This window comes from Erythrolamprus reginae, chromosome 10, assembly GCF_031021105.1.
Source record: "Erythrolamprus reginae isolate rEryReg1 chromosome 10, rEryReg1.hap1, whole genome shotgun sequence".
In the NCBI taxonomy this organism is placed as follows: domain Eukaryota; kingdom Metazoa; phylum Chordata; class Lepidosauria; order Squamata; family Dipsadidae; genus Erythrolamprus; species Erythrolamprus reginae.
The window spans coordinates 45,831,795-45,882,761 of record NC_091959.1 but is presented as its reverse complement, the minus strand read 5'-3'; the positions used below and the strand labels follow the sequence as shown (position 1 = coordinate 45,882,761).

At 43.9% G+C, this 50,967-nt stretch overlaps 2 protein-coding genes across 3 annotated transcripts in view; both read right to left on the bottom strand.

Annotated features, from left to right (window-relative positions):
• Positions 1-1,780: 1,780 nt before the first annotated feature.
• Positions 1,781-32,882, bottom strand: CASTOR1 (cytosolic arginine sensor for mTORC1 subunit 1). 2 transcript variants are annotated; one of them, XM_070763012.1, is made up of 9 exons: positions 32,698-32,882; positions 17,032-17,102; positions 15,443-15,633; positions 12,831-12,963; positions 10,916-11,039; positions 9,339-9,446; positions 8,170-8,252; positions 6,528-6,622; positions 1,781-4,383 (listed from the first exon to the last, which is right to left on the bottom strand). In XM_070763012.1, the coding sequence occupies exons 1-9, from the start codon at positions 32,808-32,810 to the stop codon at positions 4,318-4,320; spliced, it is 984 nt and encodes a 327-aa protein (XP_070619113.1). In that variant the 5' UTR covers positions 32,811-32,882; the 3' UTR covers positions 1,781-4,317. The 2 variants fall into 2 exon arrangements, with proteins under 2 accessions (XP_070619113.1, XP_070619112.1); XM_070763011.1 differs by lacking the exon at positions 32,698-32,882 and adding an exon at positions 18,368-18,571.
• Positions 32,883-44,333: 11,451 nt separating this feature from the next.
• The window catches only part of TBC1D10A (TBC1 domain family member 10A), a 35,085-nt gene continuing 28,451 nt past the window's right edge, over positions 44,334-50,967 (bottom strand). Inside the window, exons 8-9 of the mRNA XM_070763009.1 lie at positions 48,485-48,639; positions 44,334-46,435 (exon numbers count right to left, since the gene is read on the bottom strand). Of these exons, the coding sequence (XP_070619110.1) occupies positions 46,049-46,435; positions 48,485-48,639 (542 nt within the window). The 3' untranslated portion in view covers positions 44,334-46,048. The remainder of the gene's footprint in view (positions 46,436-48,484; positions 48,640-50,967) is intronic.

Sequence of the window (50,967 nt, the reverse complement as noted above, 5' to 3'; positions counted from 1 at the left end):
GCCTGGTGAGATTCAATGAATCTTAAAGGACAATGACCCATACAAACTACTTTTGCAGAATACCCTATGTGTTGTGTTGGGCAAATCCAGCTACTGAAACAAATTGGTTCTTTTTCTACTTTGGAGTTGTTTGGAGTGAGCTGCATATAAATACAATAAATAATAATGTTTTAAAATAAAATTGGAATGGAAAAACTCTGGTCTTTTGGATATTGTATTACACAGACACCTGCCTTAGGAGATCTAGGTGGAAACCTAGAAGATTGACGGCAGAAAAAGACCTCATGGTCCATCTAGTCTGCCCTTATACTATTTCCTGTATTTTATCTTAGGATGGATATATGTTTATCCCAGGCATGTTTAAATTCAGTGACTTTATCTACCACGTCTCCTGGAAGTTTGTTCCAAGCATCTACTACTCTTTCAGCAAAATAATATTTTCTCCCGTGGCTTCTGATCTTTCCCCCAACTAACCTCTGATTGTGTCCCCTTGTTCTTGTGTTCGCTTCCCTATTAAAAACACTTCCCTCCTGAACCTTATTTAACCCTTTAACATATTTAAATGTTTCCATCGTGTCCCCCCCCCCTTTCCCTTCTGTCCTCCAGACTAGAGAGATGGAGTTCATGAAGTCTTTCATGATAAGTTTTATGCCTAAGATCAGGGGTCCCCAAAAATTTTTCACAGGGGGCAGTTCACTGTCCCTCAGACTGTTGGAGGGCCGGACTATTAAAAAAACCTGCAGGGTTTTCTTAACGCCGCCCTGGGGGGAGGAGGAGGCAAAGTGGAGCAAGTCCCCAACTTTTCTCTCTCTCTTTCTTCCTCTCCTTTTCTTTCTTACTTTCTCTCTATCTCTACCTTTCTTTCTTTCTGTCCCTTTCTCTTGCTTTCTCTCACTCACTCTTTCTATCTCTCTTCCTTTCTCCCTCTCTATCTCCCGCTTTCTTTTTATGTCTCTCATTCTCTCTTGCTTTCTTTCTGTTTCTTTCCCTCTTTCTCTCTCCCTTCCTTTCTCTCTTCCTCTCCCTTTTTCTCTTTTGCTTTCTCTGTCCCTTTCTTTCTCTCCCTCTTCCTTTCTCTTTTCCTCTCTCTCTCCCTCTTCCTTTCTCTCTCCCTCTTCCTTTCTCTCTCCTTATCTCTCCCTTTCTTTCTCTCTTGCCCCCCCTCCCCCGCGATCTTCAGGCTGGCACCGGCAGCATACAGGGGCATGGATCCTCGCCCCCCGCCACAATCTTCGGGCCGGGGCCAGCAGCACACGGGGGTGTGGCCACCCCACCCCCGGGCTGGCAGGGGGATGGGGAGCGTGCACACACACACACGTGACATTCAAAATAAGAAAAACCCTCCCCGGCCTCCACACTTTCGTCGCCCCCAACTCCAACGCCCGGCTCTATTGCACAGCCTTGGAAAAGGCTGCTGGGGGGGGGGGTGTTTTTCGCAGTGAGTGGACGGGAGATTCGGGAGCTTATTGTGTATATATAAAATCTGGTGCGCTGCCGCGGGCCGAATAGATAACCTCAGCAGGCCGCATGCGTCCCGCGGGCCGTAGTTTGGGGACCACTGGTCTAGGGAGACCGTTTTCACCCTCCCGGAGGCCCGCAGGAAGCGCACAAAGCACACAAGGTGCAGGAGGCTAACCAGGCCACGCCCGCCCAGAACCAGGCGGAGAACCCCTTCCTAAACTTTTTTTGTAACCCACCCCTGCAACCCAAGCCACAGCCAAGTCGACAACCCCCCAAAACTAGAGGCTACCCAATTTATCATCAAGCCAAGACTCGAGGATGAGATTATATGCTGTTTTATTCGATGTTTGAATTTTTTTTTTGAAAAAAAATGACCTTTATTGACAAAAATTGAAAACCAGCCCCCCCCTTCCCCGAAAAAAAAATTATACAGAATGTTATAAAAGAAATCTGAATGCTAGCTGAATGGCTAAGGAGAAAGCTTTCCATCTAAAGGTTGCAGAGAAGGGAACACCGCTTCTTAGCCTGGTTTATAGCACCAAGAAATAAAATTAAGGTCGGGGGGGGGGGGGCCTAGAGGTCGCCCGTGCGAAAGGCGCCCCATTCTGCTGTCTTTCTTGTGCAGCTCCGCAAAATCTGGGTTTCGGGCTAGTTTCTGTTGTTCCCAGTTTCTCCGAAGATGGCGGATTGGATCACGAGTCTCGACTCGTGCGCAAAACTCAAGAAGCTTTCTAGAAAAACCGAAAGCCTGGGGAAGCAGGTAGAGGTGGATGGAGTGGAGCAGTGGGTCTGAAAAGCTTTCGCTACCCGTTCTTGCGCATGCGCAGATGCCGTTCAGGGCGGGTGGGCGGAGCCTCCCGCCACCGCCGTCTCTACCTGTTCAGAGAAGTGGGCTGAACTTGGAGCAATCCACCGCTGGTGGAGCCTCATCTATTTCCAGTGGTGAGAGGCAGGGAAGGGCTCCCCTTCGCCGACGCTCCTGGTGGGCTCCCAGTGACCGGCATGGGCGCATGCCCGTCTGATGTGCGCACGCCAGCGTGAGATTCGGCTTCTGCACATGCGCGGGAAGTGAAATCTCGTGTGAAGATGCTCACACACATGAGATTTTGAGCATTTTGCCAGAAATTGGCGAAATCTAGGGCGCAAAATCTAGAATCCGAATCTCACATGGGCGCATGCGTCGCGGCCACAAAGATGCGTGCACATCTCCATCTCTGCTATCACACCATAGGGTAGCCCCAGCGGTGGGCTATGAGTTCTTGCGGGACCGGCGCAATTTTGCTGCTGCACCTGTGGAGGTACAAAATCGCGCACGGAGACGCAGGTAAAACCCTGCTGAAACATGGGCATGATTTTGCTACCTCCACAGGTGCAGCAGCAAAATCGCGCTGGTGGCGCAAGAAATTATGAGCCGCGACGGCGAGCGCAATTTAGCCTTCAGGCTCGTAGCTGTGTGGCCCACACCGGGTTCAGCCCACTACTGGCGAGAGGTCACCTACGAAGGTCACCTTCAATCGATGCATTGGAGAAGTCCAGACCAACCTTCTTGACTCAAGACGTCAATCCCTGGCCGACGGATTGGGCCAACCTTCCCCTTTTCATAGCAATCTGATTGGCTAAGAAAAGGGGAGGAGCCAGAAACACTAGGAGAGATACACAAGTGCAAATCTTCTCTTTCGAGCAGGCGGAGTTTTGGGGCGGTAAGACATTTTGGCTCAACCTTCTCACTGGTTCCCCCCAAAGAGACCTCGCGAGAGGTTCCACCAGGGTTGGAAAGACAAAGGACCCATCGTGTGTCACCCTGACACCAAATCATGGGACTTCTCGACGTTCAATACGAACAAAGAAGAGGGCACGATTTTGGAACTGTGACGCGGCTTCTTCATTTTTTTTCAGGCTGTTGCGGTTTCGTACCGGACGACGGCCATAGCTTAACACGACCGCTTGTCCTTCGGAAAGCTTAGTAACAAGAAGGCACTTTTAAGGCATTAAGGCTTTTAAAAATGAGAGCTTTTTCAACCCACATTTTCTCCCCACTTGTCCCCCAAAAAATATTTTGACAGCTAATGCTTCCGATCCATTAGTGTTGGCTGTAATACTGCTCACTGATGAATGAGACCAGAAGGAAAGAAATTTGGAGGAGCACCAAAAAAAAAGCTTATTTTTTCTCTTTTTAGCATAGACCAAAGGACCTTGAGGCCCAAAGCTCTTCTCTTCTTCTGGCTACTCCTCCAGCCCTCCCTACAACGGCTTTTATTTAAAGAAAAACCCAGTGTTTCCTACTCTTAACATTGTGCGCCGAAAAAAGAGAACCTGACTCGAAAGCCAGGGCAGTTTGGTCTCGAGATACGTTGGGGGGTGTTATCGTCTCCTGAAGCCCCTCAACCAATCATCTACCCAACTAATTCAAAGTCTACCTCGCCCCTGTCTCCAAGGACGCTTGGGATATGTGCAAAATTAGAGAGAGAGAACAACACTTCTTCTTCTTCCTCGACCATCGTGTAGGGGGGATTTGTTGGAGGGTCTCTAGTGACGGCAGATAGTCAAGGACCACGAAGACGGCTGAGAAAAACCAGAAGAAGCAGTAACACTGAAATCTACCTAGAGGATTCCATCCTCTTTGGGCAAGCTGGAGAATTGGGACCACAAAGTGCAGGTTGTCTCCCCTGGGAGAAATGGAAACTGTCCTCAGGTGAGAAGGTTCAAGGATGTTCTCCACGCAAATACAAGAGAATTTGGCTCGCAGAAGAGTTGAGCTCCCACGCTCTCTGGCTCTCCAGGAACATCCATGGGGAGTAAGGCTGGAGCAGATCCGTCGGTTTGGTTTCTGAAATCCACACCTGAGACAACAGGTGGTTATCTCCCGGCCTCCTGGCGTTTCTGGAGCACCTCAATGACCTCGTCAATGCCGTCTTCTGGAACCTGGAATGCAATGGGGAAGAGAGGAAAAACAACCTGGTTGCACTGACGTCTTTCAGGAAGTACCAAATATAAAGGAAGGCCCCGGTTATTTTGGGGGGCACCGTCTTCAGATTTGGAAGTTTGACACCGCCTTATCAGATTGGCTGCTGTATTATTCTGACTGAGGGAAGGGAAGGGGAAGAAGGGAAGGGAAGGAAGAAGAAAGAAACGGAAATGAAAAAGGGAAGGGAAGGAAAGGAAAGGAAAGGAAGGAAAGTAAGAAGAAAGGACAAGGAAGAAGAAAGAAAGAAGGAAGAAGAAAGGAAGAAAAGGAAAGGAAGAAGAAAGAAAGACAGAAAGGGAAGAAAAGGAAAGGAAGAAGAAAGGAAGGAAAGGAAAGGAAGAAGGGAAGAAGAAAGGAAAGAAAAAAGAAAGAAGAGAAAGGAAAAAGGACAAGGAAGAAGGAAGGAAAGGAAAAGAAAGGAAGAAGAAAGGAAAGGAAAGGAAAGGGGTTTAATTTACACTCATAGTCACATCTTACGCTTCAAAACAACTCAAAACGACCAAACTTTAGTCTAATGGTTAAGTCACCAATCTAGAAACCAGGAGACATGGAAACATAGAAGTCTGACAGCAGAAAAAGACCTCATGGTCCATCTAGTCTGCCCTTATACTATTTTCTGTATTTTATCTTAAGATGGATCTATGTTTATCCCAGGCATGTTTCAATTCAGTTACTGTGGATTGACCAACCACGTCTGCTGGAAGTTTGTTCCAAGGATCTACTACTACTCTTTCAGTCAAATAATATTTTCTCATGTTGCTTTTGATCTTTCCCCCAACTAACTTCAGATTGTGTCCCCTTGTTCCTGTGTTCACTTTCCTATTAAAAACACTTCCCTCCTGGACCTTATTTAACCCTTTAACATATTTAAATGTTTCGATCATGTCCCCCCTTTTCCTTCTGTCCTGCAGACTATACAGATTGAGTTCATTAAGTCTTTCCTGATACGTTTTATGCTTAAGATCTTCCACCATTCTTGTAGCCCGTCTTTGGACCCGTTCAATTTTGTCAATATCTTTTTGTAGATGAGGTCTCCAGAACTGAGCACAGTATTCCAAATGTGGTCTCACCAGCATTCTATATAGCGGGATCATAATCTCCCTCTTCCTGCTTGTTATACCTCTAGCTATGCAGCCAAGCATCCTACTTGCTTTCCCTACCGCCTGACTGCACTGTTCACCCATTTGGAGACTGTCAGAAATGAAGACCTCTAAATCCTTCTCTTCTGAAGTTTTTGCCAATACACAGAACTGCCAATGCAATACTCAGATTGAGGATTCCTTTTCCCCAAGTGCATTATTTTACATTTGCAGTTTCCATTGCTTTGGCCGTTTATCTAGTAAAGCTAAATCATTTACCATATTACAGACGCCTCCAGGAATATCAACCCTATTGCACACTTTAGAGTCATCGGCAAATAGGCAAACCGTCCCTACCAAACCTTCCCCTATGTCACTCATAAACATATTAAAAAGAATAGGACCCAGAACAGACCCTTGTGGCACACCGCTTGTAACCTGACTCTGCTCAGAATACTCGCCATTAACAATAACTCTCTGATGTCTACGCTTCAGCCAGCTGCAAATCCATTGAACTATCCAGGGATTAAGTCCAATCTTCACTAATTTATCTATCAGCTCTTTATGTGGGACCGTATCAAAGGCTTTGCTGAAGTCCAGGTAGGCAATATCCATGGCACCACCTTGAGATAGTGAGTTCTAGTCCCACACCTTAGCCACGAAAGCCAATCGGGTGACTTTGAGTCAATCCATCTCTCTCTCAACCCACTTCCGCGGTGATTGTCGTGGGGAAAATGGGAAGAAGTATTATTGGGTACGTTCGCCTAACTCAAGGTGTTTGTAGACCAGTGTTGGCAACTTGGGAGATATTTGGACTTCAACTCCCAGAATTCCCCAGCCAGCAAATGCTGGCTGGGGAATTCTGGGAGTTGAAGTCCAGATATCTTCAAGTTGCCACGGTTGGGAAACACTGTTGTAAACAACATTAACGGTGAAATAATATCAATTTTTTAAAAAATCAGGAACCCTCAAAAGAACAAATGCTTCAAACTCAGGGTGTCTTCAAGCCCTTCGTGGCTTACCAAGGCGTGGTCAAAGTTGAAGGTGCTGATATAATAGGCACAGATGTCGGCGTTGGCTAACGGCTCAGCGATTTGGGCCACGATCCCACATTCATCTGTCGAAAGGAAGGAAGCAGGAGAGACATGAGTTTGATGCTGGGACAACTTTTTCAAGCCCTGGATTTGACCAAACGAGATGACCCCTTCCCCCCTTTTTTTAATTAGATTAGATTTATTGGATTTATATGCCGCCCCTCTCTGTAGACTCGGGGCGGCTCACAACAATGGTAAACAAAACATAGTAACAAATCTAATATTTCGCAATCTAAATTACAGTTTTAAGTTAAAAAATCCAAAAGAGCCCCAATATATAAAAAACAAGCACACAATCGAATCATACACAAAAACTTCATGGGCAAGGGGGAGATGTTTCAATTTCCCCATGCCTGGCGGCAGAGGTGGGTTTTAAGGAGTTTCCGAAAGGCAAGGAGGGTGGGGGCAATCCTAATCTCTCGGGGGAGCTGGTTCCAGAGGGTTGGGGCCACCACAGAAAAGGCTCTCCCCCTGGGTCCCGCCAGATGACATTGTTTAGTTGATGGAACCCGGAGAAGGCCAACTCTGTGGGACCTAACCGGTCGCTGGGATTCGTGCGGCAGAAGGTGGTCCCGGAGATATTGTGGCCCGATGCCATGAAGGGCTTTATAGGTCATAACCAACACTTTGAATTGTGACCTATAAAGCCCTCCATGGCATCGTACCAGAATATCTCCGGGACCACCTTCTGCCGCACGAATCCCAGCGACCAGTTAGGTCCCACAGAGTTGGCCTTCTCCGAGTCCCGTCGACTAAACAATGTCGTTTGGCGGGTCCCGGGGGAAGTGTCTTCTCTGTGGCGGCCCCGACCCTCTGAAACCAGCTCCCCCCTGAGATTAGAACTGCCCCCACCCTCTTTGCCTTTCATAAACTCCTTAAAACCCACCTCTGCCGTCAGGCATGGGGGGAATTGAGACATCTCCCCCGGGGCCTATACAATTCATGTATGGTATGTTTGTGTGTATGTCTGCTTTAATAATGGGGTTTTAAAAACTGTTTTTAAATTATTAGATTTGTCTTGAATTGTTTTATTGTTGTTGTGAGCCACCCCGAGTCTACGAAGAGGAGCATCATACAAATCTAATAAATAAATAAATAAATAAAATAAATCAATGTAAAAGCAAATAATGCGTGCAAACCTATTAGGAAAGAAATAAAAGCTCAGAATTTGGGGGGGAGGGGGAGGAGGAGGAGGAGGAGGACAGTCGCTGCCAAAGGAAGAAGGCGAAGTGAGGGGAATAAAAAAAAATCCAAAACTTTAAGGCTTTAAAAAAAAAAAAACAGGGACTCTGAGGTGGCGAGAAGGAGCACGCGCCTCCCATATGCCCAGCGCGAGGCTGCCTCCCATACACTGCGCCAGAGAGAGAAACCCAGGGGGAATGGCAGGAAACTGGCCGGGCCTTCGTACTGCTCTCAAATTTCCCGGGAAATTTTTCCGGGCTCGGGTTCTTAAGTAGAAAATGGTTCTTGAGAAGAGGCAAAAAAATCTTGGACACCCGGTTCGTAATCTAGAAAAGTTCTTAAGTCGAGGCGTCCTTAGGTAGAGGTACCACTGTATAACGCAACTCACCAAAGCCCAGGGGCTGTCCGCCAATTCTCACCATCCTCCAAAGTTCTCCTGAGGAACTGGTCAACAGCAAGTCGCTAGGGAACCTGGAAAAGGACCAAAGAGTTTGACATCTTCAACCACAACGTTATCCATTGGAGCAAAACTAACCTGCTTGACACTTCTAAATAAATCAAATGAGAGTTCAAGTTTTGAGACTTGCCTAATAATAATAATAAAAAAATTTGGAACAAAATACATAAATGGTTGGAAGAAATAACACAGCACAAAATATGAAGCTGGAAAGATTTTTAATTATCGTATTTTTCAGAGTATAAGACACACCTTAGTTTTTGGGGAGGAAAATAGGGGAAAGAATCTGCTTACCAGGTATTCATCTGGCTAGCGTCCTTAGCCTGGTCAGCTTCAGCACATTATTTGATCCCTTGGTTAGGGCTTTAAAAAACTTTATTTGGAGAGAGTAGGAGCTTGCAAGCCAGTAAGAGATGGGAACACCGTTAGCACTTGGTTAGGGCTGGAAAGAAATATTTGGAGCAAGTAAAGCAATGAAATAAACCCCTACAAAGGCAGGGTTTGGAAAACATTCTTTGCAGAGAGTAACAGTGAAAGAGCTTGCAAGCCGGTAAGAGCTGGAAATATTGTTAGCACCTGGTTAGGGCTGGAAAGAAACTTATTTGGAGCAAGTTAGAGCAATGAAAAAACCCCTGCAAATACTTAGGGCTTGGAAAACATTCTTTGCAAAGAGTAACAATGAAAGAGCTTGCAAGCCGGTAAGAGATGGGAACATAGTTAGCACCTGGTTAGGGCTGGAAAGAAACTTATTTGGAGCAAGTTAGAGCAATGAAAAAAACCCTGCAAAGACTTAGGGCTTGGAAAACATTCTTTGCAGAGAGTAACAATGAAAGAGCTTGCAAGCAAGTAAGAGCTGGGAACATTGTTAGCAGCTAGTTAGGGCTGGGGGGGAGGAAGCGATATTCAGAGTATAAGACGCACCCTAATTATCAGCCTCTTTTAGGGAGGAAAAAGGTGCACCTTATATTCCAAAAAATACGGTGAGTATATTTGATGGAAAAATAGAAAGAAAATTGTGGTAGTAAATTTTTTTGCAGCCCTTCACTGGTTGGAGACCTCTGCTCTAAGGCACAGCAAGCACTAAAATACGGGGTACTCACTTTTTCTTGGTCTCGGCATCCATGACAATGGAGATGTAGCCCTCAATCAGCGAGAAGGCAAAGAACGTAATGGACTCCTGGTTGTTAGCAGCGGCGTCTTTGGGTGGGCTGAAAAAGCCAAAGAAAGAAAATTGCCAACGTCAAAGTTTTAGATCGTAAACGTCTCCTATTTTGGAAAGCATGGGGTGGAAATGAAAAAAATGGATCGGTAGGACTTTCCTACTGCCATCAAAGCAATGACGTACGGTCCTCTCGAACTGGGAGCTTAGATCAGACAACCTGATCACAGCGGGGAAAAATAAGATTAAGAACAGATGAAAAGGCTGAAATGGAAGGCGGCGTAAAAGGCGCCAGCAGTTTGGAATCATTGCGTTGTCACAAAAGAACCCAGTACAGTCCTGTGGATTCCACTGAGCCTTATCGATTGCCAATTTTGGCTCTGATCACATTAGACTACCTATAAACCAGTGATGGGCTCCTAGGGATACAGTCAAATACACAGAACCGGTAGAAAAATTTAGATTTTTTCAAGCTGAAACAGAATTTTATAAAATATGGGATAAAGTATATGAATGGTGGGATTTTAAAAATAGTATTAAAAATTAAATAAGTAAGAATTTATAACTATTTGAAGATTTATAAGATAGAGTGAATTAGTTTAAAAACAATATAAACATAGAATCTTTGTTCTTTTTTTCCCCTTTATAGTATGATAAAGTTAGAAGTGTTATTTTTCCTTGTATTTTCTATATTTTATTTTTTTTGAATAAGTATATGATATTTTATAGATAAAGAAAACTAACTAACATAATTAACATAAAGAATATAGAGTTAAATTTAACAAGAATGTAATTGATCTGACAATAGTTAGGGTTTTATATTTCTGTATTAGCTAGACTTCTACGACAAGCGGAGCAATGGTAGCTCTTTAAATGTTTAATGTTGTCTGTCTTTGTCTTTTTTGAAAAATAATTAAAAAATATATATATATTTTTTTAAAAGAAAAATTTAGGACCCCCCCCCCCCCCCCCCTTTTTTCCCTTCTGGGCTCTGGGTCTGTTTTTCCTATCGCTTTAAATGAGGTTGAATGTGTATAATTTTAGAAGAACTGTGCGTGCATGTGTGTACATACACATACAGTTCATAATGTATATTTTTCTGTGCCTGAGTGTAATATGTATGTACACACATATGTACATATATACATAGAATTAAATAGTATATTTTGGATGTTCAGTAACAGTAAATACAGAGGGAAATTGTATCTCTTTGAGGCAAGGAGAGGCCAGGCACCCTAACTCTAACCCAAACCCCGTCACGTTGGCCACCTTTAAGCCAGTCACATGACCTTTAAGCCACCCCATGGTCACATGATCATCAAGCCACTCTCACGTGGTCACATGGCCAGCAAGCCACACCCACAAAATAAGCTACGCCCACAGTCTGGTGGTAATAAATTTTGCAGCCCTTCACTGCTCTAAACCCTGGCTTAGATCACTCCTGGTGGATCTTCCTTTGTTCTTAGCAACCTTCTCACAAATACACACACACACACCCAACATCCATCAATCACCGACCTGGCTGAGTAGAAGAGGACGTCGATGAGTTTCGTGGCAATGGCTGGCAAGGTTTCAGGGGCGATGCTGAGAATACAGAATCTGTTCTGGGGAGTCTGAATGGGATGGACCGTGGCGTTGAACTCTGAGAAGCAGAGAGAGAGAGAGAGAGGGAGAGGGAGAGAGAGAGTAAGAGAGAGAGAGGGAGAGAGAGAGAGAGTAAGAGAGAGAGAGAGGGAGAGAGAGAGAGACTCACACGGTCAGTCCTGCCTCAGTCCGATTCCTTAGGAAAGAAAAATCCTTGACTCCAGTGATGGAAATTGCCTCTTTCACTATTACTCTCTGCAAAAAATGTTTTCCAAGCCCAAAGTCCAGGGTTTTTTTTCCATTGCTCTAACTTGCTGCAAATGTTTCTTTCCAGGTGCTAACAATGCTCCCAGCTCTTACCGACTTGCAAGCTCCTTCATTGTTACTCTCTGCAAAGAATGCTTTCCAAACCGTCTTTGTAGTTTTGTTTTGTTTTTATTCTCTACTTACTGTGAGTATTTCTTTCCAACCCTAACCAGGTGCTAATGATGTTCCCAGCTCTTACCAGCTTGCAAGCTCTTTCATTGTTACTCCCTGCAAAGAATGTTTTCCAAGCCCAGTCTTTGTAGTTTTGTTTTGTTTTTGTATTCTCTACTTGCTCCGAATATTTCTTTCCAGCCCAAACCAGGTGCTAACAATGTTCCCAGCTCTTACCAGCTTGCAAGCTCTTTCACTGTTACTCTCTGTGAAGACTGTTTTCCAAGCCCTAAGTCTTTCCAGGGTTTTTTCCACTGCTCTAACTTGCTGCAAATGTTTCTTTCCAGGTATGCTAATGATGTTCCCAGCTCTTACTGACTTGCAAGCTCTTTCATTGTTACTCCCTGCAAAGAATGTTTTCCAAGCCCTGTCTTTGTAGTTTTGGTTTTTTTTGTATTCTCTACTTGCTCCGAATATTTCTTTCCAGCCCTAACCAGGTGCTAACCATCTTCCCAGCTCTTACAGGCTTGCAAGCTCTTTCACTGTTACTCTCTGCAAAGAAGAATGTTTTCCTAGCCCAAAGTCTTTCCAGGGTTTTTTTCCATTGCTCTACTTGCTCTGGATGTTTCTTTCCAGGTGCTAATGATGTTCCCAGCTCTTCCTGACTTGCAAGCTCTTTCATTGTTACTCTCTCCGAATAAAGTTTTTCAAAAGCCCTAACCAGGGGATAAAATAATGTGCTGAAGCTGACCAGACTAAGGACGCTAGCCAGATGAATCTAGTATGCAGATACTTTTCCCTATTTTCCTCCCCCAAAACTAAGGTGAGTCTTATATTCCAGTGCGTCTTATACTCTGAAAAATACGGTAGTTACTTCTTATTTGTTTGTTTGTTTGTTTGTTTGTTTGTTTGTTTGTTTGTTTGTTTGTTTATTAGATTTGTATGCCGCCCCTCTCCGTAGACTGGGGGCGGCTCACAACAATAACAAGAACAATGTAAAAAACAAATCTAATAATTTAAAAAACACTAAAAACCCCATTATTAAAAGCAAACACACACACAAACATTCCATGTATAAACTGTATAGGCCCGGGGGAGATGTGTCAGTTTCCCCATGCCTGACGGCAGAGATGGGTCTTAAGAACTTTACGAAAGGCAAGGAGGGTGGGGGCAGTTCTAATCTCCGGGGGGAGCTGGTTCCAGAGGGTCGGGGCCGCCACAGAGAAGGCTCTGGGTCCCGCTAAACGACATTGTTTAGTCGACAAGACCCGGAGAAGGCCAACTCTGTGGGACCTAACCGGTCGCTGGGATTCTTGTCCTGCCCTCTGGTGCTTTGGAAAATAAGTTGACCCCCTCTTTCTCTGTGACAGTCCCCCAAATATGAGAAGTACTGGGGTTATTCCTATTTAATCTCAGCCATAGAAAAGCCCACCTTGCTTTGCCTTGTGGAACCCGTTGCTTATGTCTTCACAGGTTGCAGGGGCCAGTTCTCCATTCACCTCCTTGTAAATCTCAAATTCGCTGGCCAGGGTGTGGATGACCACAGGAAGATCCTTCTCCCGGACCTGAAAGGCAGACCAGAGGTCACCGAAATTACAGCATCGTGATTTCCATTTTGAATGGCTTCCATTTCTCCTGCTTGAGCAGTGGGGTTGGACTAGAAGACCTTCAAGGTCCCCTTTCCAACTATGTTATTCCGAATTCTGAGTTGATACTGGTGGGCTAGCTGCTCTCTCTCAGTGTCAGCCACAATAACAATAGTAGTAATAGTAATAATAATAATAGTAGTAGTAATAATAGTAGTAGTAGTATAATAATAATAATAATAACCACAATAATAATAATGGATCTGCGTGCATTGTATGAAAATACATCACACAGTCCTAGGCGCTTGGGAAGTGTTTGATTTGTGATATTGTGATACAATATCCAGCATATCAATCTCATTTGCTGTGTATTACTGTTTTTTGTGATAATAATAATAATAACAACAACAACAACAAAAACAAAAACAACAAAAACATAGTTGGAAGGGGCCTTGGAGGTCTTCTAGTCCAACCCCCTGCTTAGGCAAGAAACGTCACACTACTTCAGACAGATGGTTATCCAATATCTCCTTAAAAACTTCCAGTGTTGGAGCATTCACAGCTTCTGGTGGCAAGCCGTTCCACTGATCAATTTTATTTATTTATTTATTTATTTATTTATTTATTTAATTTTTATGCCGCAGTTTTTCAATTGTTCTAGTTGTCGGGAAATTTTTCAATTTTTATGCCGCAATTTTCAATTGTTCTAGTTGTCTGGAAATTTCTCCTTAGTTCTAAGTTGCTTCTCTCCTTGTTTAGTTTCCACCCATGGCTTCTTGTTTGTTTGTTTGTTTGTTTGTTTGTTTGTTTGTTTATTATTTATTTGTCTGATTTTTATGCCGCCCTTCTCCTTAGACTCAGGGCAGCTTACAACATGTTAGCAATAGCACTTTTTAAACAGAGCCAGCCTATTGCCCCCACAATCCAGGTCCTCATTTTACCGACCTTGGAAGGATGGAAAGCTGAGTCAACCTTGAGCCGGTGATGAGATTTGAACTGCTGACCTACAGATCTACAGTCAGCTTCAGTGGCCTGCAGTACAGCACTCTACCTGCTGCGCCACCCCGGCTCATCTTGATATACTAAATGCCAAAGACATTTTTTGGGGTGCTGTAAGGGCAAAATCCTACAAGTAATGTGCTTGATTAATGAGCTCAGATTTAATCTGGATCCAAATAAAACATTGTGTTTCTTTTGACTGGTTTTGAACAAATCAGCAATGAGTATTACAGGGTTTTCAAGCCGCAACCAAGATTGCAGTTTCTTTAAAAGAAGTGTTTTCCTATCTTTCCTACCTTTCTTGTTCTACACTCAGGTGCTTGGAGAATAGCTTGACTCCTTCTTCTTTGTGGCAACCCTGGAGATATTGGAAGGCTGCTATCACGTCTCCCCTGGTCCTTCTTTTCATCAAACTAGCCATGCCCAGTTCCTGCAACCGTTCTTCATATGTTATAGCCTCTGGTCCCCTAATCATCTTTGTCGCTCTTCTCTGCACTTTTTCTAGAGTCTCAACATCCATGAAGAACGGTTGCTGGAACTGAGTATGTCTAGTTGATGAAAAGAAGAACTAGGGGGAGACATGATAGCAGTCTTCCAATATCTCAGGGGTTGCCACAAAGAAGAGGGAGACAAGCTATTCTCTAGAGTCTCAACATCCTTTTTGCATTGTGGCGTGTTGCAGTAGAGCATAAATATGTTAGGATAGGATTGTATATATATATCTGGACCTCTAGCATAAAAATGCTCTGCTTATTATAATTCAGGACAGGAGGGCACTAAACTTCCCTAAATCTGCATTCCTGGTAATTACAACAGGGAAACAAAAGGGCTCAATAAACATCTCACAATAAACAAAGTTTTCACCACTCCGGACAGGATAGGATCAAAGGGGGAGATTTACATTGCCTAAAGCATACACAGGACGAGAGGGTGATTAAGGAAGATTAGTTGAGATAAGGCAGAAGGCTTCAGAGAAATTAGGTGTGAGAAACATCTGCTCTGAGGAACAGTTTCGAGGAAATTGTTTTGTGATATCTATGGGAATAGGAAGAACTCAAAAGATACGTTTGAAGTTATGTTATTGGATGTATCGCTTGACACGTATGTGTAATTATCCCCATTTCCTTATGTTCCCAAATAAAAAGAGGTACATGGCTCTATACCGTGTCACTTCACCCAGAGAGAGAATGTGTCCAAGTTTTCTTTCTAGGATTCGCGTTCGTGAGTGACCCCACACGGCTGGGTTGCTCTTAGCCCCATTGAAGACATTGTCTCCATCAGGGACTTTGGCAGCATCCACAGTGGCGACCAAAAGTGAATGCCGGATTCCAAGTGCGGCCTTACCAAGGCATCATAAAGTACTATTAAGACTTCACATGAATTTACCTTTCAACCCAACCCTTCTCATACCACAAGTCCCCCACCCTGGCTTTGGAACCGGCTCCCCACAAAAGCTTACCAAAATAAAATCAGTCTGGTAGGTGGATAACATCAAGACGGAAACATTATGTTCGGCCAGGGGTGCGATGACGGACTTGGCAATCTTGGTGACTCCGATAGGCTGGCTGATGGAGGCGCTGCCGTTAGATGAGACGTTAAGCACCAGCCAGGTGGAATCCACCACTTGTAGGTACTCGGAGGTGTGAAGTTCTGGAAGAAACGTGAGAAAGCCTTCGTGACGGAGACACAGAACGTAGTAACATAGGCATGAAAGACAATCGTAGATCTGGAGGGAAGGACCTTGGAGGTCTTTTAGTCCAGTGTTTCCCAACCTTGGCAACTTGAAGCTATTTGGACTTCAACTCCCAGAATTCCCCAGCCAGCATTTGCTGGCTGGGGAATTCTGGGAGTTGAAGTCCAGATACCTTCAAGTTGCCAAGGTTGGGAAACACTGTCCTAGTTCAACCTTCGGCTCAAGGCAGGAGACCTTATACCAGTAGGTTAGTAACTTTATGCACTACTTATTGAATACTTAATAGTTTTTTTACTGTCCTTCTTTCTCTAATACCTTAATATGCTCCATCATCATCATCATCATCATCATTATTATTATTACTATTATTATTATTTTGATTGATTGATTGATTGATTGATTGGATTTGTATGCCGACCCTCTCCGTAGACTCGGGGCGGCTAACAACAATGATAAAAAACAGCATGTAACAATCCAATTAATAAAACAGCTAAAAACCCTTATTATAAAACCAAACATACACACAAACATACCATGCATAACTTGTAATGGCCTAGGGGGAAGGAATATCTCAACTCCCCCATGTCTGGCAGCATAAGTGAGTCTTGAGTAGTTTACGAAACACAGGGAGGGTGGGGGCAGTTCTAATCTCCGGGGGGGAGTTGGTTCCGGAGGGCCGGGGCCGCCACAGAGAAGGCTCTTCCCCTGGGGCCAGCCAAACGACATTGTTTAGTCGACGGGACCCGGAGAAGGCCAACTCTGTGGGACCTTATCGGTCGCTGGGATTCGTGCGGTAGCAGGCGGTTCCGGAGGTAATCTGGTCCAATGCCATGTAGGGCTTTAAAGGTCATGACCAACACTTTGAATTGTGACCGGAAACTGATTGGCAGTTAATGCAGGCCACGGAGTGTTGAAGAAACATGGGCGAATCTTGGATATTGAATATTATTATTATTATTATTATCATCATCATCATCATCATCATCATCACCACCACCACCACCACCACTATTATTATCATCATCATCATCATCATCATCATCTTTGCACCACGTTAAACTGGCCGCCCAGAATGGCTTCACGTAGTAGAGTTATCAACGTTCCTAAATAGATTCCCCTCCAAAAATAATATCCTTTTTAAAAAAAAAAAAAAAAAGTTCAGTTTAGGAATATTGGGAGCAAATCGGGTGGTGGTGGTGGTGGTGTTCCTCCAAAAACTCCAGATGCTGCCTTGCAGGTTGGAGAGAGAATCCAGAAGGAAGTTGGTGACCAATTTATGGTTTCCAGTCCTGGCCACAGCTTAGCGAGTGGTCAGTAAACGAGGAAAAACTCGCACTCCAAAAAAATGCTCCTACCTTTGAAACCATCTTCGTCCAACATGATTGTGTAGTCTTCGGGAGTCTCCGTTAAGCTGAAAAAGCGACACCTGAGAAAAGAGGAGAGCGCTGTCAGGCTTATTTATGAATGCTTCCTTCCTTCCTTCCTTCCTTCTTTTCCTTCCTCCCTTCTTTCTTTCCTTCCAACCTGCCTCCCTTCCTTTCCTCCCTTCTTTTCCTCCCTCCCTTCTTTCTTTCCTTCCTTCCTTCCAACCTGCCTCCCTTCTTTTCCTTCCTTCCTTTCCTTCCTTCTTTCTTTCCTTCCTTCCTTCTTTTCCTTCCTTCCTCCCTCCCTTCTTTCTTTCCATCCAACCTGCCTCCCTTCTTTTCCTTCCTTCCTTTCCTTCCTTCCTTCCTTCCTTTCCTTCCTTCCTTCTTTCTTTCCTTCCTTCCTTCTTTTCCTTCCTTCCTCCCTTCTTTCTTTCCATCCAACCTGCCTCCCTTCCTTTCCTCCCTTCTTTTCCTCCCTCCCTTCTTTCTTTCCTTCCTTCCAACCTGCCTCCCTTCTTTTCCTTCCTTCCTTTCCTTCCTTCCTTCTTTCCTTCCTTCCTTCTTTTCCTTCCTTCCTTCCTCCCTTCTTTCTTTCCATCCAACCTGCCTGCCTGCCTTCTTTTGCTTCCTTCCTTCTTTTCCTCCCTTCCTCTTCCTCCCTCCCTCACTCTTTCTTTTCCTTTTTTCTCTTTATTTTTTGTCTCTCTATCTTCCTTCCTTCCCTCCCTCCCTCCCTCCTTCCTTCCAACCTTCCTTCCAACCTGCCTGCCTTCTTTTCCTTCCTTCCTTCCTTCTTTCCTTCCTTCCTCTCTCCCTCACTCTTTCTTTTCCTTTTTTTCTCTTTATTTTTTGTCTCTTTCTTTCTTCCTTGTCCCCCTCCCTCCCTCCCTCTTTTCTTTTTCTTTCTCTCTTTTCTTCTTCTTTCTTTTTTTCTGGTCTTCCTTCCTCCTTCCCTCTTTCTTTCTCCTTTCTTTTTCTTTCTTGTTTCTTTTCTCTCCCTTCTTCTTTCCTTTCTTTCTTGTCTTCCTCCCTCCCTCTTTCCTTTCTTTTTGCTTATTCTTCTTTCTTTCTCTTTCTTTCTTTCTTCCTTTCTCTCTCTTCTTTCTCTCTCTCTTTCTTCCTTTTCCTCTCTTCTCCCTCGCTCTGTCCCCCTCTTTCTCTCACACACACACAAACTCAATCCAGCGAAATTTCTCAAGCTACCCCACCTTCACGCCTGAAAAAAATAAAACCCACCGATATTACCCAAGGCCTCTTAAGCAATAACAACAACAACAACAACAAAAGCCCTGGCTGCACTCAACCGCAGCCACACAATACAAGCCTGTTTAACTGCGACACGAAGCGCCCTGCCCTTTTTGTCTGACACACAACTTGTTTATTCCCTTTGCAAAGAGTTTGAGAAAGGAAGAAAAAAGATTGTTTGAGCAGATCAAATGGGCTGGAATGAAATGAGATTGCTGAGTCACATGAAACACTGTGGACTAGCTGCATGTTATGTCCAGTTCATTGGTGGCCAATCAGCCAAAAACGCTGTGGTTGGGGGTTTTTTTATTCCCAAATTTGGCACCCCAAAAGAATTAAACCAGATTTTTGGAGACTGTTTCAGGCTTCGATAGAAGAGAATATTATTATTATTATTATTATTATTATTATTATTATTATTATTATTATTAATAATAATAATAATAATAATTAGATTTGTATGCCACCCCTCTCCGGAGACTTGGAGCAGCTCACAACAACAAAACAGTTAAAATAATTTAAAACCCTTAATATAAAAAGCAATCATACATTTCATATGTAAAAACAAAAACGGCCCAGGGGAATCTATTTCCCCATGCCTGACGGCAGAGGTGGGTTTTAAGGAGTTTGCGAAAGGCAAGGAGGGTGGGGGCAATCCTAATCTCTGGCGGGAGTTGATTCCAGAGGGTCGGGGCCGCCACAGAGAAGGCTCTTCCCCTGGGTCCCACCAGACGACATTGTTTCGTCGACGGGACCCGGAGAATATCTGTAGCGCAAGGATCAACTACGGGGTCCTTGGCATTTTCTGAGCTTGCAGACGTTTTGTGACCCAACTAGTTAACATCATCAGTGCTAGGACTGCGGGGTTCTCGGCATCATTGAGTCTGTCATCTGCACCTCTATAACTGTCTGGTTTGGTTCTGCAACCCAACAAGACCGACACAGACTTCAGAGGAGAATCAGAACTGCAGAAAAGACAATGGCTATCAACCTGCCTTCCATTGAGGACCTGTAGACTGCACGAGTCGAAAAGAGGGCGGGGAAAATATTGACTGACCCCTCGCATCCTGGACACAAACTGTTTCAACTCCCACCCTCAAAACGTCGCTACAGAGCACTGCACACCAAGACAACTAGACACAAGAAGAGTTTTTTTTCCCTGAACGCCATCACTCTGCTAAACAAATAATCCCTCAACATTGTCAAACATTTTACTAAATCTGCACTTCTGTTTCTACTAGTTTTTTCTCATCATTCCTATCCTTTTCCTTCCACTTAGGACTGTATGACTGTAACCTGTTGCTTGTATCCTAAGATTTTTATTAACATTGATAGTTTCTTCATTGCTTATTTGACCCCTATGACAATCATTAAGTGTCGTACCACATGATTCTTGACAAATCTATATTTTTCTTCTATGTATTCTGAAAGCATCTGCACCAAACTCCTTGTGTCCAGTCACACTTGGCCAATAAAGAATTCTATTCTATTCTATACTATACTACGCTACTCCATGCTACTCGATATTCTATTCTACTTCTACTTCTATTCATTCTATTCTATTCTATTCTATTCTATTGGTTTTCTTGACCCAGCTAGGTATAGCTGGCTGGAGAATTCTGGGAGTTGAAGTCTACCCATCTTGAAGTGCCCAACTTTAAAAAACAAACTGAGCTAAATATCGAATAATATTACCGGCCGGAAAAATTTTGGGAGGAAAAAATTCACCGGGTTGAGTTGAAATTCAAAAAAAACACAAACAGACCTGGAAGGAAGGAAGGAACGAGGAAAAACCAAAGAGGAAGAATGAGAAAGAGGAACTTAAGGGAAAAAACAGGACAGTGAAGAAATCTCATTTGCAAAATTACCTGGCTATCCCAGGTGATCGGAATGCCGTCTGGGCGACTACGCAAGCTGCAATATTTTTATTTCCTCTTTGCCAGAAGTATTATTATTTTTCCCCTTTTTCAATAAGGCTACAAATATATCTATCACTCTGTATAAGATTTTGGAATACTCCTATTGAATGATCTAAGTGCCAAAGCCCACTGCAACAACATCGCCAAAAAGGCTTCAAGAGTTGTTAAATTAACCCTACGTAACTTCTGCTCCGGCAATCTCACACTACTAACCAGAGCATACAAAACTTTCGCCAGACCAATCCTCGAATACAGCTCATCTGTCTGGAACCCACACCGCATTTCGGACATCAACACTCTAGAAAACGTCCAGAGATACTTTACAAGAAGAGCCCTCCACTCGCAACAGAATCACCTACCCAACTAGACTTACAATCCTAGGTTTAGAACTATGTCGCCTTAAACATGACCTAAGCATAGCCCATAAAATCGTCTGCTACAACGTCCTTGCTGTCAACGACTACTTAAGCTTCAACCACAACAACACACAAGCACACAACAGATACACTCCAAACCCGATTGCAGGAAACACGACTTTAGTAACCGAGTAGTTGAGGCCTGGAACTCACTACCAGACTCTGTAGTATCATTACCAACCTCCCAAAACTTGACCCTTAGACTGTCCACTGTTGACCTCATCCGATTCCTAAGAGGTCAGTAAGGGGCGTGCATAAGTGCACCAGCGCGCCTTCCATCCCGTGTCTTAATGTTTCTTTTTTTGCTAGCATCATGTATATGAATATGATTATATCTTCACATAACGCCAATATGAACTTGACAAAACAAATAAATAAAAATAATAAACAAACATTCAGGGTTACGAAAACTGAAACCATTTCACATCCGGGGGAGAAAGAAACATCAATATTTTTTTTTCTAGCCTAATAACTTTGATTTAAATTGCCTCCTCAGTGGTGGCCACCTTCATTGCACAAAGATTAAAGCAGGTTTTCTTTTTTTAATTCTAACCGCCAAACTTTTAGATTTTTCAGATGGGAAACCGTTTCGGACTTGTTTACAAGGCAGCCTTAAGGGTTTTCAAAACAGGAATGTGTTGCTTTTCCAGGTTGTGTAGCCATCACATAAACGTAAAACAAGAAAAAGAAACAGCCCTCTGAAAGTGAGCAAGGCAAAGGGTAAAAAAAAAAATCACACAATATTTTCCAGAATTATTTTAATTTAAATCCATAATTAGATACTAATATCGAATGACCTAAGTGCTAAAGCCCACTGCAACAATATCGCCAAAAAAGCTTCTAGAGTTGTTAACCTGATCCTACACAGCTTCTGCTCAGGCAATCTCACACTACTCACAAGAGCCTACAAAACTTTTGCCAGACCCACCCTAGACTACTGCTCATCTGTCTGGAACCCATACCACATCTCAGACATCAACACCCTTGAAAATGTCCAAAGATATTTCACCAGAAGAGCCCTTCACTCCTCCACTCGAAACAGAATGCCCTACGAAAATAGACTAACAATCCTGGGCCTAGAAAGCTTAGAACTACGACGCCTAAAACACGATCTAAGTATTGCCCACAAGATCATATGCTGCAACGTCCTACCGGTCAATGACTACTTCAGCTTCAACCGCAACAACACAAGAGCACGCAACAGATTCAAACTTAATACGAACCGCTCCAAACTTGACTGTAAAAAATATGACTTTAACAATCGAGTTGTCGAAGCGTGGAACTCATTACCGGACTCAATAGTGTCAACTCCCAACCCCCAACACTTCTCCCTTAGACTCTCCATGATTGACCTCTCCAGGTTCCTAAGAGGCCAGTAAGGGGCGTACATAAGTGCACTAGTGTGCATTTCGTCCCCTGTCCAATTGTCTTTCCTTTATCTCATATATCATATATATTTTCTTCCTTTCATATATCTTCTCCTCCATGTTCACTTTTACCCTTATATATATTACTTCATGTCTATTTTCTTCCTATGTATTTGTGTATTGGACAAATGAATAAATAAAATAAAGGGTGAAAAAAAAAGCACAATATTTTCCAGAATTATTTCAATTTAAATCCATAATTAGATAACAAGCTTAGCTACACTCCTGTCCCTCTGCAAAGGCACAATATCCAACTCTGCCTTTTTTTAATGCAAACCCTATTTTTTTTTTTCACACACACCCCAAATTTGCACCTATGGGAAGCTGCAGAGTTTAAAGAGTTAAGCAGCCAGATAAGACGTCGGAGTGAAGTAGCTAAAGGAAGTAGGAAACGGGCTTGCAAAGCAGGAATTGGTGGAAAACAATAGGTAGCAATGCCAAGGAAAAACTGTGCTGGAGAAAGACGCCAGTCCTAAGAACAAAATAGAAGCCAGAATTAGGCCGTAAGGACTGCTAGGAAGGAAATTTGGGAGAAAGGAGGAAGCCAATTGCACATGTAGGCTGATCTGAAACTGGTTTAGTGAAAAGAAGGACCAGGGGAGACATGATACCAGTCTTCCAATATTTGAGGGGCTGCCACAAAAAGGAATAGATTAGAATGGGATGGAATGGAGTAGGGTAGGGTAGGCTAGGGTAGGTTAGGAAGGGTAGGTTAGGTAGGGTCGAGTAGAATGGAATGGAGTAGGGTAGGGTAGGTTAGGTAGGGTAGGGTAGGGTAGAGTAGAATGGAGTAGGGTAGGGTAGGTTAGGTAGGGTACAGTAGGGTAGAGTAGAATAGAATGGAATAGGGTAGGGTAGGTTAGGTTAGGTAGGGTCGAGTAGAATGGAATGGAGTAGGGTAGGGTAGGTTAGGTAGGGTAGGGTGGAGTAGAATGGAGTAGGGTAGGGTAGGTTAGGTAGGGTACAGTAGGGTAGAGTAGAATAGAATGGAATAGGGTAGGGTAGGTTAGGTTAGGTAGGGTAGAGTAGAATGGAATGGAGTAGGGTAGCGTAGGTAGGGTAGGGTAGGGTAGAGTAGGGTAGAGTAGAGTAGAATGGAATGTAGGGTAGGGTAGGGTAGAATGGAATGGAGTAGGGTAGGTAGAGTAGGATAGAACAGAATAGAATAGAATAGAATAGAATATAGAGAAGGGTAGGGTAGGGTAGAATGGAGTGGGGGTGGAATGGAATGGAATAAAATAGAATAGAATTGAATATAATATAGAGAAGGGTAGGGTAGGGCAGAGTGGAATGGAATGGAATAGAATAGAATAGAATATAGGGTAGGGTAGTTGTGCTTTTTTGATGACATTTTTGATGTTAGCTATCCATTTTAGGTCTTGAGATATGGTCGAACCTAGACATTTGAAAGTCTCCACTGTTGACACTGTGTTGTCTGGTATTGTAAGAGGTGGAAATATGGGAGGGTTTCTCCTAAAATCTACCACCATCTCTACGTTTTTGAGTGTGTTCAATTCCAGATTGTTCCGGTCGCACCACGAGGCTAGTTATTCAACCTCCCGTCTCTATGCAGATTCATTGTTGTCTCAAATGAGACCAATCACTGTCACATCATCTGCAAACTTCAGCAGTTTAGCAGATGGATCATTTGAGATGCAGTCATTGGTGTATAAAGAGAAGTGGTGAGAGTACACAGCTTTGGGGGGGCCCTGTGCTAATTATAAGGGTATCTGATGTGATTTTTTGCCTAGCTTCACCTGTCTGTTAAGAAACTTGGGATCCACTTACAAGTGTGTTCAGGTACCACTAGCTGATTTAGTTTAGTTAGAAGAACGTCTGTTATGATGGTATTGAATGTTGAATTAAAGTCTACAAAGAGGACTCTTGCGTAGGTCTTTGGAGATTCAAGATGTTGTAGGATGCAGTGCAGTCATATTAATAGCATCATATGTCAATCATCTGTTATTTTACAGTAAATATATTGGCTAATATTTTAGGCTGATTTACTACTTTTCCCTATTTTGTTTATCATTGTAATCAACATATTTCTAAGGATCTTAATTATAATGCCATTACTTTATAGTGTTATGATTAAGATCCTTGGAGATATATTGATTATAATGATAATTAATATATTTCATTATATTAATACTTAGAACTCAAGAATGGTCCTAAAAATGCGATATTTATAAACGAAGAGGCAAGAGCCATTGCGATCTCCAGAACGTTTAAAATTTATTAAAAACTATTAATTTTACACAAATTTTAACAACATTAGTAGAGGACTAACAAAAGCTTAGGTAATTTTAGTAGCTTTTAATAAATTTTAAACGTTCCGGAGATCGCAATGGTTCTTGCCTCTTCATTTATACTTAGAAATATATATACTGTATATGAAGTATTAATATCATGAAATATTATATTCATATTTTATCACCTTTTCTATAGGCGATTATAGCGGGATAACCTATTCTCCCAAGCACCTGAAGGCAGGACACGAAAGCGATGGATGGAAATTTACAAAGGATAGTAGCCAACTAAGGAGAAATTTCCTCACAGTGCAAACAATTAACCAGTGGAACTGCTTGCCTCTAGAACTTGTCGATGCTCCAACACTGGAAGTTTTTAAGGAGATGTTGGTTAACCATTTGTCTGAAGTGTTGTAGGGTTTCCTGCCTAAGCAGGGGGTTAGAAACATAGAAACATAGAAGTCTGACAGCAGAAAAAGACCTCATGATCCAGCTAGTCTGCCCTTATACTATTTTCTGTATTTTATCTTAGGATGGATATAGTTTTATCTCAGGCATGTTTAAATTCAGTTACTGTGGATTTATTAACCACATCTGCTGGAAGTTTGTTCCAAGGATCTACTACTCTTTCAGTAAAATAATATTTTCTCATGTTGCTTTTGATCTTTCCCCCAACTAACTTCAGATTGTGTCCCCTTGTTCTTGTGTTCACTTTCCTATTAAAAACACTTCCCTCCTGGACCTTATTTAACCCTTTAATATATTTAAATGTTTCGATCATGTCCCCCCTTTTCCTCCTGTCCTCCAGACCAGCGTTTCCCAACCGGTGTGCCGCGGCACAGTAGTGTGCCGCGAGACACTGCCAGGTGTGCCGCAGAGCTACGGAAGCTCCAGCTGGGCGGGGCGCTGCCGGTGCCGACCTGGAGCGCCCGCTCGCAGCTGTCCCCCGGCTCCTGCCCGATGCCGCGGTTTCCGGCGCTCTCCTGCTGAGCCCCAAAGAAGGAAGGCAGGAAGAAGAAGGAGAGCTTCGTTCTTCGCACCTTTTTCCCGCCTTCCTTCTTTGGGGCCCAGCAGGAGAGCGTCGGAAACCACGACATCGGGCAGGAGAGGACAGGAGAGAGCGCGGGCCGGGCGGGGGCGCAGAGGCGGGCCGGGGCTGGGGAGCGCGCGGGGGTTGCCCTTTTGGTTTGCGGCTGCAAGCGCGGCTCCCCGAGGCAGGCGGGCAGGCAGCTTCCCTCCCTGCGCCTTTCCCAGCTGCAGCCGCACACACACCCCGGTCCCCCCGCCAGTGCCCTCCCGCCGGGCCCTGGCATCGGCGGCAAGTGTCCTTTGGGGCCCGGCGGGAGGGCACTGGCGGGGGGGAGCGGGGGGGTGGCTGCAGCGGCCGCAGGCAGTCGCGGGGAGATGGCGGCGGCGAGAGGGAGCTCCAGGCGGCGGGAGCTCTCTCTCTCTCTCTCTCTCTCAGCTGACTGCAAGTGGGAGCCCTGACGGTGGCGATTGGACGTGCTGCTGGACGCCGTACTGCTGGCGCTGCGGGCTTGGCATATACGGCGTCCAACAGCACGTCCAGCTGCCGTCAGGGCTCCCGCTTGCAGTCAGCTGAGAGAGAGAGAAAGAAAGAGACATATAAGAGAGGCAGAGAGAGAGACAGCAAGAGAGGCAGAGAAAGAGACAGAGAGAAAGAGAGGCAGCAAGAGAGGCAGAGAAAGAGAGACATAGCAAGAGAGGCAGAGAGAGAGAGAAAGAAAGAGACATAGCAAGAGAGGCAGAGAGAGAGAGAGAAAGAAAGAGAAACATAGCAAGAGAGAAAGAGAGACATAGCAAGAGAGAGAGACATAGCAAGAGAGGCAGAGAGAGAAAGAGAAAGAAAGAGAGACATAGCAAGAGAGAAAGAGAGACATAGCAAGAGAGGCAGAGAGAGAAAGAGAAAGAAAGAGAGACATAGCAAGAGAGGCAGAGAGAGAGAAAGAAAGAAAGAGAGACATAGCAAGAGAGACAGAGAGATAGCAAGAGAGGCAAAGAAAGAGACATATAGCAAGAGACAGTGAAAGAGAGAGAGAGAGCAAGAAAGAGAGAAAAAAGCAAGAAAGAGATAGCAAGAGAGAGAGAAAGACAGAGGAAGGGAAGGAGGGAGAGAGAAAGAGCAAAAAAGAGAGGAAGAAAGAAAGAGGGATGGAGAGAGAGAAAGAAGGGAAGGAAGGAAAAGAGAGAAAGAGGGAGAAATAGAGCGAAAGGGAGGAAGAGAGAGGGTTTTTTTGTCCAAACTTTTCTTTAGCCCACCCCCCACCCACCCTTTCAATGTTCCCCAGGATTTTGAAAATATGAATAATGTGCCGCGGCTCAAAAAAGGTTGGGAAACACTGCTCCAGACTATACAGATTGAGTTCATGAAGTCTTTCCTGATAAGTTTGATGCTTAAGACCTTCCACCATTCTTGTAGCCCGTCTTTGGACCCGTTCAATTTTGTCAATATCTTTTTGTAGGTGAGGTCTCCAGAACTGAACACAGTGCTCCAAATATGGTCTCACCAGCGCTCTATATAAGGGGATCACAATCTCCCTCTTCCTGCTTGTGATACCTCTAGCTATGCAGCCAAGCATCCTACTTGCTTTCCCTACCGCCTGACTGCACTGACTAGGTTGGACTAGAAGACCTCCAAGGTCCCTTCTAACTCTGTTATTCTGTTTTATCTTCTGTTATATAAATTTCACACTGATTGTAAATGCTGAGCTGGCCGCCTTCGTTTTTATCTCCAAGGGTGGGTGCAAAAAAAACAACTTATGAAACCAGACAGAATTTGCGAGCCAAAACAACCCACTTGGTGCTGATAGGGAGGCCAGCCCTCCAGATGTGCCGAATGATGACTCTGAAAAATCCTCTCTCTCTACACACACACAAACACACACACATACACACACACATTGACGCACGTTAGAAAAACTAAAGAGGAAATTTTCCACTGTCTGAGATTCTTCGCAATGGCAAAGATCGCTGATCCTAACAAATAACGACAAGATAAAATGAAATTACCTCCCCGAAAAGCTTTAGCTCAGCTTAGCGGGAACGAAAGCAGAATTCCTCAATCCTTTTTTTAAAAAAATATATTTGTTATTGATTTTTATTACAAGAAAACATTTATACAACATAAAATAATGTGCTCAATGATTAGTGCCAACCACCAGACAGCATTCATACCTCTCCACCAAAATGGGGCCTTATTTTCTACATACTACTTTTAACTCAAGAGCAATATATCTTTTTACATATTATAATTCCCTCAACACTGTCAGACTTTCTACTAAATCTGCACTTCTATTCTACTAGTTTTTCTCATCATTCCTATCACCCATTTCCTCCCATGTTGACTGTATGACTGTAACTTGTTGCTTATATCCTAAGATTTTTATTAATATTGCTTCTTCATTGCTTATTTGACGCCTATGACAATCATTAAGTGTTGCACCACATGATTCTTGACAAATGTATATTTTATTTTATGTACGCTGAGAGCATCTGCACCAAGACAAATTCCTTGTGTGTCCAATCACACTTGGCCAATAAAATTCTATTCTATTCTATTCCATTCTAAAGTAATTCTAATTTATCTTTTAGAGCTTGGTCTCGAATTCTACTGACCACCTGTCCTCTTATCTTGTCCCATCAGTTCCCACAACTCAAGTTTCATTGGCTGACTTCATCCTCTTATCCATGATCTCAAACTGAATATGATCCACCCTGAACCGATACCAATTTTGTATTGTCCACTTTGTCGCACCCTTCCAACCTAGGACTATGACCGCCAGAGCGCTTACTATCGCTGCTTCTTTTATTTCTCTAAATTCTCCCATCTCGTTCCTTTTGACTAATTTCCTTTGTAATTGTCCATCATATATTTAACATCCTATTAATGTCCTCTTACACTTCTTCCCAAAAGCTCTGCACTACCGGACAGTCCCAAATCATATGCATCAATACCCCTTTATCTTAACACCCATGCCAACAAGGGTTAAAAGTATGCTGAAAGTATGAATTCCTCAATCCTTATAACAGGCAGTCCTCGACTTAACAACCACAATTTTTGAGGCCTGAATATTGGTTATTAAGCGAGAAAGGCGCGAAAGGAAGTTTTTTCCATTTCCCTTGTAGCTCACTGTTGGCGGAATCTGCGAACTTGTTACATTAGCAAAGCAGGCATTAAGCGAATCCGGCTGGGATAATAATAATAAATAATAATGCGCACTTGTTACATTAGCAAAACGGCTATTAAGTGAATCCGGCTGGGATAATAATAATAAATAATAATGCGCACTTGTTACATTAGCAAAACAGGCATTAAGCGAATCCGGCTGGGATAATAATAATAAAATAATTATTATCCCAGCCGGATTCGCTTAATGCCTGTTTTGCTAATGTAACAAGTGCGCAGATTCCGCAAACAGCGAGCTGCAAAAGAAATGGGTCAAACTTCCTTTCGCGCCTTTCTCACTTAATAACCGATATTCAGGCCTATTATTATTATTATATTTTTAAACAGTAATTTAGATTTGTTGTAAATTGTTTTCACTTTGTTGTGAGCCGCCCCGAGTCTGCGGAGAGGGGCGGCATACAAATCTAAATAATAAATAAAAAATAAATAAATTATTATTATTATTATTATTATTATTATTATTATTTATTAGATTTGTATGCCGCCCCTCTCCAAAGACTTGGGGCAGCTCACAACAACATAAAACAGTGTACAAATCCAATTTTAAAAACTACAATTTAAAACCCTTATAATAAAATAATCGCACAATCCAATCAAACCATACACCAACCTTGACAATTGGGGGGGTGTTAATGGTCATAAGTATGAAAAATGGTCGTAAGTCAGCGCGTTTAAACGGTCACTAAGCAAACGGCTAGACGTCGAAAACTAACTTGCAACAACTCAGCTACCTCCTCATTTTATAAACGAAGCGAAGTGGCATTTTTCCCGATCGAAATTCTCCCGCGAAACAGAAGGCAAGAATTGGCGCACCGATATAAAAATCCCCCAATATTTCTTCATTTAAAAATGGCACAATGGTGAAGGCAGATAAAAACAACTCCAACCGCATCCCCGAATCATTATATTGGCAAATTTTATATATATTTGGCTCATCCACGCTGCAGATTTTTTTTATTAAAAAGTTTTAAAAATCAAAACGAATAAATTTATTATTTAAATAAATAAATAAATTAGAATTACTTTATAATATATAAATAGATATATTGCTCTTGAGTTAAAATGGTATATAGAAATTATGCCCCCATTTTGGTGGAAGGGTATGAATGTTGTTTGGTGCTGGGCAGTTTGAGCATTGTATGTGTTGTGCGAATGTTTGATGATTATATGTTAATATGAAAATCAATTTAAAAAATTATATTAAAATAAAAGAAAAACCGAAACGAATGCCAGAGAGAGAGAGTAAGGAACAACACAAGAGCACGCAACAGATTCAAACTTAATACGAACCGCTCCAAACTTGACTGTAAAAAATATGATTTCAACAATCGAGTTATCAAAGCGTGGAACTCATTGCCGGACTCAATTGTGTCAACCCCTAACCCCCATCACTTCTCCCTTAGACTCTCCACGATTGACCTCTCCAGGTTCCTAAGAGGCCAGAAAGGGGCGTACATAAGTGCACTGGTGTGCCTTTCGTCCCCTGTCCAATTGTCTTTCCTTTCTCTCACTTATCATATATATTTTCTTTCTTTCATACATCCTCTCCTCTAAGTTCACTTTACCCTTATAGATATTACTACCGGTACATGTCTATTTTTCTTCCTATGTATTTGTGTATTGGACAAATGAATAAATAAATAAATAAAATATCCTGCATCAATTCCTGCCTCCCCACTTTTTAATTAAACATATATTTTCTTTAATTTTTGCAATTCCAAAAACACTTAAGGAAGAGACAAAAAGATACAGTATTGACAAAATTGAACAGGTCCAAAGACGGGCTACAAGAATGGTGGAAGGTCTTAAGCATAAAACGTATCAGGAAAGACTTCATGAACTCCATCTGTATAATCTGGAGGACAGAAGGAAAAGGGGGGACATGATCGAAACATTTAAATATGTTAAAGGGTTAAATAAGGTCCAGGAGGGAAGTGTTTTTAATAGGAAAGTGAACACAAGAACAAGGGGACACAATCTGAAGTTAGTTGGGGGAAAGATCAAAAGCAACATGAGAAAATATTATTTTACTGACAAAGTAGTAGATCCTTGGAACAAACTTCCAGCAGACGTGGTAGATAAATCCACAGTAACTGAATTTAAACATGCCTGGGATAAACATAGATCCATCCTGAGATAAAATACAGGAAATAGTATAAGGGCAGACTAGATGGACCATGAGGTCTTTTTCTGCCGTCAGACTTCTATGTTTCTATGTTAAGAGAGAGAGAGATCGGTGCCAAATTTTGCAGCCAAATGCAGGGGCGGAAAAATTTAGTAAAAAATAAATTGCTTCAAGGAGGGGAAAATAAATATAATTTGCTCCAAAAGAGGGGGGGGGGGAGAATAAATTGCTTCAAGAGAAATCAGCCGTTGGGTGGAAGGGGGGGGGGGGAAAGGAAAAAATAAAAGCTGTTTATGCTTTTCAAACCTGCCCGTCCTATTTATGTCAAATCCACACCCGTTTGTCCAGAGCCAACAAAAATACAGATTTTTTTTGGGGGGGGGGGGGGGGGAGGCTGTGCTTAAGAAGTACAAGAAGGGGGCTAATGGGGGGGTGTCCATAGACCCCCTTTTCCAGAACTGGAGAGGGGTTAAGACACACACACACACCCCAAATACAGGAGCAGTCAAAGCCAAGACTCCCTGGCATTAAAAAAAAAATTGTGCAGAATTTATAGTAGTGTGTTTGGGTTTTAGGTGAAAAGGAGGCTGGTGCAGTTTGCGTTCCTGAATTTAAGGGACAACTCCAACCGCCTTGGGGATGATGGGATATGTAGTCCAAGAGTCCTAGAAGGGGCCTGGTCGCCTACACGTCCCCTTCCCAGTTGCAAATTGGGCGTAATCATATGCACCATTCTCCTCTATTTTTAATGCAACGTTGCAATTTCTTTACAGATCAGGGTCCTTTTGAGTTTTCCCCTGACTACAACGCCCATCTTCCCCAGCCAGTTTGGTCTGCATGGCGAGAGTCTTAAGCAAAGCAATAAAAAAGGAAGCTGGATATTTTTGGGGGTGGTGTGGTTGGGGGAGGCTGTGGGGTCAATTGCAAGGGCAACTGGCTGCAATAATTCAATTTAATTTAAAACCCAATGGGACCCAGGGCAGCTTACAAGTTTTTAACACTTTTGGCAATTTGTATCCTTCTTTTAAAGTAAATTAGATTTTTTTATGTATATTGTTGCACTTATAATATTGTATGGTGCCCGAGTCGCTTTCAAAAATACAATAAACAAGGTCAGTACTCCGCAGTACCACTAGATGGCAGCGGAGAGCACCCATCCTCGCCACCTAGAGGGCTTCTGGAGAATTGCAGGTCGCTTTTTGACGACTGGAAAAGACTGATCATCTTTACAGGCTAGCAACAACCACAGTATGGCAACACAGTTCTGCTCCATTCACACGTGCACCAGACAGTCCCTCTTTTGTATACTAGTATACAGTACACACTTGTATACAAACACACCCACCAGGGCTCCAGCCTCAATTTGCAAGCTCAGAGCAAAGAGAAGTTATTTTCCCGGGTATGTACTGGGGTCAGAGTTTGCAGGTCCTTTGGAACACGTGTGTAAACACCAACACTGGTCCAAATTTTACATAGGATCTGAACACTCCACCTGTGTGGTCTGCCCAGCCCATACACGTGTGTTTGCGCCCTCCCTAAGGAACCAACCCCCGCCTGGGTAGCTTCTCCGGCATCCCCCTACCGGGACACGCGTGTCCCGCAGCCTCCCCAAGTGCACAACCTCCCCCGCCTGCAGCCTCTCCAATCCCATTCACAACGACACACGTGCACCAACCCCCGCCCGGGCAGCTTCTCGACACGCGTGTCGATGCCTCCCCAAGTGCAACCGAGTCTGCACGGTCTCTCCACGGGGCTAGCCACGGTGACACGCGTGTCTTCACCTTCCGGCTTGCACTAACCCCCGCCCGGGCAGCTTCTCCAGCCCCACCTTCCACGACACGCGTGTCTGAGCCTTCCCAAGTGCATCAACCCCCGCCCGGGCAGCTTCTCCAGCCCCACCTTCCGCGACACGCGTGTCTGCGCCTTCCCAAGTGCACCCACGAACGAGCCTGCACGGTCTCTCCGGCAAGCTAGCCAGGGCGGCACGCGTGCCTGCGCCCTCCCGCGCCGCCCGTCCCCGCCGACCCGCGTGTCGGCGCCTTCCCACGTGCGCGTGTCCTGCCCACCTGCTCCGCTGGGGCAGGAGGAGCATCTTGAGCAGCGGGTGGGTGTAGAGCCAGAGGCCGCGGCGGGCCAGGCTGAGGACCCGCACGCGGGGCTCCAGGATCCGCAGCTCCATGGCTCCAGCCAGCAAGGCCCGCGCTCGGGCTCCGGCGCTGCGCTTTACGCGAGCCCCGCGGCGCCGCCTCCTCGCCCAGGCCCGGCCCGCCCCACCGCCCGCCCCCGGCCCGCCTTCGCCTCCACCTCCGCCCGGGCTCGGCTCGGGCCGCCTCTGAGCTCGTGCAGAGCGCTTGGGCCGCGGCTTTGCCTTCGCGGGTGCTGAGAGAGGGAGGCCGCGTTCTCACGACCCGTGCAGGGAGGGTTCGGGGATTGAGGGCTCAGCAGGTCGGGGGCTTCCTGCCTCCCTCCGCTCTGGGCTTTAACTTTCCTTCCTTCCCTCCCTCTTTGATTTGATCCTTCCTTCCTTCCTATTTTCCTCCCTCCCTCTCTTCCTTCCTTCCTCCCTCGCTCCCTTCCTTCCTTCCCTAGAATCTGTCTTTCAATTTTTGTCTTTCTCTTCATTCTTCCTTCTTCCCTCCCTTTTTCCTTCCTTCCCCCTCCCTCCTTTTCCCCTTCCTTCCTTCTTTCCTTTCCTCCCTTTTTTCTTTTTTCCTTCCTTCTTTCCTTACTCCCTCCCATTTAATCTTTCTTTTTCCTTCCTTTTGTTCATTTCATTCCTTCCTTCCTTCCATCCTCCCTTTCCCCTCCCTCCCATTCAACCTTTATTTTTTCTTCCTTCTTTCCCTCCCTCCTTTCGATCCTTCCTTCCTCCCTCCTCTCCTCCCTCCATCCCTATTTTTCCTCCCTCGCTCCCTTCCTTAGAATCTTTCTTTCCATTTTTGTCTTTCTCTTAATCCTTCCTTCCTTCTTCCCTCCCTCCCTTTTTCCTTCCTTCCTTCCTTCCCTCCCTTTTTTCTTTTTTCCTTCCTTCTTTCTTTACTCCCTCCCATTTAATCTTTCTTTTGTTCATTTCATTCATTCCTTCCATCCTTCCCCCTTTCTCCCTCCCTCCCATTCAACCTTTCTTTTTTCTTCTTTCCTTCCTTCCTTCTCCTCTCCCTCCCATTCAACCTTTCTTTTTTCTTCCTTCCTTCCCTCCCTTCCTCTCTCCCTCCCATTCAACCTTTCTTTTTCCTTCCTTCCCTTCCTTCCTTTCTTCCCTTCCTTCTCCTCTCCCTCTCATTCAACCTTTCTTTTTCCTTCCTTCTGTTCTTTCCTTCCTTCCTTCCTTCTTCCCTTCATCATCCTCACTGCCGTGCCCACATTTTGCTCACCTACAGGGGTGAGGCGTTACGAACGTTCTCCGCTGCTCCCTCTTGCAAGTTACGTTCCGGGAATGTAATTTATTTTTTCTTCTTTTGTCTCCCGGCCTTTGATGGAAAAAGGCAGATAATAGAACCCAAAAACAGGCCGATTCAAGTGGCAACGGGACCTCTCTGTGCCCACAGCAAATGTTCCTGCCACAGCTACGAGGACACAAATAAAGTGTTGCATACAAGAACGGGTCTTCCTGCTGTGGTTGCCCGAAACCTGGCTAAAAACCAATTAAAAACTGACCTGTGAGGATCTGAATTCCTGCCCAGGTGAATTGAGGCCTGATGCCTCCAGTTGTTGTGAGTGCACCAACACTGTAGGTGTTTTTAAAGAGAAGAGATGGGACAACCTTTGTCTCAAATGGCATAAGCAGGGGTGGACTAGAAGACCTCCAAGGTCCCTTCCCACTGTTATTAAGGATTCTGCCTGCTTGTATAAATGTCTAAGTTGTTTGGTTTGTTTCATTTATATACCACTCGCTCCGAAAGGGACTCTGGGTGGCTAACAACAGTTATAAATATAATACTAATAAAAAGAATAATAAAAACATGAATAAAATCTACAGTACAAAAACTAATATATATATATATATATATATATATATATATATATATATTCCGCGGAGAGGGGCGGCATACAAATCTAAATAATAAATAAATAAATAAATATTAGTATATATATCACATGTAATCCAATAGAAAAAAACATATATATATATGTATATATATATCACGTGTTTTTGCTGAATTTTTAAAATTAAGGGAATTAAACATATGTTTTCGTAGATTTTCACGGGTTACAGGTATGAAGGTCTTGGCATATTCGGGTTTCTTCCCGTGTAGGGGAATTTAGAGATTTCTGGCGACGTTTCGAGAGAGAGACACAGAGAGAGACAGAGAGGCAGACAGAGAGAGAGACACACAGAGAGAGAGAGACACAGAGAGAAAGACAGAGAGAGACAAGCAGAGACAGAGACAGAGACACAGAGAGACAGAGACAGAGAGACACAGAGAGAAAGACAGACAGACAGACAGAGAGAGAGACAGAGACAGAGAGACACAGAGAGACAGAAAGAGAGACAGAGACACAGAGAGAGAGACAGAGAAAGAGAGACAGAAAGAGAGACAGAGACAGTCAGAGACACAGAGAGAGACAGTCACAGAGACACAGAGAGAGACAGAGACACACAGAGAGAGACAGAGAGAGAGAGACAGAGAGATAGACAGAAAGAGACAGAGAGACAGAGAGAGACAGAGAAAGAGAGTTTTGTGGTTTTTTTCTTGGGTTTTTTTAATGAAAAAAACTTTAAAAGAAAAAAAGTAGGGTAAACCAACCCCACTTAATATGTTTTCCTGGAATTCTTTTGTAAAACAGCCGTTGGAAGGGTGGCAATGCACCCGTTTCAGAACTGACATGGATGATGGGGGAAGCACACATCCGTTTAATTATTTTCCATGGCAAATGGGAGGATCACAAGAATCCGGAACAGAGACAGTTGGAAACTTCCAAATATGGAAAAGAAAAAAAAGAGTAAATTAATTTGCGAGCAGGTGTCTACAGCAGAATTCACACCTTCCCAGGTTCTACATGGCTGGCACAGGTCAGTGACATGAACCTGGGGAAAATTGTGGCTGCTTTCACACAACTTATTTCCCTGTCATTTTTATTTTATTTATTTATTCTATTTATTTTTCAAATTTATATGCTGCCCCTTTTCCCTAGTGGACTCAGGCCGACTCACAGAATGAAATAGTGCAAGTTAAAATACTCCAGTAAAAAAAGGAAAAAAGGAAAAATCAGTTCTGTCCATCACACCATTCGGACTGTCCTTCTCAGAACTATTCCGTCAGGCTCGTAAATTTACAACCTGGAGTAAAGGTGTTGTTGTCTCCTTTCCACAACCTGCCAGTGGAAAATTTCAGCAGATTTGGTGGAAAATTACAGGCAGCTACAATTGGGAAATGGCTAAAACAAGAAAGTAACTCATTGAATGGAGTCTAAATTCCAGCAAATTTAGACTTTAAGCTTGTGTTTCTCAATTTGAGCCATTTTTAAGAGAGGAGGACTTCGACTCCCAGAATTCCCCAGGCCTACCCTGGAGAATTCTGGGAGTGGAAGTCCATATCTCTCTCTTAAAGCGACCAGCGGAGAAATAGGATAATAGGATACGTTTTTTCCAACTTTGATAGAAAGATGCTGAATTTATCTTTTATGAGAATTGCAAAATTTGGGGGAAATTGTGTTTTTTGTATCCAAAACCGCTTTGGCTGCTAAGACTTTTGCCAGACCCATCCTCGAATACAGCTCATCTGTTTGGGACCCATATCGCATCTCGGACATCAACACCCTTGAAAATGTCCAAAGATACTTCACCAGAAGAGCCCTTCACTCCTCCACTCGAAATAGAATACCCTACGAGACTAGACTTTCAATCCTGGGCCTAGAAAGTTTAGAACTAAGACGCCTTAAACAAGATCTAAGTATTGCCCACAAGATCATATGCTGCAATGTCCTGCCTGTCGGCGACTACTTCAGCTTCAACCACAACAACACAAGAGCACACAACAGATTTAAACTTAATATTAACCGCTCCAAACTTGACTGTAAAAAATATGACTTCAGTAACCGAGTTGTCGAAGCATGGAACTCATTACCGGACTCCATAGTGTCATCCCCAAACCCCCAACACTTTACCCTTAGATTATCTACGGTTGACCTATCCAGATTGCTAAGAGGTCAGTAAGGGGCGAGTACAAGTGCACTAGAGTCCCTTCCGTCCCCTGTCCTATTGCTCTCCTACATCTCCTATACCTTTCTTCTATTCCTATATCTCTTCTTCTATTCTTTCATTGATATGTTCTATTCCTATATCTTCTTTTCTATTATTTCTTAGATATATTTTACTATGAGTATCTCCTCTATAACCTTCATCATGTATTTTACTATGTGTATATTGATATATACCCACTAAAACCCTCATTGTGTATTGGACAAAATAAATAAATAAATAAAATAAATGGTTAGGACTTTTAGAGAAGCAAAAACTTAAGCAAAGCAGATTTAATTCTGAATTTGTCCTTTAATGGGTTTCAACCTTTCTGTTTCCAGGTTTCCACCAAACCACATTGTTAAGGATGGTAAGGAAAGCCTGTTTGTCATTTTAGAACCTGGAATGGAAAATACCATTTCTCCTTTTTTTTTTCATGGAAAAAAACCCACAAGCTGTGTTCTTGAAATTCCCTTTTTTTAAAAAAAGAAGAAAAAATCTATTTAAAACCTTTGGGCAAATTGGAAAAGGCAATTGTATGAGCTGCTTGCCAGATTTTTTTTTATTTTTTAATCAGTTCTCTCACTAAAAATAAAATTTATTAGCACTATACCACCGGTAGTATACTATATATATATATATCACATGTTTTTGCTGAATTTTTAAAATTAAGGGAGACTAGGATAGCACTCTTTCGGCCTTGTTCTGGCCTCATCAGCTAGCCATACCCTTACTCGGATTTGATCCGGCAGCTTCTGCTTTGCAAGGCAGAGAATTAACCTCTAGGCCACCAGATCTGATCCTTTCAGCTTTGTACCAGGGAGGGGCTATATGTTCTTTCTGTTGGATCACCCTGGTATATTGAAGGAACGTCACAGCTCCTTTTTTGCCTCTAGGCCCAACCCAGGGCCATTTCAAGGCAGTTAATTTATTCATAGCCAACAAACTATGTTCTGTATGTATCACATGTTTTTGCTGAATTTTTAAAATTAAGGGAGACTAGGATAGCACTATTTCGGCCTTGTTCTGGCCTCATCAGCTAGCCATACCCTTACTCGGATTTGATCCGGCAGCTTCTGCTTTGCAAGGCAGAGAATTAACCTCTAGGCCACCAGATCTGATCCTTTCAGCTTTGTACCAGGGAGGGGCTATATGTTCTTTCTGTTGGATCACCCTGGTATATTGAAGGAACGTCACAGCTCCTTTTTTGCCTCTAGGCCCAACCCAGGGCCATTTCAAGGCAGTTAATTTATTCATAGCCAACAAACTATGTTCTGTATGTATCACATGTTTTTGCTGAATTTTTAAAATTAAGGGAGACTAGGATAGCACTATTTCAGCCTTGTTCTGGCCTCATCAGCTAGCCATACCCTTACTGGGATTTGATATATATATATATTATTTATTTGTTTGTTTGTTATGTACATATTGGTTGTATACAAAGATATAATAATATTCATATACATGATACTAGTAAGACAGAAACATTAGTACAGGGGATGGAAGGCACGCTGGTGCACTTATGCATGCCCCTTACTGACCTCTTAGGAACCAGGAGAGGTCAACAGTGGAGAGTCTAAGGGTAAAGTTTTGGGAGTTACGTGATGATATTACAGAGTCTGGTAGTAAGTTCCATGCATCAACTACAGTACTCGGTTACTAAAGTCGTATTTCCCGCAGTCGAGTTTGGAGTGGTTTACTTTGAGTTTGTATCTGTTGTATGCTCGTGTGTGGTTGTGGTTGAAGCTGAAGTAGTCGTTGACAGGAAGGACGTTGTAGCAGATGGTTTTATGGGCTATACTTCAGTTGTGTTTAAGGCGACGTAATTCTAACCTTTTTAAACCCAGGATTGTAAGTCTGGGTGCGTAGGGTATTCTGTTTGCGAGTGAAGGAGTGGAGGGCTCTTCTCGTAAAATATCTCTGGACGCTTTCTAATGTATTTATTGATCTGGTAGGTCTTCAATTGTACCTTTCTGATCTTCTGATCTGCAGGACAATGGCTTTTCTACAAAAAAAAGTTGGCTGCACCTCACTGATGGTAGAAACATAGAAACATAGAAGACTGACGGCAGAAAAAGACCTCACGGTCCATCTAGTCTGCCCTTATACTATTTCCTGTGTTTTATCATAGGATGGATCTATGTTTATCCCAGGCATGTTTAAATTCAGTTACTGTGGATTTACCAACCACGTCTGCTGGAAGTTTGTTCCAAGGATCTACTACTCTTTCAGTGAAATAGTACAGTATTTCCTCACGTTGCTTTTGATCTTTCCCCCAACTAACTTCAGATTGTGTCCCCTTGTTCTTGTGTTCACTTTCCTATTAAAAACACTTCCATCCTAAACCTTATTTAACCCTTTAACATATTTAAATGTTTCGATCATGTCCCCCCTTTTCCTTCTGTCCTCCAGACTATACAGATTGAGTTCATTAAGTCTTTGTTGATACGTTTTATGCTTAAGACCTTCCACCATTCTTGTAGCCGGTCTTTGGACCCGTTCAATTTTGTCAATATCTTCTTGTAGGTGAGGTCTCCAGAACTGAACACAGTATTCCAAATGTGGTCTCACCAGCGCTCTATATAAGGGGATCACAATCTCCCTCTTCCTGCTTGTTATACCTCTAGCTATTCAGCCAAGCATCCTACTTGCTTTTCCTACTGCCCGACCACACTGCTCACCCATTTTGAGACTGTCAGAAATCACTACCCCTAAATCCTTCTCTTCTGAAGTTTTTGCTAACACAGAACTGCCAATGCAATACAGTACTCAGATTGAGGATTCCTTTTCCCCAAGTGCATTATTTTACATTTGGAAACATTAAACTGCAGTTTCCATTGCTTTGACCATTTATCTAGTAAAGCTAAATCATTTACCATATTACAGACCCCTCCAGGAAGAATCATCCTTTCCCCTAATCCCTAACCATTATTAGTAACCTCGAGTAGGAGGTTAAACCAAGATGAGTTACTTATTGCTTCTTTGATCCATAGTAACTCTTCTCCTTCTATGATTAACTCAACTCTGCTTTCTAATCGCCCTCATCAAGCCAATACAACACCTCAGCTACTGTAGCCCTTCCAATTGTAGCTTGCTTCATATTTGACGGATTCCAGCTCCCATTATCCCCTGCCAAAAAAAAGGAACTGTAGCCATACTCCATGAGTCTAGAGAACCACAAAGCTACTTCGCTAAATTTCAGTACTGAAAGAGTAAGAAATATTAAGAAAGATTATGGATTGTGCTGAAATGAATAGACTTACCTTTAAACTTAAAGATAATTTGGGGGAAGTTTTTATGAAGGGATAGAAATTAAAAACAGTTAAAATAAATAATTATCTTGGAAGTGATGTTTAAGAACTAGGAACTAGAAGGTAGAAAATCCCGGATGACGAAATAGGAAATGGTGGCAGCGCTAGATAATAATGTAACACAGATTTAGGATAGTTTATGTGTGTTGTTTTAAACATATACATTCTATTGTTGCTTCTTAACTATTTTAATTGTTGGAGTGATGAAATATTTAGGGGTTCTTTTTTCTTCTTCTTTGTGGATAAGAAAATTATATATACAGTGATCCCCCGAGTTTCGCGATCTCGAACTTTGCGAAACGCTATATCGCGATTTTTCCACCCGATGACGTCACTCCCTTCCTTTCTCATCTTTCTTTCTCTCTCTCTTTCTCTATCTTGCTTCTTTCTCTCTCACACTCTCTTCCTCCCTCTCTCATCTCTTTCTTTCCTTCTCTCTCTTTCTCTATCTCTCCCCCTCTTGCTCTCGAGCGGCAAGCGAGCAGCTGGGCGGGCGGGTGAACGGGCAAGCGGAGCGGCCAGGTGGGCGGGCGAACGGGCAAGCGGAGCGGCCGGGCGGGCGGGGTGAACGGGCAAGCGAGCAGCCGGGCGGGCGGGGTGAACGGGCAAGCGGAGCGGCCGGGTGGGCGGGGCGAACGGGGAAGCGGAGCGGCCGGGCGGGCGGGGTGAACGGGCAAGCGGAGCGGCCGTGCGGGTGAACGGGCAAGCGGAGCGGCCGGGCGGGCGGGTGAACGGGCAAGCGAGCAGCCGGGCGGGCGGGTGAACGGGCAAGCGGCAAGCGATCTTGGGGTTTCCCCTTTGCCTGGGCGGCGGGAAGACCCAGGGAAGGTTCCTTCGGCCGCCCAACAGCTGATCTGCTCCGCAGCGCGGCAGCAGCGAGGAGCCGAAGATGGGGTTTCCCCGTTGCCTGGGCAACGGGGAAACCCCATCTTCGGCTCCTCGCTGCTGCCGCGCTGCGGAGCAGATCAGCTGTTCGGCGGCCGAAGGAACCTTCCCTGGGTCTTCCCCGCCGCCCACACGCAAACTCCACCATCTGCGCGTGTGCGGCCATGAAAAAAAGGGCGCGCATGCGCAGATGGTGTTTTTACTTCCGCACCGCTATATCGCGAAAAATCGAGTTTCGCTAGGGGTCTTGGAATGGAACCCTCATGAAACCCGAGGGATCACTGTATACTGTATATTTAATTTGTTAGGCATTGATGGGGCATTGAAGTGAAATTTTAACTTTTTCCGACCGACGAACCTACTTGGTTGGTCTCAAACCAACAATAATAACAATTACCAGAAGAGCCCTCCACTCCTCCAGCCGCAACAGAATACCCTACGCAACTAGACTTACAATCCTAGGCTTATAAAGCTTAGAACTACGTTGCCTTAAACACGACCTAAGCATAGCCCATAAAATCATCTACTACGTCCTTCCTGTCAATGACTACTTCAGTTTCAGCCACAACAACACACAAGCACACAACAGACATAAACTTAAAGTAAACCGCTCTGCAGGAAATATGACTTTAGTAACCGAGTAGTTGATGCATGGAACTCACTACCAGACTCTGTAGTATCATCACCTAACCTCCCAAAACTTTACTCTTAGACTATCCACTGTTGACCTCTCCTGATTCCTAAGAGGTCAGCATAAGTGCACCAGCGTGCCTTCCGTCCCCTGTCCTAATGTTTCTTTTTTTAGTAGTATCATGTATTTTTATTTATTTATTTTGTCAATACATAATGTTGGTTTTGGAGGATATAATCATAGTAAAATACATTAATAAAAGAATAGGAGATAAGGCATTAGGAATAATATTGAAGAAATAATCATTGGGAATAATAGAGTTCATATACACGGAGCTAGTAGACTTTAGGACTGACCTTACTGACCTCTTAGGAATCTGGAGGGGTCAACCATGGATAATCTAAAGGGTAAAATTTTGGGGGTTAGTGGAGTAAAGAGCTCCATGCTTCGACAACTCGATTACTAAAGTCATATTTTTTGCAGTCATGTTTGGAGCGGTTACCATTAAGCTTGAATCTGTTTGTGAGCTTGTGTGTTGTTGTGGTTGAAGCTGAAGTAGTCGTTGACAGGCAGGATGTTGTAGCATATGATCTTGTGGGCTATGCTTAGATCATGTTTGAGGCGTTGTAGTTCTAAGTTTTCTACGCCCAGGATTGTATATGAATATTATTATTAGTATAATATATTGTATTATTATTATATAATATATATTATTATTATTGTATATGAATATTATTAGGATTGTATATGAATATTACTTATCTTTGCACACGAATCCCAGCAACCAGTTAGGTCTCACAGAGTGGGTCTTCTCCGGGTCCCGTCAACCAAACAATGTTGTTTGGCGAGACCCAGAGGAAGAGCCTTCTCTGTGGCGGCCCCGGCCCTCTGGAACCAACTCCCCCCAGAGATTAGAATTGCCCCCACCCTCCTTGCCTTTCGTAAGCTGCTTAAAACCCACCTCTGCCGCCAGGCATGGGGGAACTGAGATACACTTTCCCCCTAGGCCTTTAAAATTTTATGCATGGTATGTATGTATGTATGATTGGTTTTTATATAATGGGTTTTAACTGTTTTTAGTATTGGATTATACTGTTTTGTTACTGTTGTTAGCCGCCCCGAGTCTGCGGAGAGGGGCGGCATACAAATCCAATTAATAATAATAATAATAATAATAATAATAATAATAATAATAATACCGCCAATATGTACTTGACAAAACAAACAAATAAAAATAAATAAATCAAACAACTAGAACAACAAACAGTATAGTACATGCTACAAAATCCATGGAGCAGATTGGACTACACAATCCCCAAATTTTCCCAGTCACTGGACGGGGCATTTTATGCTTGTGATTGCTTTCACCCAATGTTCAGTTTTGTCCTTGAAGTTTCTTTGGCTCCAAATCAAAGCCTTGATCGGTGCTAGAGATCCTTGCAGGGGGAGTCAACCATACAACCCCAAATTTCGACAGCGTTCTTTATCTTCTCCGCAGCCCTCTGGCCCGGGGGGGGGGGCGGTTTGCCAGGCAGCTGCCAAACACAGCCCCAGCAACCGAGAGATTGCAATGCCAGCAGAAGTCGATAGTGCCTAACCGAGGTTTCCTACGGTGATGGGAAAGCAGCTATAAAAACAATCCTTTTGGGCGAAAGGCTAAGGGAGGGGAAGATAACTCCAAGGCTGCACGCAGGGACAATCTGGATCGCTGGCCTTGCTAAGAAAAACAGGGGAGATGGCACAGCAAGCCAAGATCAACCTACAGAGGAATCATTGAGTCTGTCATCTGCACCTCTATCACTGTCTGGTTTGGTGCTGCAACCCAACAGGACCGACACAGACTTCAGAGGAGAATCAGAACTGCAGAAAAAACAATTGCTGCCAGCCTGCCTTCCATTGAGGACCTGTATACTGCACGAGTCAAAAAGAGGGCAGGAAAAATATTTACTGACCCCTCACATCCTGGACACAAATTGTTTCAACTCCTACTCTCAAAACGTCGCTACGGAGCCCTGCACACCAAGACAACTAGACACAAGAAGTTTTTTCCCCAAACGCCATCACTCTGCTAAACAAATAATTCCCTCAACACTGTCAGACTTTCTACTAAATCTGCACTTCTATTCTACTAGTTTTTCTCATCATTCCTATCACCCATTTCCTCCCATGTTGACTGTATGACTGTAACTTGTTGCTTATATCCTAAGATTTTTATTAATATTGCTTCTTCATTGCTTATTTGACCCCTATGACAATCATTAAGTGTAGTACCACATGATTCTTGACAAATGTATATTTTATTTTATGTACGCTGAGAGCATATGCACCAAGACAAATTCCTTGTGTGTCCAATCATACTTAGCCAATAAAATTCTATTCTATTCTATTCTATTCTATTCTATTCTTTAAGAACGTAAGAAGGGCCCAGCTGAATCAGGCCATATTAATTGGTCGTAAGGTCAAGGACGGCTTGTTTGCGACTTTCACGATGTGTCCTTTGCTCCGTTGCGCCAGCCCAGTTCCCTTCCCTCTAGGTGAGTTACTTTTGAGGTCATGGAGCAAGCTGCGGCACCCCAAAACTCAGGCCTCTGAATGACACCTGTCAATCAAAAAGGGGCTATCCGATCCCACCTCGTTTGGGTCTCTCCAAAATTGATGCCCCCTTTTTCCCCACAGCAAATCACATACAAGATGTAACATAATTCCGGTTTATTTTCGCCTCTGGTACAAAATAGTTTCAGCAATTGATTTTAAAAAATAAAATAAACCACCTACGTGAATCAGCCGTAATCTGGTGCAGGAGAAGGAAAAACCTGTCTTCTGTGCTCTTCCCCAAATATTCATATCTTTGTTTCCTTTTTAAAAAGTGTTCCTCGGTGCCTTCTCCAACAAACCAAGTTTAATGTCACAAAAGGGGAGGGGGCAGTTGAGAAAAGAAAGGAAATTTCTTCCTGCACATCCTTAATAAACCACAGAAGCTCCTGTCACCCTGATTTGGCTTCCTGCAAAAATTTAAACTCTTGGTCTGCTATCACCTGGGGAATACAAAAGATGGACAGCCAGGTGGCAACAGGCTAAAAAAAACCCCAAACCCCAGACATTATATATTTTGCACGTCTGAATCTGTTATTTTAGAGAGGTGCCTTAGCATCCTGGAGAGAGGAGAGTCAGAGGTTAGGCGATTCCAAGAAACTCAGTTTAAACTCTGCTGCCCACAACAAAACTCAGTTTGTCGCCATTTGGGCTGAAGACAGGTGGGACCAAATAATAATAATAATAATAATAATAAAGAGGGATTTTAGTGTCCTGGGAAAAAAACAACCCTGGAGTGCTTTTTAAAAGAGGAATATCCACAGCCCTGGAATGCGAGAGGAGGGGACTGGTGCCCGAAAACCCCCCGTATACGATTATCGGAATTTTTTCAGCCAGCGTTCTTTTTGGTCCAGAATTGGAGAAATTCAGCATTTTTGATCCATACAGCATATGGGGGATTTGGTCACAAGACAACGAGGCTAAGCAGGGAGAAGGGCGTCCTTTTAGCGCGCTGGCGTTTAGCGGGCCCCGGCGAGAAGCGTTCGCCTCTTGGAGATACGCCGTCTCTGCTAGCGGGAACGGCCGACCGTAGGCCGCGCGGAAGAACAGGACAGCCAAGCCAAATTCTTCCTGCGCAACGAGACAGAACGCCGGGCGTTAGGGTCCCCCCGCCTAACTTAAGAGCCCGCTAATTTGGGTGCGCCGAGGCGATGGTCCGTCTGGAGAAACCCCCCCTTTTTTCCCCCCTGGGGAAGCTCTAGATGGGACTACAGATCCCATCACTTTGGTTGCAACGAGAGTGGTAGGCTTTCAGATACGCGGTCCGAAAGAGAGAGAGAGGAAAGAGGTAGTAGCATCTGAGAGAGGAGCCCATGGGCTTCTCGGATCAAGGGTGGAATGTAAGACGCGAGTGCGAAGGCAGTTGCACACCTAGATAATGGGACACAGCTCATCCTTGGATAGAAATCAAGGCGCTTTCGCCCTTCGGCTCACCGAAGGGTCAGCGTTAAAGGGTGACCTAACCCACACCTGTAAATGTAGTGGTCTACGGTCCGCCACATCCCCTTCCTATGTTTCTATACCTGTGTGATTCCGGCTAATCTAACTCCTTCCCCCGAAACGAGGAGAGGGGGGGGGACACCAGGGGTGCCAAAGTCATACGGAATTCCTTCCTCCGGCCATCGGAAGGCCTAATACTTACCCGCCTGCCTTCCGACAAGCCGCCCTCCCCTCCTTACAAACCCAGCTGCCATTTTCCTATCAAGGGTGCCTCGCCGGTGAACAGTCTGGTTCATGTGTGGCCTGGGAGAGGGGTGAGTTGTGGGTGTGCGGGCGTGTGCGCGCGTTACGCGATTTGGAAAGTGCAATCCCCATCCCTACAGGTAGGTGTCCTCGCTCTCCCAGGAACTAAGGCTCTCCTTGGACTGATAGAGAAGGGATGAGCTGGGCTCCAGCAAAGATCCGTTTTCTTCCGGGAGGGGGCCGTTGGCTTGACTGCCCGCGGTTACCGGCTCTTTGGGGGTGCCCTTCCGCGACTTGCTCTTGCGGCCCTTGGGAGAGAGGGAGGCGCCGGGGGGCAGGATGATGGAGGGAGAGGGCTCCAAGGCTCGGTGGGGGTACGGCTCAGAGTCCCTGATAGCCTTGGCGCCGTGGAAGCGGGGAGGACACTTGCATTGCAGCTCTCCGTGGGTCTCCTTCCACTTCTTCAGCTGGATCAGGTGCTCCCGCTCAATGTGGCGCTCCGTCACTGGCAACTCTATGATCTAGGAGAAAACATAGAAACATAGAAGATTGACGGCAGAAAAAGACCTCCTGGTCCATCTAGTCTGCCCTTATGCTATTTCCTGTATTTTATCTTAGGATGGATCTATGTTTATCCCAGGCATGTTTACATTCAGTTACTGTGGATTTACCAACCACGTCTGCTAGAAGTTTGTTCCAAACATCTACTACTCTTTCAGTAAAATAACATTTTACTGAATAAAAGAAGCTTTCGCCCAGCTGCAGAGGATACTCTGACAGATGGGCTGCCAAAATTTTTAATGCCACACTGTGGCTTATTTTGTGGATGTGGCTTGATGGTCATGTGACCGGGTAGGAGTGACTTGCCGGCCATGTGACCTGGTGGGAGTGGCTTGACAATCATATGACACAGGGGGGGTGGCTTAAAGGTCATGTGACTGGGTGGGAGTGGCTTACCAACCAAGATAAGTTTTCAAATAGGTGCTTGGACTCTTTTTCAGTCGATTAAGTCACATGATTTAAATTAGCCACAAGAAGGACAAATGACGGGCAGCATTGTTTGTTGAGGAGCACAGTCACATTTTAAGGTTTTGTAGTGAACCCACAAGGCCCGGTATGATAACCGATTAGGCAAGTAGCTCAATTTTCTTTCATTGCTGTCAAAGTTCAGTTCTAGGTAATGATTAAAACGATTAAAGCGTTTATGGGTTAAAAAACAATACTATTTCATTATTTCCTATTTTACAAGGAATTAAGGATCATAGCCTGCCCCGAGTCTTCGGAGAAGGGCGGCATACAAATATAATTATACAAATATAATATGATTGGTTTTAACTCGTGGTGTTTTAAAATTAATTTAAATATTGGATTTGTTTACATTGTATGGCGATTGCTGTGAGCCGCCCCGAGTCTGCGGAGAGGGGCGGCATACAAATCTGATTAATAAAATTAATAAATAAATAATTATTATTATCTATCTATCTATCTATCTATCTATCTATCTATCTATCTATCTATCTATCTATCTGATTTGATTTGTATGCCGCCCCTCTCCGGAGACTCGGGGCGGCTAACAGCAACAATAAAAACAATGTACAATAGTAATCTGATGTTAAAAACAATTAAAAACCCATTAATATAAAACCAAACATACATACATACATACCATGCATAGAATTGTAAAGGCCTAGGGGGAAGAGGATCTCAGTTCCCCCATGCCTGACGGCAGAGGTAGCTTACGAAAGGGAAGGAGGGTGGGGGCAATTCTAATCTCAATAATAATACTAATAATGATGTACTAAAGAAGGAAGGACAACTAAAAAAACTATTATTTCATAAATAGTGCACAAACTTACTACCACCGCTGCCCGTGGGGGCAGCAGCCCTATTTATTTATTTATCAGATTTGTATGCCGCCCCTCTCCGTAGACTCGGGGCGGCTAACAACAAAAATAAGACAATATAAACAAATCTAATATTTAAGTTAATTTAAAAAACCCAATTTAAGAAACCAATCATACATACAGACATACCATGCATAAATTTTATAAGCCTAGGGGGAGGGAAAGTCTCAATTCCCCCATGCCTGACGACAGAGGTGGGTTTTAAGCAGCTTACGAAAGGCAAAGAGGGTGGGGGCAACTCTGATACCTGGGGGGAGTTGGTTCCAAAGGGTCACGGCCGCCACAGAGAAGGCTCTTCCCCTGGGTCCCGCCAAACGGCATTGTTTAGTTGACGGGACCCGGAGAAGGCCAACTCTGTGAGACCTAACTGATGGCTGGGATTCGTGCGGCAGAAGACGGTCCCTGAGATATTCTGGTCCGGTGCCATGAAGGGCTTTATAGGTCATAACCAACACTTTGAAGTGTGACCGGAAACTGATCAGCAACCAATGCAGACTGCGAAGTGTTGGTGTGACATGGGCATATTTAGGAAAGCCCATTCTGCACGATCTGAAGTTTCTGAACACTTTTCAAAGGTAGCCCCATTACTGGGGTTGTGGACCCAATATTTGAGAAGAACTGCTGTAGCAGATCAAGAGAGCGTGATCCAGCTGAACCAGTTTTTACCTCTTGCACAAGGAAGGTCTCCTGCATAATTTTGGAGTTCAGGCTCCTCAGCTGCTCCATCGTCTCGTACTGCCCTTGGCAAGATCTCAGCTTCTCCGAGGAGCCCAGCGTGTATTTCAGGAGGACAAGACCCACTCGGAAGATGATCTTGACGCCTGGGAGAGAAGAGGACATATGAACCTAAGACCAGCCTTGCTGAATGGGGCCAAAGCCCATCGAGTCCAGCATTCTGTGTCACACAGTGGCCCGCCAATTGTCCATGGGGATCTTGAGCAGAAAGAGAAGGCAAGACCCTCCATTTCCCCTGACCCCCAACAAATGGGACCCAAGGGAATCCTGCCTGCCTCAACCAGCATAGAGGTGGCACTTGGAAGAGGAAGGAAGGAAGGAAGGAAGGAAGGAAGGAAGGAAGGAAGGAAGGAAGGAAGGAAAGAACATAAGAAGACCCATGCTGAATCAGGCCAAAGCCCATTGAGTCCAGCATTCTGTGTCACACAGTGGCCCGCCAATTGTCCATGGGGAGCTTGAGCAGAAAGAGAAGGCAAAACCCTTTCCCTCGACCTCCAACAAATGGGACCCAAGGGAACCCTGCCTGCCTCAACCAACATAGAAGCAGCATTTGGACATCCGTTTCAGTAACCACCAATACACATGGCCTCCATGAATCTGTCTAATCCTGCCTTGAAGCTATCCAGGCTGACAGCTGTCACGACCTCTTCTGGGAGTGAATCCCATAAACCAAGGACCCTCTGGGTGAAGAAATATTTCCCTTTCTTTGTCCTCGCTTTCTTACCTATGAGCTTTAGGGAGGGACCCCTCGTCCTAGTATTGTGTGATAAAATAATTTTTCTCTATCCACCTTTTCTATCCCATGCATGATTTTATAAACTTCGATCAAGTCATCCCTTCAACGCCGTCTTTCAAGGCTGAAGAGACCAAGGCGTCGCAACTTGGTTTTATAAGGGAGGGGGCTCCATTTCCTTGATCATTCTTGTTGCCCCTTTTTTGCACCTTTTCCAGTTCCATTATGTCCTTCTTGAGGTGCGGTGACCAGAACTGTACACAGGACTCCAAGTGTGGTCTCATCATCCATTTGTATTCTATTCTGTTTCTATAGAGGGAAGGAAAGAAAGAAAGAAAGAAAGAAAGAAAGGAAGGAAGGAAGGAAGGAAGGAAGGAAGGAAAGAAAGAAAGAAAGAAAGAAAGAAAGAAAGAAAGAAAGAAAGAAGGCAGGAAGAAGGGAGGGAAAGAGGGGAGGGCGGGACGGGGAAAGGAAGGGAGGGAGAGGGGAGGGAGGGATGGGGGAAGAGAAGGAAGGAAATATGTTTTCTCTCGGGAAGAAAGGATGGAAGGAAGGATGGAAGGAAGGAAAGGAAGGAAAGAAGGAAGGAAGGAAGGAAGGAAAATCTCTTCCTCCTCATCTTCCATTCTATTCTATTCTAGTCCATTCCATTCCTATTCCATTCCATTCCAATTCCAATTCCATTCCATTTCATTCCATTCCAATTCTATTTCTATTCTATTCTATTCCAACCCAATACTATTCTATTCTATTTATATTCTATTACTATTCTATTCTGGGTTCTTTGCCCTGATATGCATAACCTTGCACTTGGACAAGAATTGGCGGGCAGTGTCTCAATCCAATCCCTTTGCAGCTAAGCCCTCGACCCTGACCATCTTGTTTCTAAAAACTGCAACTACAACGCCAGCCACTAGGGGGCACGAAGCCACTGCCCCAAAACCTCATATTTGCCAGCTCAAGCTAAACCCCCATAGCATCAACAGTGCTTTGCTGACCTAGATTTGCAGCTCCCAGGGGATTTACCTGTCTGTGTAACCAGCTGGGTGGAGGTCAAAGCCACAGGCCAGAGGCAGAAAACCACCAACGGTCAGTCTCATTGTGGCCTTCCAGATTTTATTTTATTCCATTCCATTTCATTTATTGCATTTCTTAACAACGGTTATAAATACAAGTAGAAAACAGTAAAAACATAGAAAGATTGACAGCAGAAAAAGACCTCCTGGTCCATCTCGTCTGCCCTTATACTATTTCCTGTATTTTACCTTAGGATGGATCTATGTTTATCCCAGGCATGTTTCAATTCAGTGACTGTGGATTTAACCAACCACATCTGCTGGAAGTTTGTTCCAAGCATCTACTACTCTTTCAGTGAAATATTTTCTCACGTTGCTTCTGATCTTTCCCCCAACTAACTTCAGATTGCGTCCCCTTGTTCTTGGGTTCACTTTCCTATTAAAAACACTTCCCTCCTGAACCTTATTTAACCCTTTCACATATTTAAATGTTTCGATCGTGTCCCCCATTCCCTTCTGTCCTCCAGACTATACATGAAGTCTTTCCTGATAAGTTTGATGCTTAAGACCTTCCACCGTTTTTGCAGCCCATCTTTGGACCCGTTCAATTTGATCCATATCCTTTTGTAGGTGAGGTCTCCAGAACTGGACACAGTATTACTCCA

Coding starts and splice junctions, on each gene's coding strand:
- CASTOR1 (XM_070763011.1), bottom strand. CDS start 18,537: ATGCAGCTAGTCCACAGTGTTTCATGTGACTCAGCAATCTCATTTCAT. Junction 12,964..15,442: donor ACCAGACTGATTTTATTTTG/GTAAGCTTTTGT, acceptor TCTGCCTTTCAG/GTCCGGGAGAAGGATCTTCC. Junction 8,253..9,338: donor GATGCCGAGACCAAGAAAAA/GTGAGTACCCCG, acceptor GTCCTTTTCCAG/GTTCCCTAGCGACTTGCTGT.